We start from the raw sequence: 72,089 nt of genomic DNA, 5'->3' as shown, positions 1-72,089 counted from the left end.
GTAATCTAAGAGAAAAGGGGTGGGTAATTTCAGGAGCCCCTGACGGGGGTAGGCTTTGCTGTACCAGCACTTCTTTATAAAGAACTGATAGAAGAAAGGCAACTCTTTCGTCTCCATGTGGTTTTAAGACAATGAAAAATAGCCTCAGTGGGGGCTCCAAATTTGCAGATTTTTCGATAAATTTGCAAATTACGGAAAAAGGGGATGGTGTCTTCGGCAGCCCACTGACGGGGGTGGCTTCGATTTTCCAGCAATTCTTTATATGCAGCAGATAAAAGAATCTCTACTTTTTTGTCTCCAAGTTGTTTAAAACTATAAAAGTGGCTTCACGACATAGTATAATCACTTTTTTCATCAATGTGGCTCCAAAATGTCGAATTTTCCAAGAAATGGGCATAATACGAAAAGGGGCTGGGTGACCTGGGGCAGCCCCCTGAGAGGGTAGGCTTTGGTGTGCCCTCACTTATTTAAATGTAACTGATAGAGAAAGGCCTACTCTTCCGTCTCTAAGTAATTTCAAGAAAATAAATGTCGTTTTTTACCTATCCGAAGCATCATTTTGCCACATTGAGGGCTCCAAAAGGCAAGATATTTTAATAGTCAAGCTTCGGATAAGGGTGGGGTACCTTCGACAGGCTCTTGCGGGACTATGTTTTAAGGTGCCCGAATGTAATTGCTGGCGACATGCAGAACAATGCCTCCTCTAACTTTTCCAAGAGGTTTCATTAACATAAAAGTTGCTTTAATATGTAAAAAAACGCCTTTTGCCCTGATACCCATATATGTAATATACACTTTTCTAACACGACGCTAATTACATGAATTTATGCGTGCTAGTCACACCAACAAAGGCGAGGCAAGACCGATTGAGTCTATTGTACTCTTGAAAGGCAAGCCAGCGAGCGCATTGTAGTCGGTATCACTAGTTTGACTAGTGACGGAGGTTGCTTTTTTGGTGTCATTTTATCGCAATATCAGGGAATACATTTGGGAGTATTTTCCCTATATCTAAGCAAGTTAAGACATTAATACTGTCATGAAGCATATCAATGTTCTCGTTAACATATCCTCTTTCGTGTAGAATGCTGATATTTTGCATTAGTTGTTGACGTTAAGGACAAAACAGAAAGATATTAATGCACATGTAAATTTTTGCCTAAAAACATGGAAATTTGGGCATAAATTATTATATTTATCAAAAAATATTAACCGGACTGTCCAGAAAATGATTGCAGTCGATTTATACTATCTAAATCATTGTGAAATGCGTATTTATTTAATATTTTTCATTTGTTTGTGCGAAAATATGAAAATAATTGATTTTCATGAAAAATCAAAGATGGCCGACAAAAATGGGGTCCTGTGGGCCTTCCGTATAGGATACGACCCGGCAACAACATTTTTTCTTGACCAATGATATCATGCCAACATGTTGGGACCATCAAACCTTTCGTACCCGATCAGCTGAATAAACTCCCCAGCCCCCGGACTAATACGGGCAAGGTACACACATCGATCGCTTATCGCACATGGAGCGGAGAGCTAGAGCGACACAGAAGAAAAAACACAAACTTTGCCCACAAAATCTGTGCGAACGTACCAAAGGTGCCATGAGCCTAATTACATCAGGACGGCTAAAGATATTCGTTCGACCCAACCCATTCGAATTTTTTTTTAATTTGATATTGCTGATTGACAAAAGTGTATGAATATGATTCAAAATCTAACACTGATTCTAGAAATGGTAACTACTGAACTTCCTTTGCCCAAATTGGGAAGATATATCAATGATTTGGAACTATTTTTTGACTGGCGGAAGAGTTGGGGCTATTTAACTGTTTCAGTTGATGAATTTGATCCCATCATAGTTATCTTCATAAATGGCGATTTATTTTTAAAATGAGCTGGCTACGATACCCTTCTCTGGTCAGATATATATCCTATCCAAAGGTAGTAAACATTCGACCCTCTAATTTCACATTTATTTTTTATGAATTTTTCTTAAGTGCCATTTTAACACACAAGTCTATGGGGAATGTTTTACGCGCGTGAGACCCGAAGATCAAGAAGCGAACGTCCCGCCATTGTAAGCTCCGCCTTCTTTCTTGCATACATCACAAGATGGCGCTATATAATTTTGATTTAAAATGGAAACAGATCCATGAATCGACGTTCGATAAATGCAATTTTGTCTTCAAACATTGCCTTAGATTTTTTAGTCTTTAAAAGCACTTTCCGAATATTTTATGATCCCAAACTTCCACATGGGTATTTTTGAGCTGTTATTCAAATGTTCATACCATTTTCAAAGAGCAATATGATTTTTTTTTTATTGCTCACAAAGTGAAATTATCCCTTTAAATGATGAAAAACAATCCAAATAATATCTCATCAGTTCATAATAATCATTTCCTCGTAATTATGACTGTTATTAACCGGAAAGGCTTTATCTTTTCCTTGCCGATGTAGCATGTCACAACCTTTACCTCTGTTATTTTTGCCTCTGCCATTATTACCTCTGCCATTTTTACCTTTGCCATTATAACCTCTGCCATTTTTACCCGGCACCGTATACAATACTCTCTTTTTAGATACAACACTTCGTCAATAGGAATATCCTGGCAACAGATAAGACAATCTAAAATACATAAAGTTGTTAAAAAGAAAGTTTAACATAAGTAATCAAACTGTTTTATTGTCTATTTTATTGTCTACCACTCCGATTATTTACATTATACTTTTGGTTTATTTGAAATGAAAAAAGAAAAAAGGCAGTCAATCATTTTCATTATCAGGTTAGTGAGCCGAAAGGACTAATGTCATGGGACCGTCCAACAAAAGAAATATCTGATTCATCCCAGGTTTGTCTTAGTTAAATTAGTACAGGCCTATGATTACATAGACTAAAACGGGGTGGGGTTACAACTTGCACGTGGTTGGATCACCACCATCGTTCAATATAAACCTTGTTAATAACGATTTGAATTTCACTGAAGAAATATCTTAATTAACTATTTATTGCAGGGAACCCAGATTTGACAGCTTTGCTCCATGTTGGTTCCTTTCGTTTATTTCTGCGCATTACATTTTATTTCGCCAAACATTGTAAATTCTGGTTGAATTTTGAAATGAAAAAAAAAAGAATGTATGCAAGGCAGTCAATAAATCATTCAAGAGCTATACTCCTCGCTATACATGGTATTATCAATGGGGAGAATATATGACAAGATTTGATTAATATTGAAAGAATGAATGTAAATTAACCATACATGTTGTACCAAAAATAGAATGAAATCTCATCACGAAACAGTATACAATACTCCATTTCGGATATTATACACCGTCCATATAGAATCCTTTGGCAATATATAGCACACAGTAATAGTAAGTGCGTATCCATTTAAAAGAAAGTTTAACACATAATTATAATCAACAATACTTTCTGGTAAACTGTCTACGATTATAACATAATTATATTTTTCGGTATGTTTCATGCTACTATAGGTAAACATTATAGCTTATTGTCCAGTGTAATTTTGTATCGGCCTTTCTATAAGCCAGACAAATTAGCAATGCTTTCACACAGAAACCATTGTCTTTCAGTTTGGGCGTAGTTTCGTATTTTGAAATGTATTGATGTCATTATTGGACTGTGCGTTGTAATTTCATTAACGTATAATTGATATACAATAACACGAAGTTATGTAGTTGAATTGAATTGAATTAATATGAATGAATCAACGAAGTTTAACATCAGAACTTCGTCTTTTGTAGTTTATATATTCCATGGTTACATAATTTAGGCATAACTATCTTCTTTTCTGTATTCTAATATAGTTTAAAGTATATGTTAATCGCTTGTTTAGTACATTTTACGTAAATATATTTTGTTCCAAAACTTTACCCTATAGTGCATTCTTGATTAGAATAATTTTGTTCATATCAGGGATTGCCATCGTCTTTTTTCTTCTTCAAATAACACAGAATACAATTGAAATAGACTTGCAACAGATAATACAATATAAAAAGCATAATTTAAAAAAGGAAGACAATTTGACATGTAAAATCAACAACACATTGCAATTATTTGAATACCACTCCAAATATTTACATTCTTTATTTTTCGGTGAAAAGAAATAAAGGCAAACAATCGATTTTTTTTTCAGGCTAGAGAGACGGGAATACAATTTTCTTCGATGCATTTGGCAGGACTATTTCCTTCATTCCAGGGCTTTTCTGAGGTAATTTGTGATGTTATTTCAACCATACACTGTAGATACATTTATGTGTACTTTGAAATCAATACAAGCATATGGTTGGATCAGGGCCATGGGAACGATTTTTTTTTCAGTGGGGGTGCCGACATAAACAGGATAGGTATATATCTAAACAATTTATGCGAGCTGAAACAAAATTGAGAGTTCAGACCTAAAAACGGACACTCTATTTATGTGATGTAAATCAGGAAAAATATGGTCAATGGGGTATCTTCCTACATAAAAAAATGTGACTGCGAAGTGAGAGCAAAACATTGTTGATATCCTGATCTGAAACTTATAATATATATGCAGTGCGTCCCACAAAAAACGAAACCGAGATTTATCGATGATTTATCATAACTTAATCGCAAATACTATAGACAAATGACCTACCATTTTAAAGCTTAGAATCTCTTCTTTCATCTGAAATTACTTAGATTATTTCTCATTCACGCATGAGTGAGCAAAAACAATTTGAAAAGGGGATACCAAAAAGTCACTTGGCGGGCCGTATCTGGGTTTTAAAAAGAAAACCACATTTTTAAAAAGTTCAATATCTGCTCTTTAATTTGATACCTCAATTACAGAAAATGGTCAAGAAATAACAGAGTTCTGGTTATTTGAAATGAGGCTTGAATTTCAATAATTTCATAAAATGAAGAGGTTTTACAGGCTAGCGTTCAAACTCACTCGACACTCTGTTTTGTTGACGATCAGCCATGCATTAAGTCTTTTGTTACCGTGCGATAGCTTCAGTGGGAAACCGGTGAAAACACGTTTATTTAATGAAATTATGGAAATACAAGCATTGTTTCGAGGGATCATAACTTTTTTACTACTTGACCATTTTCTGTGATTTAGGTATCAAAGAAAAGGGAAGATATTGAACTTTTTAGTCATGTGATTTTCTTTTTGAAATTCAGATACCCCCCGCCAAATGAGTTTTTGGCATCCTTTCTTCAAATTGTTTTTGCTCAATCATGCGTGAATGAGGAATAATCTATTCTAAGCTTTACATTGGCAGGTCATTTGTCTATTTTATTTATGATTAAGTTATGATAAATCATCGCTAAATCTCGGTTTCGTTTTTTCTGGGACGCACTGTATAATATATATATATAATATATATAATATATGTCATATGCAGTCCATCCATCAAAGTAATATTTGGTTCATCCTAGGTTTGTGTTAAACTTGTGATCTTATAACCACATAAATATGCATGTATTCTCTGATATTATATCAATAAAAGTATATGATGACATACACTTAAACGAATCGGGTTGCAGCTTAAATGAGGTTAGATCACCAGCTGCATACACTAGCCTATGCCTTGTATCATTGAAAGGGAAATATATGGTCACAATGCAAGTGCAAGCTATGCAAGTACAAGATCTGATGAAAATTGAAAAAAAAAATGTAAAAAAAAATCATACATGTTTTACCAGAAATAGCATGAAATGTCATCACAAAGCAGTATACAGTACTCCCTTTGGATACAATACATCGTCAATATCGAATCATTTGGCAAAAGATAACGCATAATTAAAGTAAGTATAAATTCGTTTAAAAGAAAGTTTAGAGTAATTAATTATAAATACCTTCTAGTTTTTTTACTACGAGTATAAAATAATCACACTTTTATTGGTTTTATTTTGTGTTATATGTTATCATGGATGCTGACCAGACACAATAATTATCAATGCTTTCACACGGAAATGATTGCTATTATATTCTGGCGTACTTTTGTCGTTTGAACTTTATTATTGAAATATCGGTGTTGTATTCTCATTAACATATTTGAAATGCAATAACACGAAGTGAACTTGATTTAATTTGAATAACTGTGAATAAATTGACGAACAGCAGAGGCTTCGTGTATTGTAGTTGGTATATTCTTTGGCTACATAATATCGGCATAATTATCTTCTTTTCTTGTTGTTTCATATAGTTTTAGTTTAATTATGCTATTTTCTTGTTTAGTTAATTGTACTTAGCAATGGATCAAAATCTTTACCCCGGTGCAGGCTTGATTAGAATTATTTTGTTCATATCAGGAATATTTGTTTTTCAAATGACACAGTATACAATACTCTCTTTGAGATCCAATACTTCGTAAATTTGGAATATCCTGGCACCAGATAATCCAATATGAAAAGTATGAATTTATCTAGAAGGAATTTTATCTGTACACTGTTAAAAAAACCCAGATTTTACAGAAAAAATAAGATTTTGCAGAAGGCAATAACAGAATCATTCTGCAAATTCATAAAACAGGAAAATTTCTGCAACTTAAAGGTCAAGTCCTCCTCAGAAAAATGTTGATTTGAATCGATAGAGAAAAATTAGACAAGCACAATGCTGAAAATTTCATCAAAATCGGATGCAAAATAAGAAAGTTATGACATATCAAAGTTTCGCTTATTTTTAACAAAAAAATTATATGAACGAGCCAGTTACATCCAAATGAGAGAGTCGATGATGTCACTCACTCACTATTTATTTTGTTTTTTATTGTTTGAATTATACAATATTTAATTTTTTCGAATTTGACGATTAGGACCTCCTTGCCTGAAGCACAAAATGTTAAAATAATGGAATTCCACTTGTTCAGGGAGGAATGAAACTTCTTTCACATGACAATGATGAGAAAATAAAAATATTTCATATTTCATATAAGAAAATACAAAAGAAATAGTGAGTGAGTGATGTCATCAATTCCTCATTTGCATACCGACTGAGATGTGCATATAACTGTTTTGTGAAATGAAGCAAAACTTTAAAATGCCATAACTTTCTTATTTTACATCCGATTTTGATGAAATTTTCAGTGTTATGCTTGTTGATTTTTTTCTCTTTTTATTCAAATAATTTTTTTGTTGGGGTGGACTTGTCCTTTAACAGAACAGGATTGTTAAAACAGGGGAAAGGGTGTTTTATCTAAGGAAATCTGTAAGGTTCCATACATCAAATACCTATTTCGTGTAATTTTACATGATATAATGTAAGATTACGAAATCTGGTAAGATTACAGGGGAGCGTTTCATCAATATTTTCATCCGACAAGTTGTCAGATCTGAAATCTTTCCATGATTTTGATTGGCTGAAAGGCACTGTTCCTATGGTAACTGTCGGATAAAATGGGACTTGTCGGATAAAACGTCCGGCAAGTCCTTTCATGAAACGCCCCCAGGTGTTCTCGAGACTCTGCTGCAGGAACTTCTTTTATTTTAAGGATAAATTTTCTAACAGTGTATAATCAAGAATGTCCTTTGATTATTTCTACCACTCCAATTATTTATATTTTAAGTTTGGTTAAATTTGAAATGAAAAATAATAAAGGCAGTCAATCAATTTGATTTTCAGGTTATGGAGCGGAGACGACTAATGTCATGGTACCTTCCACCAAAAGAACTCTCTGGTTTATCCCAGGTTTGTCTTAGTTAAATTTGTAATTTAATTGCAACCATATAAAGATTTATATGATGTGTGAATTCTTTGAAGTCAATAAAGGCCTAAGATTACATAGACTTAAACGGGTTGGGTAACAACTTGCATGTGGTTGGATCACCAGAACCATTCAATATAAACCTTTTTAATGAAGCTTTGAATTTCATTGAAGAAATGTATATTTTAATCAACTATTTATTGCAGTGAACCTACATCATCAAATTTTGCTTTCCAGTTGGTTCCTTTTGTTTATTTCTGCGCATTTCATTATTTTGTTTTGCCTTACATTGTAAATTCAGTTGGTTGAATTGTGAAAAAAAAAATGTATGCAAGGCAGTCAATCAATCATTCAGGAGCTTTCAACAGGGAGAATATATGATTACAATATAAGAACAAGATTTGATTAATATTAGTAATATTAGAATAATAAATGTAAATTAACTATACATGTTGTACCAGAAATAGAATTAAATTCCATCACTAAACAGTATACAGTAATCCCTCTCGGATACACTACACCGTCCATATAGAATCCCCTGGCAATAGAAAACACATGGAAATAATAAGTAGGAATTCCTTTAAAAGAAAGATTGACACATGATTATAATCGACAGTACGTTCTGGTTAATTGTTTAGGATTATAACATAATCGTGTTTTTCGGATGATGCTATTTGAAATAAACAGGATACATCATTGTCCAGTGTCATTTTGGAACGACTTTTCTGTATGCAAACATGGATGCTGACCAGACAAATTATCAATTCTTTCACACAGAAACGATTGCCCTTCAATATTGGCGTACTTTTGTATTTTGAACTTCATTATTGGAATGAGCGTTGTATTTTCATTAACATATACTTGATATACAATAACGCGAAGTTAAGTTGAATTTAATTAAATAAATGAATGAATCGACGAACAGCAGAGACGTCATCTATTGTAGGTATATTCTATGGTTACACAATTTCAGCATAAACATCTTCTTTTCTTGTCTTTTCCTATATAGATTAAAGTATATGTTGCTCTCTTGTATAGATTATCTAATGTAAATTTTAATTGTTCCACAACTTTACCACTGTGCAGTCTTGACTAGAATGATTTTTTTCATATCAGGAATGACCAATACTTTTTTTTTCAAATAACACAGTTTACAATACTCTTTTTCAGATCCAATACTTCGCCAAATTGGAATATCCTGGCTCCAGATAGTCCAATATAAAAAGCATGTATTTATTTAGAGGACATTTTAGCTCTATTATCAACAATGTTTTATAATTTTTTCTACTACTCCAATTATTTACATTGTAATTTTGGTTGAATTTGAAATGAAAAATAATAAAGGCAGTCAATCAATTTCATTTTTAGGTTAGTGAGCCAACAGGACTAATGTCACGGGACTCTTCATCATCAGAAAAAGAACTATATGGTTCATCCAAGGTTTGTCTTAGTTACATTTGTGATTTAATTCCAATCATAGAAATGTGTGTATTATTCGAGTCAATAAAGGCCTATGATTACACACACTTAAACGGGTTGGGTTAGAACTGTGGTTGAATAACCAGCACCATTCAATATAAACCTTGTTAATGAAAATTTGAATTTTACTGAAGAAATATATATTTTGATTAACTATTTATTGCAGTGAACCTACATAATCAAATTTTGCTTTCCAGTTGGTTCCTTTTGTTTATTTCTGCGCATTGCATTATTTTGTTTTGCCTTATATTGTAATTTTTTTTAAATTTTGAAATGAAAAAGAATGTATGCAAGGCGGTCAATCAATTATTCTGGAGCTTTACTCCTGGCTATATATGGTATTATTAATAAGGAGAATATATATGATCACAATATAAGCACAAGATTTTATTAATATTAGAATAATAAATGTAAATTAACCATACAGTATACAGTGCGTCCCACAAAAAAAACGAAACCGAGATTTACCATAACTTAATCACAAATACAATAGACAAATGACCTACCATTGTAAAGCGTAGAATCTGCTCTTTCATCTGAAATTACTTAGATCATTTCTCATGAGTGATCAAAAACAATTTGAAGAGTGGATACCAAAAAGTCATTTGGCGGGCTGTATCTGGGTTTCAAAAAGAAAACCACCTTTTTAAAAAGTTAAATATCTGCTCTTTAATTTGATACCTCAATTACAGAAAATGGCTAAGAAATAACAAAGTTATGGTTATTTGAAATAAGGCTTGAATTTCCACAATTTCATGAAATTAAGAGGTTCTACAGGTTGGCGTTCAAACTCACTTGACACTCCGTTTTGTTGACGATCAGCTATGCACTTTAAGTCTTTTGTTATAGTCCAGGATAGAAGAGGCATAACCTTTTTTTTTATATATACAATATTTTTTGATGGTTTCTTGTCAATTCGAGGGTGCTGATTCCGAATCTGAATGATGCCACTCGTGTAACCTTGAGCATTTTCCGCAAATTGGCAAAATCCAATATGGCCGCCAAAATATGCAAATTACTCATGATAATCCTAAAATTGTCCACACATTGGCTATGAAATGCATGAAATCGTGTGGCAGGAGTGAAATACCCTCTGAAAAAATAACTTTTGACAAAATATTTATTTTCCTGATATTGAAAATGGCCGCCAAATGCCTTTGTATACTCTATTATGTACAATATGAATAGGGAAAACTAATTTTCACAAAAATTTGCTTTAAAGTGCAAAAAATCGCGATGTATAAACGAAGTAATATATGCAAATCATCATTACTAACGAGATATATCATTTATTATGTCATATATGGGAACATTTCTGTATTTTGATATCTAAAATAGCCGCCACTGGCCCAAACAGTATTGCGTACAATGGCAATGGGGGCCAAAAAATTCACAAGAGTGATCACTAAAATGCATATTATTCAGATTAAACGAGTGGAATACTGACTAAAACATAATTGTTAACGAAATATATTATCAATATGCCATGTATGTGATGAATGTTTTATTTTGATATTCAAAATGGCTGCCAAAGGCCCTAAAAAGTATTGCAGGAACTTCTTTTATTTTGAGGATAAATTTTCTAACAGTGTATAATCAAGAATGTCCTTTGATTATTTCTACCAATCCAATTATTTATATTTTAAGTTTGGTTAAATTTGAAATGAAAAAGAATAAAGGCATTCAATCAATTTGATTTTCAGGTTATGGAGCGGAGACGACTAATGTCATGGAACCTTCCACCAAAAGAACTCTCTTGTTTATCCAAGGTTTGTCTTAGTTAAATTTGTAATTTAATTGCAAACATATAAAGATTTATATGATGTGTGAATTATTTAAAGTCAATAGAGGCCTAAGATTACATAGACTTAAACGGGTTGGGTTACAACTTGCATGTGGTTGGATCACCAGAACCATTCAATATAAACCTTTTTAATGAAGCTTTGAATTTCATTGAAGAAATGTATATTTTAATCAACTATTTATTGCAGTGAACCTACATCATCAAATTTTGCTTTCCAGTTGGTTCCTTTTGTTTATTTCTGCGCATTTCATTATTTTGTTTTGCCTTACATTGTACATTCAGTTGGTTGAATTGTGAAAAAAAAAATTATGCAAGGCAGTCAATCAATCATTCAGGAGCTTTCAACAGGGAGAATATATGATTACAATATAAGCACAAGATTTGATTAATATTATAATAATAAATGTAAATTAACTATACATGTTGTACCAGAAATAAAATGAAATTCCATCACTAAACAGTATACAGTAATCCCTCTCGGATACACTACACCGTCCATATAGAATCCCCTGGCAATAGATAACACATGAAAATAATAAGTAGGAATTCATTTAAAAGAAAGATTGACACATAATTATAATCGACAGTACGTTCTGGTTAATTGTTTAGGATTATAACATAATCGTGTTTTTCGGATGATGCTATTTGAAATAAACAGGATACATCATTGTCCAGTGTCATTTTGTAATGACTTTTCTGTATGCAAACATGGATGCTGACCAGACAAATTATCAATTCTTTCACACAGAAACGATTGCCCTTCAATATTGGCGTACTTTTGTATTTTGAACTTCATTATTGGAATGAGCGTTGTATTTTCATTAACATATACTTGATATACAATAACGCGAAGTTAAGTTGAATTTAATTGAATAAATGAATGAATCGACGAACAGCAGAGACGTCGTCTATTGTAGGTATATTCTATGGTTACACAATTTCAGCATAAACATCTTCTTTTCTTGTCTTTTCCTATATAGATTAAAGTATATGTTGCTCTCTTGTATAGATTATCTAATGTAAATTTTAATTGTTCCACAAATTTACCACTGTGCAGTCTTGACTAGAATGATTTTTTTCATATCAGGAATGACCAATACTTTTTTTTTTCAAATAACACAGTTTACAATACTCTTTTTCAGATTCAATACTTCGCCAATTTGGAATATCCTGGCTCCAGATAGTCCAATATAAAAAGCATGTATTTATTTAGAGGACATTTTAGCTTTATTATCAACAATGTCTTATGATTTTTTTCTACTACTCCAATTATTTACATTGTAATTTTGGTTGAATTTGAAATGAAAAATAATAAAGGCAGTCAATCAATTTCATTTTTAGGTTAGTGAGCCAACAGGACTAATGTCATGGGAATCTTCATCATCAGTAGAAGAACTATATTGTTCATCCAAGGTTTGTCTTAGTTACATTTGTGATTTAATTCCAATCATAGAAATGTGTGTATTATTCGAGTCAATAAAGGCCTATGATTACACACACTTAAACGGGTTGGGTTAGAACTGTGGTTGAATAACCAGCACCATTCAATATAAACCTTGTTAATGAAAATTTGAATTTTACTGAAGAAATATATATTTTGATCAACTATTTATTGCAGTGAACCTACATAATCAAATTTTGCTTTCCAGTTGGTTCTTTTTGTTTATTTCTGCGCATTGCATTATTTTGTTTTGCCTTATATTGTAATTTTTTTTAAATTTTTAAATGAAAAAGAATGTATGCAAGGCAGTCAATCAATTATTCTGGAGCTTTACTCCTGGCTATATATGGTATTATTAATAAGGAGAATATATATGATCACAATATAAGCACAAGATTTTATTAATATTAGAATAATAAATGTAAATTAACCATACAGTATACAGTGCGTCCCACAAAAAAAACGAAACCGAGATTTACCATAACTTAATCACAAATACAATAGACAAATGACCTACCATTGTAAAGCGTAGAATCTGCTCTTTCATCTGAAATTACTTAGATCATTTATCATGAGTGATCAAAAACAATTTGAAGAGTGGATACCAAAAAGTCATTTGGCGGGCTGTATCTGGGTTTCAAAAAGAAAACCACCTTTTTAAAAAGTTAAATATCTGCTCTTTAATTTGATACCTCAATTACAGAAAATGGCTAAGAAATAACAAAGTTATGGTTATTTGAAATAAGGCTTGAATTTCCACAATTTCACAAAATTAAGAGGTTCTACAGGTTGGCGTTCAAACTCACTTGACACTCCGTTTTGTTGACGATCAGCTATGCATTTTAAGTCTTTTGTTATAGTCCAGGATAGAAGAGGCATAACCTTGTTTTTTATATATACAATATTTTTTGATGGTTTCTTGTCAATTTGAGGGTGCTGATTCCGAATCTGAATGATGCATTGAGCATTTTCCGCAAATTGGCAAAATCCAATATGGCCACCAAAATATGCAAATTACTCATGATAATCCTAAAATTGTCCACACATTGGCTATGAAATGCATGAAATTGTGTGGCAGGAGTGAAATACCCTCTGAAAAATAACTTTTGACAAAATATTTATTTTCCTGATATTGAAAATGGCCGCCAAATGCCCTTGTATACTTTATTATGTACAATATGAATAGGGAAAACTAATTTTCACAAAAATTTGCACTAAAGTGCAAAAAAATCGCGATGTATAAACGAAGTAATATATGCAAATCATCATTACTAACGAGATTTGCGGTTGCGGCTATTTTAGATATCAAAATACAGCAATATCCCCATATATGACATAATAAATGATATGTGATCGATCATACCGAAATGAGAGACAAGTCGCAAATCAAAATTCCTTGGAATTCGACACACAAATAAAAAAGTCAAAATTGTGAAGATTTTTTTTTTTTCATTTTCTGATTCTTCCATGTTTCATAATTACTCTGTGAAAAAGATGAGTGAAATTGATGACGGGAATATGATAAAAAAGCAGTTTTTCTGCGAGTGTTTTTTTCGGTCAATTCGAAAATTTCTGATACTTGGCACGTTCGACTTGATCGAATTTCGCTTCATACTAAGCTCCGCCCCTAGCAACGTATGCCATTGTTGATTTGCTATTCATTTAAACTCGTGTACAGCTGGTGGCGGCCGCTCGCTCGATCGATCGATCGGTTCAATGATTCAGCTTCAAAAGAAAGATCAAAAGCATCGATTTCAATACGTATTCTGAAATTCAAAAGGGGGGCTTCTTGACAATAGTTAACAAACGGGATACAACTTCTAAAGGGTTATTTTTTGGTGATAATAGTACCAGGCGGGGGTATTAGCGATAGCTTGATACCGGATTTAGAGTATTAGCCTGGCTATAATCGCGAAATAAAAGTCATGCAGAGACGCGAAGTATTCAGAACACGGTTTGTTTGCGAGGATTAATTTCATTAAACATAATATGGACATGTTGAAGATTCTCTCCATCATTTGCAAGTGATCGGGATGTTTTCAAGAGAGAACATTTTCAAAAGAAAGGGTTTACAATCCTTAAAAGTATTGTTTGTTTGTGAATGTGAGTTAATTGATCTGCAGTATCTTTAACAAAAGAAACAAAATTTATGTAGAAAGCTTGGTGGGCTTCATTATTTCCAATTATTTATAATCAAGACATTGTTGCCCTCAATTTTTATCATGTTTGAATGAACGATAGAGAAAGCGAAAGAAATAACTGTACAAACAGAAAGTCTGAGACAGCTAACGTCGACCAATGAAAAATGGCCGAAACGACCATGCAGAAGGTTTAGTGCATTTTTTTGGATAAAGACATTGATTGAAAATATCAGTCATTTAAAATACACATATTGAAATAAACATTTCATAAAAGTCATTGTCATGTTGTTCCATTCGACTGTGTCCAGATCTATTCTCTCTTTCCCTCTCTCTTATTCTCTTACCTACTTCTTTCGTCTTTCTTGTGTTTTTTATTTCTTCCTTTCTTCCTCTCTCCCCCTTTTCGTTCGCTCTTCTTATTCAGGTCATTCGGTCTCCTCTCTCTAACCCCCCTCCCCTATTCTATCTCATCCCCTTTCTCTTCTTTAATTCTTTCGTCCCTCTTAATCTGTTTTTCTTTCTTCCCTTTCGATCTTTTTTTTTTCTCTGCCGATTTTTTCCCCCTCCTTTTCTTCTTCTCTCTTGCCTTTTTTTCACCCTCCACTTTTTTTTTTAATTTTTCTTCTTTTCTTCTTGTTTTCGTTTTTTGCCGGTTTCCTGTCTTTTTTCCTTCTTTGTTTTCTCCTTCCCTCACCCACCGCCTTATTCCTCTTTTTTTCTTTCGTTCCTCTTTATATAATTATGTTTTCCTTCTTCCTCTCCCCTGCCCATTCCCACCATCTTATTCCTCTCCCCCCTCCATTTCTTTTTCTTCTCCCCCGTCGATCTGCTCTCAATATTTTTTAACCTCATTTCTTCCCCCTTTTTTCCTTCTCATTCCTCTCTCTTGCTCACCCCACCGTCTTATTCCTCATCCTTTTTCCTCTTATTTCTTTTGTTGTTCTGTATTATTCGTTCTTCTCCCCATTCGATCTTCTATTTTTTTTTCACAGCCGTTCTTCCTTCTTCCTCTTTCCTGCCCACGCCCACCGTATTTTTCCTCCATTCTTCGTCTTATTTTTTAAATCCTCTTTATATGTTTGAGAGTGAACACATGCGGAAAAATATCGAACAGCTTTTATTGTTCTTTCTTTAATCATTCAATCTTACAAAGACATAATTGTTGCACAAGGCATTTGCAACAATCTTCTGATTCTTTATCTGTACTACTGCGTTAGAATATATATATATTTTTTTTTAACAAGTGCACACCAAGCTACCAATAATGCCTATAGAATTTCCATTTATTTGAAAGCAGGATAAAATAGCATTGCACATTAAATGCCTTGCTCACAGGCATAGGTGCCGCGGCCGGGGATCGAACCCCGGACTTTTTATGTATAGCAAGGCACCTTAGACCACTCGGCCACGGCACAACCAAAATATTGTTTATGCTTGATATCGATCCGAAAATCAGCATTCGTGGAGGTGTCGTGGCCGAGTGGTCCAAGGTGCCTGACTATACATAGGAAGCCCGGGGTTTATCCTGCATTCAAATAAGTGGAATGTTGTATGCATTCTTGGTAACTAGGTGTGCACTTGTTAGTTTAAAAAAAATCTTAACTCCCCTAATCTATCCTTTGTTGGAAATAATTGTGGCGGGATTTTACTCAGGGTACCTCCTCGCTCTTTTTGTTGTAGAGTTAAGACGTTTATGCCAGGTTTTTTTTTCCGGAATCAGTTTTAAAATCACTATAACTTTTTTTTCATTAATATATCTTTGTTTTTTTTCATACTAATTTTAAATCATTCCAATGCTGTAAATAATTATACCCCCCCCAAAAAAAAAAAAAGATCGATAATAGACGATATTGAGCAAATTATTCACGTTGTTTGTTCTCACTGCCTCAATCTAACATAAGCATTCATAAAACATGATCACACAAGCCTTTCGTATAAAGATAAGGTTCAAATTGAAATATTTTGAAGGCTTATCTTACCATTTTACAACGGATAGTTCTTTTTATTAGAACATGCGGTTAAAGTTTAGGTCATAATGACTCGCTTGATAGATTACATGTGAGAGTAAACGCGATCGACATTCAAACAACCGCATAGAGGCAATTTGCAGTATATGAAATTGTTATTATTATTTAATAAACAAGACGATGATACAATGAAAATCATTGGTATACTCCCTCCTCACTGGTTTTAGGTCTGACCTTTTCTCCTGCCTTTTATTTCATTAAAAAGGGAGATCATGACAATTATTTCTTTCACGAATATAATTATAAAACCCCAGTATAACTATGGAGCTATTACACTGATCTGTATAGAAGATCAGTGGATTGACATATCGAACCAGGACATTAACTTTGTTTCGTCTTGCAGTCGCGCGTGACCTGCAAGTTCGCTATTGTTCCAAATGCAGCCTCCTCATTGGTCAATCGTTTCGCCTTCTTTGGCAAGCGGTTGCTAGGACATTTCGGTTAGCTCGGCGGTGGCAAAATAGATTTTTTCATGGAGCGGATTCAAAACGGAAGTCAAACTTCGAAGGCGTTTTTCTCTTGATTTTTATTTTCAAAAGCCCAATTCTTCTTGCATTCTAAGTCTAATATCTCCACTATTATTTACTCTTAAGGGTCGAGTGATATATCAAATTAAAGGTAAAGAAACGGAGAACAATAATCACTACAAAACTTGGATTTGAAAAATTCCGAGTTGTCTCTCATTTCGGTATGACGAGTCACATATATCTCGTTAGTAATGATGATTTGCATATATTACTTCGTTCATACATCGCGATTTTTAGCACTTTAGTGCTAATTTTTGTGAAAATTAGTTTTCCCTATTCATATTGTACATAATAGAACAGTACACAATGGCCTATGGCGGCCTTTTGAATATCAGGAAAATAAATATTTTGTCAAAAATTATTTTTTTCAGAGAGTATTTCACTCCTGCCACACGATTTCATGTATTTCATAGCCCATATGTGCGGACAATTTTATGATTTTCATGGGTAATTTGCATATTTTGGCGGCCATATTGGATTTATTCCAATTTGCGGAAAATGCTCAAGGTTACACGAGTGGCATCATCCAGATTCGTTATCAGCACCCTCGAATTGACAAGAAATCATCAAAAAATATTGTATATATAAAAAAACAAGGTTTGGTCAAGTTTCTATGGGGCCTATCCTGGACTATTAACCATGCGATAGCTTCTGTGGGAAACCGGTGAAAACACTTTTATTTAATAAAATTATGGAAATACAAGCATTGTTTCGAGGGAAGATAACGTTTTTACTTCTTGACGATTTTTTGTGATTAAGGTATCAAATAAAGAGCAGATATTGAACTTTTTAGGCATGTGATTTTCTTCTTGAAATTCACATACTCCCGCCAAATTAGTTTTTGATATCCTTTTTTTAAATTGTTTTTGCTCACTCATGCGTGGATGGGAAATGATCTTAGTAATATCAGAGGAAAGATGAGATTCTAAGCTTTACATTGGAAGGTCATTTGTCTATTGTATTTGTGATGAAGTTATGATAAATCATCGCTTAATCTCGGTTTCTTTTTTTCTAGGACGCACTGTACAGTACTCCATTACTGAAACAATACACTGTCCATGTAGAATCCCCTGGCAATAGATAACACATAGTAATACTAAGTAGGAATTCATTTAAAAGAAAGATTAATACATAATAATAATCGACAATACGTTCAGGTATTTTGTCTATGATTATGATATAATCGTGCTGTTCGGTCTTTTTATGATATAAATAAACAGGATACTTTATTGCCCAGTGTCATTTTGTAATGACTTTTCTATATGCAAACATGGGGCTGCTGTCCATATTTCCAAGTGATACAACGATTTATAAGATTGAAATAAGGGGTCTATCAATTAATAAATATATGAACAATTAAGATAATTGTTTAACCACTTTCTTCATAATCAATTTATTTGTTACAATATTTTTTTGTTTTTTACAACTCAAAATCAGTGGTTGAGGTAATAGTCTGATGGGGTTAATCTGAATCGTTGGGGGCCTTTCCTTTGATGACAGATCAGGCCAATAAGTTTAAATGAGGCATACAATTCTCATTGTATCAATTTTCCATCTCATGATGCAGTAGATATATGTATAAAGCCATATAACGCGTCAGGGCCAAGGTTTGTTCAGATCTTTGTAGATAAAAAAAGCTAGGGACCATAGCAACCATGAAAGGGCTTTTGCCATGAAGAGGTGCTTGATGATTTCACTCGCTAAAAAGTAAAAAATGATGCAGTAGATATATGTATAAAGCCATATAACGCGTCAGGGCCAAGGTTTGTTCAGATCTTTTTAGATAAAAAAAGCAAGGGACCATAGCGACCATGAAAGGGCTTTTGCCATGAAGAGGTGCTTGATGATTTCACTCGCTATAAAGTAAAAATACATTTCCATCCCCTCCTCCTGATTATGAATTCAATGCTGAGCCTGCTCCCCTGCATCCCGCCTGCCAAAGACACATACATTTCAAAGCAGGGGCGTAATGGGGGTTGATGGCCGGGGGTAGGGAAGAGGCAAAAATGTCCAGGTCACATTTACCGTGTTACACTCAACAAAAAAGCCGGTTCTGCATCGGCTTTTTGTTGCGTGTAAACGCGATTAACTTGCAATATACGTCATAATAAAGAAGACGTTGGATCCGTGCGCTAACAATTACGTCACAATGGTAAAGTAAATGAAATGCGCATCAATTGCTGATGCAGAATCGGCTTTCTGTTTACACGTAGTCAAAAACCGATTCTGCATCGGCTCGCGGTTCAGAACCTAATACTTCGGTGGCACACCAACGATATACGTCATAATAAAGACAACGCTGGATCAGTGCGCTTACAATTACGTCACAGTGGTAAAGTAAATGAAATGCGCACCAACTGCTGATGCAGAATCGGCTTTCTGTTTATACGTAGTAAAAAAGCCGATTCTGCATCGGCTCGCGGTTCAGAACCTACTACTTTGGTAGTGCAAATTGCTGGTTCTGAACCGGGAGCCGATGCAAGTTAATCGCGTTTACACACTATGAAAAAGCCGATGCAAAAGCCGATTCTTACCGTGTTCTTACTTGATCGGCTTTTGGTTCAGAAAAACCAAAAGCCAATGCAGAATCGGCTTTTGGTTTATCTCGCACTGCGTTTACACGCTGTTACAGCTCGCGGTTCAGAACCACGAGCCGATGCAAAAACCTGAAATGATACGCACACCAACGATATACGTCATAATAAAGACAACGCTGGATCAGTGCGCTTACAATCACGTCACAGTGGTAAAGTAAATGAAATGCGCACCAACTGCTGATGCAGAATCGGCTTTCTGTTTACACGTAGTCAAAAACCGATTCTGCATCGGCTCGCGGTTCAGAACCTAATACTTCGGTGGTGTAAATTTCCGGTTCTGAACCGCGAGCCGATGCAAGTTAATCGCGTTTACACGCTATGAAAAAGCCGATGCTGCATCGGCTAGCGGTTCAGAACCGCGAGCCGATTCAAAAGCCGATTAAGTATAAACACGGTATAAGTGTAAACACGGTATATGACGTACTTCAAATCGCACGGATCCAGCGTCGTCTTTATTTACCATGTTTACACTTAATCGGCTTTTGAATCGGCTCGCGGTTCTGAACCGACAATTTGCACCACCAAAGTAGTAGGTTCTGAACCGCGAGCCGATGCAGAATCGGCCTTTTTACTACGTGTAAACAGAAAGCCGATTCTGCATCGGCAAGTTGTGTGCATTTCATTTACTTTACCATTGTGACGTAATTGTAAGCGCACTGATCCAGCGTTGTCTTTATTATGACGTATATTGTTGGTGTGCGTATCATTTCTGGTTTTTGCATCGGCTCGCGGTTTTGAAGCGCGAGCTGTTACAACGTGTAAACGCAAACCAAAAGCCGATTCTGCATCGGCTTTTGGTTCTGAACCAAATGCCGATTAAGTTTAAACACGGTAATTATTACCGATTCTGCATCGGCTCGCGGTTCAGAACCTTCTACTTTGGTGGTGCAAATTGTCGGTTCTGAACCGCGAGCCGATTCAAATGCCGATTAAGTGTAAACACGGTATAAGACATGTATATTGTTGGTGCGCGTATCATTTCAGGTTTTTGCCACGCGAGCCAATTCTGCACCGCGAGCTGTAACAGCGTATAAACGCGGTGCAAGATAAACCAAAAGCCCGGGGGGCCACTTCCATTGACGAGTTGATACCATGCGCGACCATGGGGTCTCGAAAAGCACCCTAAACACGTATTTTCCATATTCTGAAAATGCACCCCTTAACAAGTATTGGAATGGGAAACCCTACCCTTAACAAGTATTGGAAACAATAGATACACTTGGCAAATATTCCCTGAAATGAACCTTTAAACACGAACAGGAATATTTCATTGTTATATCACGGGTCCTTCGGTCGTCGGTTTTACCTTTAAGGCTTTACTTTACACATCATTTGGTTTAGTACGACCCCACCTTCAACACCTCGCGCAAATCTGACTCTAAACACGTAGTTTTGGGGCAAAATGGAATTCTTTATAAAACATTTTACTTTTGTTTTATCATCCTCGCAAATTTGACCCTAAACACGAAACTTTCCTAGTGAAATATATAACTTTTTTCATTATTTTTGTGTTTTTTATACCCTTTTCACGTTACGTACGTAACGTGCCCTATCTTGAAAAAGACTTCCTTTTTACGTGTTTTTTTTTTGGTCGCGCATGGTATCCACTCGTCAATATTAGTGCCCCCCCCCCCCCCGGGACCAAAAGCCGATACTGCATCGGCTTTTGGTTCTGAACCAAAAGCCGATCACATGTAAACACGGTAATCATGATGTTTCATGATAATATGCACGCGAGCGTTGGTGCGAAGCTCTATGCGAGAGTAGTGCGATGAGTAAAAAAAAAGAATAAAGGGGGCACAGCATGGCGTATGTGGTAAAAGTATATAAGTAAAACTCCCGAGGGAGATTTTTTTTCTTCACCTTTTTATTACAGTCTACATAGTGATAGATTTTGATATGATATTCAGAAAAACAATCACATTTTACACTTTTCCGGTCCTTTTCTCTTTCTATCTTTTGTTTTTGGTTGTGGATCTTTTGGGGCCATGCATCCGAACCCTTCAATTGGTATGAAAGTGCCATGGTGATGGGGGTCCTGGGGCGGAGCCCCCGGAAGCTCTCGAGATTCAGCCATTTTTTTTTTGCTTAGAGTTCGTGAAGATGGCCTCCATTTTCATTGAAATTTCGGGTATTAAGTTTTACAAAACACAGTGACGCAAATAACCAGAGATTTTGGTTGGGGTGCAAAATGGGAAATTTGAAGAAAAAAAAAAAAAAGTCACGAGCAATTGAAGTGAGCGAGAAATTTTTTGACCTTGTGAAATTGAAGTCATAGTTAAGTAATTAAAAGGGCATTTCTAGCTATTAGATAGATTGAAAAAAAAAAATAGAAAGCAATAATAGATTTCATACACATATGCCCTCCCATTCTTTCTTCCAATTGCTTATTTTTCATTCTCAGCAAGCCGGTCTTGTTCTTATTGTTCTTCTTTTTTCTATTTTTTTTTCCAGATAAATTTCTCCGTAGCATTTTAGTTCATTCCACTCTACCTCATTTCCTTATTTTTACCCCTTTTCTGTCCCTTCCCCGCCATAAAGTCACGTTATATTTTTCCATCTCTTAATCTATATCGCTTTTCTCACTCATTTATTAGTATTTCGGGATGATTTATTCGTTCTTTATTTTATTTTATTTATTTATTTATTTCCGTTCAAACAAAAGATATAATCCAAGTACAGTGTAAACACATGTTCAAAATAATACATACTCAAAATAATACATACAGTTCTATAACATTTCATAACAAATATTGAAGATAAAATTATCTGAACTTGCCAAGAAAAGCAGAGCTTGTAAAAAATGGCAAGTCCCTAAACATAGTTTTAATACTAATTAACATAACCTATATACAAGAGACGGGTGGAAAACGAAATTAAAATACATAATCTACAAAATACCAAAATAGAGCGTATAAGCGACAACAAAAAGTGGAAAGTAATTTGAATAATTGGAATGATAACGATAATGATAAATTTAGAAATTATAAGAGTGGAAAAGGGAGGCAAAGGAAAGAGAGAGGAGAAAAGGGTGGTGCAAATAAAACTGAAAATAAAAAGAGGAACATGACAGGTGCACAGGTCATAGGACACTGTAGTGACATTATTTAGAATATATAATATTAGACAAATTGTTGATAATTAAATGCTAGTTGTAAATACGTTTAGTTACATTTATATATTAGCTTGACTTGTTGGTGTGGAGTATTGACAAATTAGCATCTTTTTCAGTTTGCGCTTGAAAAAAATAATGCTTGGTGATTCTTTAAAGTCATTGGGCAGTGAATTCCAATACACTGGTCCAAAAAAAGACAAAAGAGTTTTTTGCTAAAAGAGTACGGGTTGGGGGTAGATGATAACAATTACGTTGTCTCGTTGGGTAATCATGTATGGAGGAGTTTTTACAAAACATATTTGAAAAAAATTGTGGGGAGATCATTTTTATCTAGTTTATACATAAATTGGGCGAGTTGGAAAAGATATAAATCATTCACTTTAAGAATATTATTTTGGAAAAAAGGACATCTGTGTGTGATCTGAAATAAATTTGAAAACTTATTCTAAGGGCCTTCTTCTGCAACAACAGTATCCTTTGTAATTGTGTTTGGATTGCACAACCCCATGCCAAAATGCCATAATTAATGTATGGTAATATTAGTGTATGATATAATGTAAGTAAAGTGTGAGATGGAAGAAAATATTTGAGTTTGTTAATAATTCCGATGTTTCTTGAAATTGTTTTGCATATATTATCAATGTGTGGTTTCCATGATAGCTTATTGTCAATAGTAACACCCAAGAATCTGGTTTGTGATACATTTTCAAGAACGGTGTTATCAAAAATGAGATTGTCAGGTAATGTATGTGTTTTGTTACTAAAAAGCATATAATTCGTCTTTTGCAGGTTAAGTGATAGTTTATTTGCCTTAATCCAGTCAGTTACATGTATGAGTTCAGAGTTTGCAATTCTTACAAGTTGATTTGCGTTATCATGAGAAAAGAAAATATTCGAGTCGTCTGCAAACAGTATGAATGTTAGTAAATTTGAACTTTTTTAATGTCATTGATGTAAGTAATAAAAATAAACGGGCCAAGTAAGCTACCCTGAGGTACTCCGCATGTGATAGGAAGAGTAGAGGAAGTAGCTTTGTTAACTGATACGAATTGAGACATGTTAGGTACGAGCATTAAACTGTCTGTAATCTATACAAAGCCTTAACTAGCCATCTTTCTTTCGCACTGGAACTACCGGTGTTGCATACGGACTCCTGGAGCGCTGGATCATTCCTTTATCTAACATTTCTTGCAGTAACTTATTCATCTCCGCAGCCTGATTAGGAGGAACACGACGGTATGGAAACCGGATAGGTGGACCTTCTGAAGTCTGGATTTGATGCGGAATGACTGTACAGCAACCCAAATCCATCTCTGATTCAGAAAATGCAGCCGCATTCTTGACCAAAAGCGAAGCAATAACATCGGCTTTCTCGGCTTCCAGTCCATCTAAATTAACCCCCATAGGTAGTTTGAGATTGCGACCGTCCAGGCAAGTGTGGATTCCGCTATCGGTTTCTGGTCCGTCAATCGCATCACTCACTGGAGCCTCATTATTAACCGCGCCAGACTCAACTTCTATATCAGTGACCATGACTTCCACTGTATTGTTTTGTTTTTGTAGTACTATTTCACTCTTTCTTTCAATCCTTGTAGCAGATGCCAGTATTGTATTGGGCTCAATGACAAGTTGCTGCTCACTCTGGTTGGCTACTGTCACATGAAGTCTTTCTCCCTTCACCTGAGTGCAACCATCAAAAAGGTCAATCGAATTCAGTCTTGGTCTGTCTTCTGACTCATCGTGTACAACCTGGACAAGAACATCTCGACCATCCCACTGGGCTGCATTGTCCACGTGACACTCTAATCTCCTGACAGTGAGCGGTGGTATCACCTCATCGTTATATCCTGTCTTCAGCACAGTTGAAATCTCCGGGTTCAACACAGGCTTTAAAAAATGCCTTTAAGACCTCCGCAACCATCTGCCAGTCATTTTTTCCGCTTTGGGACTCATCATCTCCCACAAAGCTATAAAGAGCATTGGAGCCTAATAAAACTGGGTATTCCTTTCTCTTACTAGGGACTACATCCTTAATCACGAGAAATCCTACTTCGTCAGTCTTCCCATTGGCTGTAACTGGTGCCCTGAAGTAACCTACGATTGGGACGGCTCCTGAGATGCCACTCACTCTTAAACCGCTATCAGTACCTTCAAGATCCCCAGTGATCCCCTCTAAACACCTCTCGTAGTAACTCAGTGGAACCAGACTCGCTTCGGCACCTGTGTCTAGAATACATCCAGTCTCTACTCCAGTTTTTTTTACTATGGCTTTTGGGCTCTCTGATACTAGCGATGAAAGATAATTTGAGGAGTTGGATACTGTGAGGACTTCAGCGGATCCTTCACTCAGTTGATTTCCAGGATTACTCCTCACCGTTTCCATAACCTCTGGACAATCTTTCTTAAAGTGACCTGGCTTGTCACAGGCATAACATCTTGGTGGTTTAACACAATTTTTCTGTACATGGCCCTTCTGTTTGCAGTTAAAGCAATGTAACTCTCCTTTCTTCTTTGGCTTTTGTCGAAGATGAGGGGGGAGCTGTAGGGTCTGAATTTCCTTGACAACTTCACTAAGTCCTTCTTTGAGAAGAGATATTTCCTCCCTCATTGTTTTTTAGCTCAGCTGTCTCAGAAGATGCTTCGACCCTAGCAGTCTCTACTTCACATTCTCTCACCCTTGGTCTCGGGACCGTATCTGTGTCTTGAAATAAATTCAGGACTTCTTCTCTCATCGTCAGGAATGTCCCAGATCCGCTAGAAATTAGGATCCTCCTCAGCTTCCTCTGGATCTGTTTGTCCCGCACCCCTCTCACGAATTTTTCCTTGAGGGTCATGTCTCTCAATCTTTGCGGAGCCTCCTTTTCATGTATCGAAGCTGCTGCTTCCATTCTATCATGCAAACGGATAAGAACACTGCTGAAATCGGCAAGTGATTCTCCGTCAAGTTGGACACGACTGTGAAGTTCACTACTCAAGCTTTGGACGCTCTCTCTTGAGCCAAACCGAGTCATCAGAACCCTTCTCAGGCCGGTCGGATCTTCACGTAGACTTGCCTCCCTACACATGATCTCATCCTTGGCTGGACCACTTAGGTGAGTCACAAGAACTTGTGCCTTCTCTCTCTCCGATAACTGGTAATATTGGCAGTATTCATCGAATTCATCAAACCATTCACGTACAGTCAAATCACCAGGCTTTTGTGGAATACCCTTAAACTTGGGCAACTTCATCGAGGGCATTGACCTAGCCATGGACATACTTCAGAACGCACCAGTCATAGAAGCAATCATGTCTTCGAGGCTAGTGCTGGGAGTTGCACCAGCCCCAGTCCCAACATTATCTCCAGGCATCCTGCTGGTTTATTTGGGGAAAGAAATCTTTGACAATTCTGAAACAATACAACTTCTTACAAAATACAATTATAATTTCTTAACTTCTTTCAATTATTTTAACCAAATTACCTTCTAACCTTAAAATAACCTATATCTAATAGCGTCTTCTTATCCTCTTGACCTGCTGGCGTCCTCTGACGTAGTAGGGGGTTGCATCAATCTCAAACCGGTGATCCCACTTCTGACACCATTGTAGTAAACTGGGCTTGAGTGGTAGTATGGGTTGGGGTTCTTTTTTTGTTATGTTCATTTTCCTCTTTCCTTCTGCTTCCGTTTTGCCATTCTCCTCTTCATGTTCTTTCTTTCCCCCTCTTCTTTTTCCTCTTTCTCGTTATTTTTTCTCTCCCTATCTTTCTTTCTCCTTTCCCCCTTTTTCCCTTCAAAAACAAATTCCGGTGAGCTCCACCAGGTGGGGGAGGGGGGGGGGAGGCTGTCCCCCGTCTGTAACGCTACTGCTTTGAAAAATCAGATGAAAGAGCTTGAACAATATCGAGTCAAAACATATTTCATATCTTATCTGTAACTTGCGTCCTGAAGCAAATGCCGCTGTGACATTATGCGTAGCGACATACATGTGACGTTATGCGTTATAAATTTGCAGCGACATTATGCGTTGCTAGATGTGACGTTATGCGTTAGAAATTTGCTGAGACATTATGCGTTACGACATGTGACGTTATGCGTTAAAAAAGTTACGACATTATGCGTTGACTGCGACATTATGCGTTGACTGCGACATTATGCGTTGCACGCTCTTGGAATAATGTTGCAATCTGCAACATTATGCGTTGGTGTGACAATATGCGTTGCTGCGACTTTCCCGACCTTTCGTTGGAGAACGCGAACGCTTATTTGCGACGGTAGTTGATTTTGGAAGAGACTTTTGGGCCCGTCGTCATGGTCGTACAACTCTGTCCTGCAATGCAAATTGTGTGACATGAGATTTTTTTTCGTTTCGCATCTGGAACGGAAACATTTAATCTGCGTTTTGTGTGCAAAATTCTGGCTGCTACTATGGTAACAGCGATACATCCGATTTAGGACGACTTTCCAAAGCCACATTTGGTTCCTCTCAGAGCTCGAGAGGCCGCCCGGGGGGCCCACTTCCATTGAAGAGTGGATACCAGGCGCGACCACGCGTAAAAAAGGGAAAGAGTGGGCAAGTACGTTACGTATATGCCTATGTAACGTTATAAGGGTGTCAAAAACGATGTTTAAAATACTGAAAAAGGAGGATATGTTTTCAATACTTGTAGGGTGCCTGGTATTCACTCATCAATGGAAGTGGTTTGCCATTTATTTGAATGATTTTGACAGCTACATTGGTTCATGTTATAAAGGTCTGAAGCATCTGGCCAGCGAGATGCGCAGTAAGGGTTTGGATACTTTGAATACCTCGATATGTATTGTTTGTTGTATTCAGACGACACTAGTATTCTAGCTAGATTGGACCAGCTCCAATCTGCTTTGAATGCAGTTATTGCCAGAAGTGGCAAATAACCGTAAATACTAGCAAGACTAGAATCGTTATATTTTCTCGCGGGAAGGTGAGAAAAATTCAAATTTTCAACATGAGTGGTGAGGATCAGGATAATTTTATCTATTTGGAAGTTATATTAAAGTGAAATGGTACGTTCAAATTTACAGTAAAAAAAGAAGCTATCCCAGGCAAGGAAAACTTGGTACAGTTTATTAGCAGGAGCAAAAAGATAACAACTGTCCATTGATGCACAATGTGAATTATTTCATCAGATGATTTTACCAATACTGACATATGGGTGTGAAGTATGGGGGCTATGAAGATATTGCTGAAATTGAAATTTTCACAGAAATTTTTTGAGAACAAAGTTCACTCCAGATGCCATGGCATATGGAAACACTGGCCGCTCCACTTTATTAAATCATATCATTTGTAGAATGATTGGCTTTTGGCTCAGAATTGTGACAGGTGTGGTACTCTTTCTTGATTATAGCTTGCTTTTTAATGTGCACAAAGATCCAACTATGCAGTTCCCGTCAAAATGGATGAGTTGCATTGGAGATATACTACAGAAAGCAGGTTTTGGTAATATAAGGACAGGGAATTTGGACTGATTGGTTTCTAAGAGCCTTGACGTTGCGTTTGAAGGAAATGTCCGAACAAGATTGGCATGCAACAACATGGTCAAATCGTATTTGTTCAGATTATAAGATGATGAAAAGAGAATTGGGTTTTGAGACATATTTCCTAATTTTACGTGACACTGATGCAACTACATTGAATAAATTCAGATGCATGTTTCATACATGTAGGTTACCCGTCAATAACAATCGATTTCTCGAGAATCGGTGAATGATGATTATGTATATTATGCTCGCTGGAGGAAGTTGGAGACGAGTTTCATTATTTATTTGAGTGTTTTTTTCTTTAGTAAAGAAAGACAGATGTAATGTTAATACCCAAATAATATTTAGTAAGACCTTGTGCTTACCAAATGAGTAGATTGTTTAGTGTAAATAAAAGGTGTCATTTGAAAAAAAAAACATTGTAAAATTCATTAGAATGTTGTTGATGAATGGCTTTTTAAAAAATAATAATACAGTTACCACAGAGAATGTAACTACTACACTAGTAGTGGTAGGGTAGTGAAACAACTCGACGTAACCATCAAAATTACACTTAAATTTTGGGTGCAGTTGTAGTGATTGTTGTGTGATATTAGTGCAATGATACCGGATCTTCATCCATTGGACTTAGAAGCTGATTCCTGTTTGTCTGTTCTTTCGCTAAAATAATTGTGATCATGGTGGACCATTTTAGAATCATTCTGGTGTTATCGCTCATCGGATCGCTATCCTTCTTAAAAGCCGAGAGTAGCCCAGCACCCACCCCACCTGAGATCATAGATCTTTCACAACACAGTTCAAGTTCTCCTGACGTCATGGTAGATGAACACACTCCCCAGCATTTACGCTACACTCGGAATGAACTGATTTTGTTACGCCATTCACGTCTACCTGACAATGTATTCACAACAATAAATTAACTTGGTATCTATAGACGCCGTGGTTGCAGAGCCGGTTCCCACAAACGTAGATCGATTAGAGTCATTAGTGGAATAAGGCAAAGAATAAGAAAAAATGCTATTACAAGGACTTCGCACTTATTGAACATTGAAACTGTAAGTAATCACCATTCACAAGCATTAACGTTACCGTCGATTTTTATGTGCAATCCCCGTTCGTTGAACAATAAACTTGACGAATTTTCTATCATTGTCAACGAACTAAATTGTGACTTGTGTGCTGTCACCGAAACTTGGTTTCGTGCAAACCAACCTGAAAGTGACTTTGCAGTGAATGGATATGTGTCATTTGTGAAATCAAGAATCACTTGAAGGGGTGGCGGTGTTGCGATCTATGCTAGACCTGATACATCGCCCAGGACCGTTTAATTTTTACCCCCTCGTGGTGATCACGAAGTTCTTTGGGTTCAGCTACGACCCAAAAGATTACCTCGACTTATTTCGTGCATCTTTGTCGCCGTTGTTTATTCCCCTCCAGATAATGACCGTCAGAACGACTTGATCCAATACATTGTTGACTGTGTTGATGATATTAAAGTGAGGCATGCTAATGCAGGTATTGCTATACTTGGTGACTTTAATAGAGCTGATATCTCCGAACCTGCAATTTGAAACAAGTCGTGACTAGCGCTACGCGCGGTACTGCTATCCTAGATCTCATTTTGACTGATATTCATCGTTATTACTTGGAACCAGATATCTTGTCTCCTCTTGGTGTTGGGGGTGACCATATTGCATATTTTTGGAAACCGAATCTGACGAGATCATGTATCGGAAATCAAACTGTCGAGAAAGCAGTACGTCCAATGAAAGATTCTTTGATTCGCGAGTTTGGATATAAGATGTCCCATTACCCCTGGTAAGAGGTCTTGGCGAGGTCTACAACTGTCCAAGACAAGTGTGATGTACTCTACGACGTAGTACAGGGTGCCATGAATGAGTATTTCCCCATGAAGTCAATCAAGCTGCATCCTGAAGACAAACCATGGGTGACACCCAACTTGAAATCATTGATAAACAAGCGCCAGCAAGCTTTCAATGACGGTAACATCGTTGAATGGGAGCGTTTGCGCAACAAGGTTCAACGTGAAAATGCTAACCTCAAAGAAAACTTCTACAAGGACCGAGTTATGAAACTTAAACGTGAAAATCCGTCTTGTTGGTATAAGCACCTGAAAATCATTACTTCATGCAAAACATCAAGCACCATCTCAATTCCTGAATCACCAGATCTAGATGAGTTGGCCATTGCTGATGCAGTGAATTATCAGTTTGCAAAGGTCAGTCGTGACATTCCTGAATTAGATTCACAAAGTCTGCCCGCATTCCTTCCTGCTCAGAAGCCCTTGGTACAACCTTAGTACAACCTTATGAAGTCTACAAAGAACTGTACCGAATCAAACCAGGAAAGTCAAGTGACCCTGATGGTATTCCTACCCGCATCTTAAAGGAGTATTCTGGTGAATTAGCAACCCCGCTGAGTAAAGTTATCAATTCGTTATACCAGTCCGGATTTGTACCTTCTCAGTGGAAAAGAGCAATCGTCGTCCCCATCCCAAAGGAAAGATCAGCTACCTCAATAAGCAAAGGCCTATCTCATTTATATACCGCCAACTGTTATCTGACATTGAAAGCAAATTAGACCCCAAGCAGTTCGGCGCAAGAGCAATTCGCTCTACTACGCAATGTCTGGTTGATGTCTACAACTGTCTCTGTGCAAGTGCTGAAATATCCCCGTTGTATTACATCAATTGTGTCAACAGACTTCAGTCGTGCTTTTGACCGTGTTGATCACACTGTTCTCATCAACAAGCTGATCTCCCTGGAAGTCCGACCGTGGTTAGTTGAATGGGTATGTAACTTCCTTGTAGCTCGAGAGAGTGTAGGGTGCGCTATCACGGAATTATTTCATCTTCAAGGACATTGACCGCGGGGGTCCCTCAGGGCACGCGATTGGGTCCCCTTCTTTTTCTCGTTCTTATCAACGATGCCATGCGTGGTTCCTCAGTAAGGCATGGGAAATACGTGGATGATATGTCAATTGCGACTGTGGATACTTGTAATTTGAATCATGGTGATTCAATGAAAATTGTTCTAACTAGTCTTGAAGGTTGGTGTAAGTGTAACAATGTTCGTCTGAATCCGCAAAAATGCAACATCATGAGAGTGAACTTCAGCAAAATCCCTCTACCTATATTGGATTTTACATTGTGTAATGAAATCCTCAAGGAAGTGATGGAAATTAAGCTACTCGGAGTTACCATCCAGAGTGACCTAAAGAGGGGAATCCATGTTCGTATGATGATTTCAAGAGCATCTTCTCGCCTTTACATGTTGCGGAGACTGAAGGAGTCTAGATTGCCCCCTGCCGATCTCGTGACCGTGTACATTGGATTTGCCCGACCCATTTTTGAATATGTGTGTCCAGTTTGGCATTCTGGTTTGACAGTGATCCAATCTGAGTCAATCGAAAGAATTCAGAAGCGTGCCCTTCGGCTGATATTTCCAGGATCGTCCTAAAACACTGGGTATCTCTGGTCTGCAGTCAGTCAGGGAGGCAGTCTCTCTGTCTCTCTTTTGCCAAGCCTGCAATCAAATTGAACGTCTGCGATGATTGGTTTGTGAGAAACAATCCGACAAGAACCCTTAGACAATCGAAACGCTTCAAAGAACCTAGGTGTCGCACTGACCGATTCAAAAATAGCCCAGTGCCATTCATGACAAAACTGTTGAACTCGGAATAAATATGTACAGGATGATAGGGCCCATATATGTATTTTAATATGTGGTGTTTATTTTAGATATGTATTCCGGTATAATGTATTTAGATATAACATGTACTTGATTTATCTTTTTGTTTTTGTTTCAACTGTTTATATTATTTCTATAATATCGGTATAATTATTTAAAGACACACACATACACTTGGAAATCTGGAGACCTTATTATGTCTCCATACCCTTCCTTCATAAATTTGTTAAACATACTTCTGTTTTTCATCATACGCTTTATATTTAATATTCTGACACCTATTCCTTTGAATCTTATTCTAGCAATGCCGTGCCCCCCCCCCCCATCTATTTAAAATCCGTACTAAAGATTTGGGTTTATCCACCCTATGTAAATTTGAGTATGCACTTGTGTTTGTATAGTGTGTGTGTATGTGTCTGGATGCGGGGTGAGTGTGAGGGTGCGTGCGTGCTTGGGTATATGATTGTTTAATGAGTGTGTCCTTGTGAATAATTTTGTATTTTGTTTTGAATTATTTTTTGTGAAAATTAATGTTCCTTCAAATAATATACAATGTACACTTTTATTGTAAATTCATGGCGCAATTTAGTTTTTTAAACTACCATGCCTGTATGTATTTTTATATGTGATTTTGTATTAATAAAACCATCTATCTATCTATCTATCTATCTATCTATCTGTCTATCTATCTATATATATATCTATCTATCAATCTATCTAACCAGCCATGCATCGGTAAATACTTATGCAATGTATAAAAAAAATGTTCCAGTCTCACCTTGAACGATTTTCCAAAAGTCCAAGATTTTTAGCCTGATTTGCAGCCACTAAAGCCGAGTTGGCCCTTATTGTAGATGGGAGGAAAAACATTGCCCGATATCTTCATGATTAAGACTGATACGAAAACTATGTTGTCAAGATTTTTCTAATAGCACGTATTTATAATTTAATTTTCAGGTCAAAGAGCTGACAAAAGTGAAGCTGCAAGGCGAGTCACCGAAAAAAGAAATCAAGTTTGTACGTTTGGTATTAGGGATACTTAATTAAATTAATTTTTATTCAAACCATGAAAACGCATGTATTACTTTGTTGTACAAACTATATGCTTTCCTGAAATAAAATCTTAATTAATTTTTTTCAAATAACCTAAAGAAGTACCTAAAGAAATTATATATGTTGTTTCATTCACACGCACCATGATTACAATATGGATGTTTCCGCTAGCTAGACATGTACCAAAGTTGTCGTAATGGTTAGAAAAATACTCTTATTAAATCAACGATGCATATTATCTGAACATTTTTTTTTATATGTGCATATTAAATATCACTACTAGATAAGTTAGGTCCCACAGAGACCATTAATTTGTCCCTGCTGGATTTTATGCGCATTTATTTGTAGCCCAAGAAACCCAAATGAACACTGCAACGAAGTTTGTATGTAGTCTGGGTTTCAGCCCGTGAAGCGCGAAAATATGCAGAAACACACCCTGTCATATTTCTAGCATTGAAACAATATTAGGTGAGCTGTAAAATGATAAATGTTTTGATGGTGTCATTATTAACAGTTATATTTGGTGATTTTTTTTCACCATGGGCATGAGGGACAATGCAAGAGCGCCTACTTCATCGACGACGCAAGAACACGAGGCAGTGGGTGTAATCTTTAACTGAATGATGCCTAAAACTATACCTTGACCTTTTAAAGCTTGGCTCTCAGAATTTAAAGTGCAGCAGGATGATCATAACAATATCATGAATATGTCAGGCAAAGTTTGATAGTAGAACAGTTTTGTCAATTAGGTGGCTACCAATGTAAAATCTAATGTCCTTATTAGGTTGAAATTAATTATGAAGTCAAATAACTTGGTGGATGGGTTGCGCGTCTGTGAGCTCTGCCTATGAAGGCCGCTCTGTATTGCCTTTCTGTTTTAGATAAGAACATGAAGGGATGATGCTATTCCTTGCTTAGGAATCCTTTAGGGCCTGTATTTCATAAAGTTTGGGTAGGATATTATTTAAAGAGTAAGATTCTTTTCTGATTTAAACCTTATAATATCAATTTCTACAGCCAAACAAGTTGAATGATGCCCTTTCCGAAACACGGAGACTACATGTTTTTGATGAGCATTCTTTTAAACATGAAAACGCCGATCGCTTCCTAAAGTTTAAAGGTAAATGCAAGTTTTGGTAACGATATCAAAATGAGTTCGTACATAATCCAATGAAATGACCACCAAAGTGTCTGTTTGTATAAATAAAACGTATGTGCCAAACGATTCTTGAAGAAATTGTGTAATTGCTGAGAAATCAGCAAATAAGCACAGGGTTCGGGTATAGCGTCGGGCACAACATTCAAAGAAATAATTATACACTGTCCCACGTGCGCTTATCTGTGTAGGGGATCTTCAGTCTGAACATTTTTCAACGTAGATTTCAAGATTTCACGAAGTTCAGTTTATGTAACTGTACCAGATCTAGATCCTCGATGATATACTGACAATTAAGCCTTGTTTTACAGACTTTCTCATGAAATCAGTGTTTACTGCAACTACTGGAATTTCTCTTTAAACGTTATACGAGTAAGTGGATTAATATCGGACTGGATTCAGAATATTGAAAAAAAGAAGAAATTGATATAAAATAACATAATTATACAGCCCAACCATGTATGTTTTTTTAATGAAAGTACTTCATTGTGCAAATAAATTATTCTATACGAAAACAAAATTGTGGATTTAGGATTGGTTCAATCTCTTATGGCATCTATTATCTTGTACGTACGTATGATCAGCAAAGAAGGTCATATGGTTACACATATACATAAGCTTCACTATGAAAATCCTCCCATGGATTGTGATTTTAGTCATGCCCTTCAACTTGAATCCTGTGGTAAATGCAATGAAATATACATGTACCTTTCCCCTGTTTAGTGGAACATTTGAGTGTGACTGTGCATTTTGATCGTGCGTATCTAAACTATCGAGCAAAAGATAGGCTAAGAGACACTTTCAAGATAAATGAGACTGGGGTTGTTTGATGAATGATGTAACCATTTGTAGCTGTCGTGCGTAAAGATTTACATAACTTACAATCACATAAAGGAAACCAAAAGAAAATCCATGTTATCAGAAAGAATAAATTGAGACGAGCAATCTAAAACTTGTTTTTATCAAATTCGGTTATAGAGTAAGCGAGTTATGGAAGTTTGAAAACTGTTGTTGTATTTTCTATGGGAATCCTCAAATTGGCAAACGTGCTTCAAAATCGCTGATTTTGTGGACAATTCTCTATTTGTTTTGTACACAATTTATCAGATTTCCTCATTATCTTTCAAGCATCTTGCCTCCTTCGGAGCACATATGTAAAGGGAAAATGTAATTCATACCACATATGCCAAGGTCAGGAGGAGATAATATGAAATATGTAAAATAAAAGCGAAAACCTAACATGCATATTTCATAACCGATTTTCATGCAACGTATTTCAAGTTGTTCCTCTCATTTTAATCTTTCCAATAAGATTGCTTCTCTTTTGGGGTTGGGGTTTCCTATAATTATTAATGAAACCTAGTTGTTGAGCCATGCTGTTATGATTCATTGGAACATGTTTCAGTCAACTACCTTGTTTACCCATCTAGGATGATATCATTGCCAGGAAGTAACAAATACGTGGAATTATTAGATGATCACTTAATTCATTTAGGCCTAGCTCAAATATGATATTCCTGATAAATAATATTTCATGAATTTCTTTTCAGACGAGATCTATGTTATTGAACATGGAAACGAATACTGTAGGCCTATAACATGGACTATCGATGACGATGAAGCTTACATAGTATTTGAATACGGATTTCCACTAAAACTCCTAGAAATGACCTCTGCACTGGCTCCATTGTGTGAAAAAGTGGAACATATTACCATTGACTTTGACCACGATCTGGATATTCAAAGGCATGGATCAAAACCTTTCATTCCTATGAGATCTGTCCTCACCGTTTGCCTTCGCTCAATTTTTGCACAACTCCGTGACTCATTATGGACCGTCAGCAAGTGTTTTCCAAATGCAAAGAGTCTTGTGCTGGATTGCGAATTAGCATTATTTGAATCCACTTCCAGACACCACTCTGGCATCCCGCTGTCTTCACTGAGAAGATTGGAATTACATGTACCTAACAAACGTGACCCCGATACTCTTGACAACCTTTTTGTTTTGCTTTGTTCTTCCTGTCAAAACATTGAATTCCTCACCGTCACAAGCTATAGAACTCTCAAATGGAAGAAGTCAAGTACAGCCATTACAGAATGTAAATTGAATTATCTGACTGATATCCATCTTCAATCTCATCGGTCTGGAGAGCACTATACATTTCAACTGTTAGCAGACTTACTACATGTAGGACCTAGTTTGAAATTTGTCAAATTAGAAAGTGTACAGCTAGGAGATGTAGTATTGGAGAGTGTTGAATGGTCCAGAACATCTTCAGATTGTGGGATGCAAATTAAAGGTGCCACAGCGGCTGTACCCATAACTGACATAATTGGTCTTACAACTAGTGACCTTAAAGCGGTAACCGTCTTTACATTAGTCAGTTGCGAGATTGATTTTGGTCAGTCTGGACGTAAGTCTCCGCAAAGTCCGAAGGAACTTGGTACACTTCGGGAAATCAGGTTCGTTGGTTCAGAAAACCCACTTTCTGAATCTGATAGGAACAAGCTTTCGAAGTTGTATCCTAATGTCACAGTGACTACGACAGTAATTCAGGAGAGTCAGGAATCATATGAAGAATCTCATGAGGGTGCAGGGATACCTTCCAAGTTGGATAAGGCCTCCTTTGAATCACTCAAAACCTCTGCCATAGGTAGGTTGATATTGATTATTCTTCATCATGTGAATTTAATACCGTTATGGACATCATTAATATTTGCAAGGCTTTATATTATCTATAGAAAAACTCACATCTTACAATGGGCATAGTGGGATAATTCGGAATTTACTTCTGGAGACATGATAATTTTTGGAAAAATTTCCTCACGCAAATTATGCATATTTAATGAGATTGGCTGAACTATCCTCCATGCACTTTCTGATATTTCCTGATAATTTATGATATTTCCTCATTAGTTATATGATTCCAATGTTTCGTTAATATCATCTCTTGTGTGAAGAGATGATTCACTGTTGAAAGACATGTATATATAATGATTTATAATATATCACGTGTACTTAACGAATATCGGAAATAATGACATTCATAATCAATATTATCAACCAATATATTATATATATATATATATATATATATATATATATATATATATATATATACAGTGCGTCCCAAAAAAAACTATACACTTTTGAAATGGCTGCCAAATAAAAAATGGAGCACTTTGCTGAAAAATACTTACATATATGGAAAGCCAATAAAGTCAACTTTCAAATGACACCAAAAAGTTGGAAAACTATTCATGCTTGAGCGAGCACTGCCCACTGAAACAAAGGGTATGAAAATTAGGGTGGGCTGGAATTAGCCTTCCAATTTGTGTCAGTTTTTAAGAGGCAAATCCTTTTAAACTTGCAAAGTTAAGGGCGTTGTGATAAATTAATGATCAACCATGACCAGTTTTGGTTGCATAAGCAAATTTCATAAATTATTAAATTGAACTTTAATGCATTAATGAGCATAAATTATACTTTTGGGGCAGCATTTCAACTTTATCATTTGGATCTCTTTTTTGGGCAGCATTTCAACTTTATCATGTGGATCTCAGCAATGTGTTCATGGGAGTCTGGAGGATAGGGGGTGAGATAGGATTTAAGTGGGAGAAGCAGGTTGATGGAATAAGGGTCAACAGAACATTGAGTTCCCGCCCCCTCCCTCTTTCCCACCCTCCCCCTCCCTCTTTCCCATCTTCCCCTCCTGTTGTGAGACTGATGGCTATTGTCATGTATGCGTGAAGTCCAGAGCAGAATGTCGATTTAATGATAAATTCTGAATTGGGGCATCAACTTTTTCCTATCAATCATTGAATCAACAATTTATTAGTAAATCAACTCATTCAATGTGCAATGTGATCAATCAAACATTCATTTTTTTTTCCAATAAATTATTTCATTAATCATCATAATCATTAAATTTCTTGGTAATGATTCAAAAAAAAAATTGACCATCAGCCACCGGTCACTTGGCAGTTAAGTTTTGAATAGGCTACAATCCAGGAAAAGAGACAGAGAGAGAGAGAGAGGGGGGGGGGGGGCTGGGAAATGGAGGTGGAGAAGGGATGGTACATATGACTATTAATATGTAAAAAGGACAAAAAGAAGAGGAATGCCCTTTTAACCAAGTCTTAACATATCTCGCCCTCTTGCTTGTAACAGGTACCATCATATTACTCTGCCTCTCACGAACACACTTCTGAGGTCCAAAAGATGAATATGCTACACTAAAATTACAACTCCGGCTCACTCATGCATTAAATTTCAATTTAGTAACTCGTGAAATTTGCCCAAGAAACCAAAACTTATCTTACTCATCAATTTAGCTTAACACCCTTAGCTTAGCAAGTTCCAAAGGACTAACCACTCCAAAAAACTGTAAGGCTAATTCCTGCCCAGTCTAGCCGAGCTTAATCTCTCAGGAGAGAAGTGGAGGGGGGCTGGGGGTTGAGATGGAGAGAGGGGTTGCTTAAATGTTCTGTTGACCTTTATCCCATCAACGTACTTCACCTACCTAAGTCATATTACCCCCTCTTCTCCTGACTCTCATGAACACATTGTTGAGATCCACATGATAAAGACAAAATGCTGCACTAAAAATTGCAATTCATGATCACTCATGCATTAAATTTCAATTTAATAACGCATTAAATTTTCACAAACAACAAACTGATCACAAATGATCTTTAATTCACCAAATAACCCTCAACTTTTAAGTACCAAACAAAAAAACCTGAAAGAAATTGGAAGGCTAATTCCGGCCCACCCTAATTTTCATACCCTTTGTTTCAGTGGGCAGTGCTCGCTCAAGCATGAATATTTTTCCAACTTTTTGGTGTCATTTGAAAGTTGACTTTATTGGCTTTCCATATCTATAAGTCTTTTCCCCAAAGTGCTACATTTTTTATTTGGCAGCCATTTCAAAAGTGTATAGTTTTTTTTGGGACGCACTGTATATATATATATATATATATATATATATATATATTGTCAACCAAGGAAGCCTGCCCCATGAAACAGGTTCTGTAGGAGTAGTGTAATCAGGAAATAATTTTCATGTTGTACACAAGAAGGTTTTGTTTGGTATTCAAACATGTTACTTCACTAGAGCGTTTTTTTTTCTATAATTTGATTTGAAATAATACATTACACCAATTGGGAAATAAATGTTTATAAATTTGGAAAAGATGGAAAATTATATTCAAATACTATATTCCTCTTATCATTTACATTGGATATTTCATAATGACCCCAATTTCTGAGCGACAATGATTTATTAGAATTTTGAAGTAACAGGTTTGCAATAAGAAGTGCAATAGAAATATCTTTAATAATTTTTAGTACCTGATGACGGAGATGTCGAAACAACCAACAAGGAGTGCTGCAAGAGAGTTGGAGCCGATGGTGGTAGACTGCGGCTAGAGTCCTTTGGGATTGAACTTGAGATACCTCCTGGTGCAATCGACAGCAACGAGCCACATGAAATTTCTCTACGTGCCCTGATTCATACTCCTAATCTTGGTGACACCAAAGAAGAGATGTCAGTCTGCTTTGGTGTACAGTGCTTAGCTCCTGATGACTTACTCCTAAGGTCACCGGTGACTTACACAATACCTCATTGCGCTGTTGCATCACGGTACTCCGGTTTAGAGGCAGTCTTGTATACAGGAGAGGGGAAATACTCATCGCGTAAGAACTTATTGTTTCATATGTGTATTATGGAGGATAAAAAGTGTCACCTAGATGTTCAGATAATTACCTACATCCTTCGGAACAAAATGTCGTCTGATCTGCATCCTGTAAAAGGCCCGGGGAGCAGTCAAATATATTGCTGTACACACGCGTGACCAAAAAAAAAACGCGTTTAAATTGATATTTATTCAATTTTGGACGCGGGCAGCGCGTGCACTCGTTAAGGATATCAAAAACACCTAATAAAAAAAAAAGCTTTTCCCCCAAGCTTTTTCCCTTGGGTCATATTCTGGCGACAACTTTGCAACAACTAGGGGCCAAAATGTGTAAATAAAGCCCGCGAAAAACTTGTTTAGGGGGTTGTGGGTTATTTTGCACACAGAGAGAAACTCGTAAAGGTGGTGTTTGGAAATAATTTGGCCACGCGATACAATAAAATTTTGTGATATATTTTGACAAAATATTCAGAAAATAATATCATATTTCACCATTCTCTTGTTCCTTTTTTTTTTGGGGGGGGGGTGGGACTGTACGCAACTGTGAACAGGATTGTGCGCGAAAAAGAGGGGCACAGTATATCCCATGTGCCAAAAAGCTGCTTAACATATAAATTATGTCCCGAGCGAACGAAGCGAGCGAGAAAAAATAAATTTTTCATATCTTACACTTTTTCTTTTTTGTTCTAGGTTGAAGAGCTTTTGGGGGCCATGGCCCAATCATTCCATCTATACGCCATTGCTATGCAGGATGGGTCCGGGGCGGAGGCCTCTTGATATTAAAGCCATTTTAAAGGGGGGGGGGGGTGAACTGTGTGGTCTCTCATTGACTTTGTCTTATAAATACATAGTCTTAAAATTTACTTTTTCAGATATCTACTAATACTACAAAGAATCGATTGACCTAAAATTGTACTTGTAACGAGAACTGAAATGTTTTGAGAGGAAAAGTAACTGTGTTGCTGCTTGGTAACATAATTATTATAAATGTATTGAGTAGTTAATTAACATGATATTATTCAAACGGGTCTATTTTACTAGACTACACTAGCATTATGGTATAGTAGTTGAGAACTCGAGTTGAAGCTATTGTTTCGTATCTGCGTTAATACCATGGTCACATTTGTTCTACGGCGGCCGTACGGCGAGTCGAATACAGCCGTTTTATTAATTTTGATTCAAACCACCTATATGTAGTTTGACAAAAAAAGTTAAAACGGCTGTTTTCGACTCGCCGTACGGCCGCCGTAGAACAAATGTGACCATGGTATTAACCTTACAGATTGCCGCTATTTTAATCAAATCGCGGGTACATACAGTATATAGCTTTTACACAACACATTAATTCAACGCAGTTGCGTAATGAACCAAACATTTCGAGGAGACACAACATAGGATTGTGGGAAAATTTGTAAAAAGTCGCCAGCGAGCGAAGCGAGCCGGAAAAAACTGACCATTTGAAATGAAATTCAAATTATGTAACATATTTTTTCCATTATATGTGACTCGTCACACCGAAATGATAAACAAGTCGCAAATCAAAAATCGTCGGAATTCGACAAATTAATATAAAGTCAAAATTTTGAAGATTCTTCTTTTTGTTCTGATTCTTCCATGTTTCATAATTACCCTGTGAAAAAAAATGAGTGAAATTGATGACGGGAATGTGATAAAAAAACAGTTTTTCTGCGAGTGTTTTTTTTTCGGTCAGTTCGAAAATTTCTGATACTAGGCACGCAGCACGCTCGACTTGATCGAATTTCGCTCCATACGAAGCTCTGCCCCTAGCAACGTACGCCATTGTTGATTTGCTATTCATTTAAACTCGTGTACAGCTGGCGGCGGCCGACCGGCTGCTCGCTCGATCGATCGGTTCAATGAGCTTCAAAAGAAAAATAAAAAACATCGCTTTCAATACGTATTCTGAAATTGAAAAAAAAAGGGGGGGGGGCTTCTTGACAAAAGTTAACAAACTGGATTCAACTTCTAAAGGTTTATTTTTTGTGATAATGGTACCAGGCGGGCCGTAAGCGATAGACTGATACCTGATTTAGGTTATTAAGCCTGGCTATACTCGCGAAATAATAGTCCTGCGTAAAGGCAAAGTATTCAAAACACGGTTTGTTTGCGAGGATTAGTTTAATTAAAGGGATAATTTCACTTTGTGAGCAATTAAAAAAATTATCATATTGCCTTTTGAAAATGGTATGAACATTTGACTAACAGCTCAAAAATACCCATGTGAAAGTTTGGGATCATAAAATGTTCGGGAAGTGTTTTTAAAAACTGAAAATCTGAGGCAATGTTTGAAGAGAAAAATGCACTTCTCGACGGTTGATTCATGATTCTGTTTCCAATTTAAATCGATATTATATAGCGCCACCTTGTTATGTATGCAAGAAAGTAGGCGGAGCTTACCACGGGGAATTTCGCTTCTTGGGTGATCTGTGGGCGAAGTTTGTTTTGGGTTTTTTTCTGTGTCTCCGGTCGATGTGTGCGATAAGCGATCGATGCATGTGCGTTGCCAATTGCCTGTGTGAAAGTGTGTGTATCGCTTGTGCATAACATTGGGGAATATCATACTGTCGAACAGTGTCGAACTCGTGAATGTCCATTCCGTCTTTGGTCTGTACATTTGTATATGTTAGCCACATGTATGCCTCCTAATGAACTTCGTAGACTTATAGACCATGGGATTTTGATGAATTTATATGTTGGCGACATAAATTAGTAGCAAATAAAACGACAACAGAAAAGAACGCGACAAACCGGGGCTACAAATACAATCTCAGAGCAACCTACAGTGTAGAGTAGTAGGTTTTTTTTTTGGATCATGGGGGGTGGAGCGTGATTTTCCAGAAGCTATATTGTGCCCCCCCCCCTAAAAAAAAAATATTACCCTTCTGTCCTTTTCTTTACCTTTGCATCACTACAAGACGTCATTGTGGTTGTTGATAATTCTCTTTTACCTGGTCACGATATAGCAAACGTCCGTCGACTGGTTCGAGAAGAGAATGCAAAATAGCTCCATGTAATGTAATATCATGGATCTGTATTCCGAACTCCACTCTGGTCATGATACGTCCACGTGGTGGTGAAAGCCTTCTTGTGTCATATGCATGTTTATGCACGGGACCCCGGACGGGACCGCACGGGACATAGCTGGGAAGGAACTCGGAATAAAGGCAGTACCTCTCCTCCCCCCCCCCCCCCCCTGGCATGGAAACTTCACCATCCACCATCGTACGTGGTTTTTCTGTGTGTGTGTTACGTTCTCCACGAGCTCCCCCAACAAAGATATTCCCATCCCATCAAAATCTTCGGTAGGCCTATCTTCACGTAATATGCTTATGAGAGACTCCCGGGGAGATGATCAACATGATCAACGTATTGCCCCCCCCCCCCCTCCGATCGATCGGGGCCTATCCGTTTTGGACTTTATTTTGGAACGTGGTAGATAGGGTAGTTGCAAACCCAAAACATCTCAACTCCTAGACCCCGGACTATCATGACTATATTAGACCTACAAATTATTATCCATAAACTTTGTTGGTTTTGTGTATTTGATTTGCAGGGTTCTTTTGTAAGGGGTAGGAATCGTATTTAATTTTATCCATGATTGGGGTCAATAATTCTTTCCGTTTCTCCGCCATATAATCCGCTCATGGCATCTTTCAAATCATATCACTTTTCTTTTTCAATTTCCATTTCTTTCCCGCTCTTTTCTTCTGTTCTTCTGCTTCCCCTCGCTCGGCGATCTTCCTTTCGTAAATTCTTTACAGTAAAAACGCAGTCTGATTTTTTTACACAACCCTGATATATGAACCTTACGTGAAAATAGTGTTTTGTGTTCTTTTCTGGCTCGTTTACCTGAAAACCTGTATATTGGTTATTGATTTTCTTCATACAATTTATATAAACCCCTCATTAATTCAGCGTATATGAAGCATCCTTTACCTTCGATCTGGTATTGTTTATATCCTCATGATATCATGTTCATTTGGGGAACATAATGAAAAATGAAATGGTGTAATTAGTCACACGTTATCAATCACGAAAGTTCCCTTTTCTGCTTGATCCAATCGCTAAAACATTCAAATTCCACGGAATAATTACCGGTAGTCATACATCATCGCCACAACCATCACATAACAATACACTTAAATTTGTGTATTTTAAAACAAATACTTGTGAATGAGCATAATTGTATTTCCGTCGATATTGAAAGACCGTCTCTAACCCGGTATGACCCCCCCCCCTTCCCATCACTCTGGATATTTTATCGGTGACCCGACAATTGCTCCGCCGACATCTGCTCCGCCGACAATTGCTACGCAAAATACGACAACTGCTCCGCCGACAATTGCTCCGGACAGTTGCTCCGCCGACAGTTGCTCCGTCGACACTTGCTCCGCCGATATTTGCTCCGTCGACACTTGCTCCGCCGATATTTGCTCCGCCGACATCTGCTCCGCCGATATTTGCTCCGCCGATAATTGCTCCGCCGACATCTGCTCCGATTATACGACAATTGCTCCGCCGATATTTGCTCCGCCAAAATCTGCTCCGTCAATATTTGCTCCGCCGGCTTCTGCTCTGCCGTAAATTGCTACGATAATGCGACATTTATTTATTCATCTATTCGTACTTTCATGCGCGTAACAATTGTAGCACAGGATGAAGACGTCAATGCAAAGTAAACTTAAACTATGCTTGCATGATATATTACATGACATACACAGGGGGCGCGGAACGGTTTTCAAAGTGGGGGCTGACCATGCTAAAAATCACAATCATATGGTAATTTTTACGTTTTTGTACACGGTTTTGGAAAAAAAATTGGGGCTGAAGCCCCCCAGCTCCCGGCCCCTGATACATAACATAGAAAGAAGTAGAAAAAATGGATAAGCACAAAGGACGGATAGATATTCTTCATTTCTTATTCCTTGGGGGCATTTGTTTAAGTTTTATTACGTGCCTGGTGATTAAAATGAAAAAAATTACGCGTGTTCATGTAACTATTATGACAGTACAAAGAAAAATTCTTAGCGTCAAAATCGCTCTGGCGAAATATGCTCCGAAGTGGAGATATTTGCTCCAGCTGAAATTCAATAGGTATGCTTCATGTTTACAGTAAAAAAAAAAATGCGTATAAATGTCTCATTTCCAGGTTGATAACAGCTCGCGCTTCGTGCTCGCATTATAAATTCAGTGCGATGCGTTATTGGGTTTCATGAATATGTTACTATATTATTACTGGTATGTATATATATTATTTCTTTTAAAAACAACATTATTTGTTTATACGTTATGAGAGATATACATACATATATTCATTTATTGAAATATATTTATATTGTTGCTATTGCACAGAATAGAATAAAATACAACCGAAGTCTCGTCTTATAGTAACTCACCAGTAGCGTAATGAGCCAAAAAAAAATGGAGGGGGCCAGACAAGGATGACATTTAGTTTCCTTTCCTTTATTCCTTTTTTTATTGGTAGGGAGAATGGGGGGGGGGGGATCCGTGACCCCTAGCACGCCCCTCCCCTATCTGTACGCCAGTGATGATCATGCTTTCGTTTGAATAAAAAAAGGTGCAAGGGTAGATAAAGCCCAAGACGTATTAAAAAATATTGAAAAAAATATTAATAATTATAATGCTGATAAATGTGAAATAAATCAAGCGGTAACCAATGAAAATAAATAGTGTGAAAGAACAAAACGAGAAAGAGGGAGAGAGAGAGAGGGGCGCGCGCGAATGTATGGTGTATAAGTTGCTGGAAAGCAGAAGAGCAGGGGCGGATCCAGCCTTCGCCAATAGGGGGGGCGGGGTTTTTTAAACCATATTTTCCCCGATCGGCCGCTCGATAATGATTTTGGTCTCTTTGAAGGGGTAGTCCTAATAATCACTTCTTAGCTTTATTATAAATCAACATAAATATATAATATCATAATCCTTATTCATATAATGCGAGCGCAAAGCGCGAGCTACATTTTTTAGGAAATTTTATGTATTTTTCCTAAAATGTGAACATTCTGGTCAATGTTTGTTATCCTGAAAAAGATGTGTATGCAACTAAATAATTACTACGAACGCGAAGCGCGAGCAGAAATGAACTGATGGAAAAGGTACCTGTTAAATATTGCTTGCAGTTAGCCATGAAGACGTTAAATACTTTAAAAATCAAATAATGCGAGCGCGAGATTTAGACCTACTGAACGAGACACTCTATGTTTTGTAAATCATGAAAAGGATGAGTAATTGGGGATCTTCCTTACATTAATAATGCGAGTCCAAAGCGCAAGCAGAAAATTTTTATATGTATACATTTAATGTGATCGAAAAGGTACCTGTTAAGGACTGCTTGCACTTAGCCATGAAAACGCTACATATTTCAACAATCAAATAATGCGAGCGCGAAGCGCGAGCTGAATCATTTTGAAATTTCTACATAAAGAATGGAAAATTTCAATCAATTTTTTTAATCGTGAACAGGATGGCTATATAACTAACCAATTTATACGAGCGCGAAGCGCGAGCGGAAAAATCGAGATTTAGACCTAAAACGGGACACTCTATTCACGTTTTGTAAATCATGAAAAGAATGAGTAATATGGGATCTTCCTAACTTGCTAATGCGAGCACAAAGCGCGAGCAGAAAATTTATGATATTGTGATCTGAAACTGGATAATGATTTTAAAAGATTAAACTTTTTTGATATTCCGACTAAAAAACAGAGTCAATTTCAAGCACTTTGTAGGGAAATTGTGAGGTGGATATGGATTGCATTTAATAAAGAGCTGATATGTTCTATTATTACTTTGAGTTTCGACATATAGGACCGGGACATCCTTAGGACATGCCATCATATGAAAATGATGACTATTTTCCTATTTCTCTTGCTAAGCGCGAGACAAAACAAAAGGGACAATTTAATTTCTAAATTAATATCTTACTCATTAATGCCTAATGACGGCACGAAATCTGATGATATTATGGTCTGAAAACTTGACATTTCAAGCACTTTTGTAGTCATGAAGAGGATGCATCAGTTAATATATTTTTAACCATTAATGCAAGCGCAAATCGCGAGCCAAATTTTTTGATAAACTGTCATTAAATGGGGATTTTAAGTAGTTTATTTGTATATTCAATATTGAGACATACAATAACTCTCCATTCAAATGCGAGTGCAGCGCTAGCTAATACGTTTTGACAATCAGACCTGAAAAAGGATATTTTGAAAACTTTACGGAATACACGAAAATAATAGGTACCTGATAAATCAAAATTTGCGAGTGCGCAGCGCGAGCAGAAAATATTAAAAATCAGACCATAAAACTGACATTTTCACAGAGCGCTTTTTAAAAATCAATTTGTAAATCACACAAAATAATGAAAGTTCGATTCCCGAGGTGAAATATGTTTTGTATATTGACTTCCAAACTTGATATTTGAACTCCAAATTCCATAATTATTGAACAAGATATGAAAATCCCCTAACAGGCAATTTTATACAGTGACATGAAAGATTCTTTTTATTTTTCAAGTCTTTCCCTCATCTTATTTTATTTACTCGTCTTCCTCCTCTTCTTTTTACTCTTCTCTTTTCCATCATTTTTTTTTGCTCCGCCAATAGTTTGGGGGGGGGCGGGCCCCTCGGCCCCTCCCCTGGATCCGCCTATGGAAGAGATATTGTGTCCAGCACCCCCCCCCCCCCATTCTCTCCCCGCTCAAGTCCGGATTGAAACCAATGATAATAATATATGAACAAAAATCCAGATTAACAATTTCAATGGGGAGGGTGTCATTCCCCTTCTGCGTTACAATTTGTCAAGTGGCGGCGGCAGGGAGAACATTTTTTTTAAGCAAAAAGCTGTGATGATAGGGGAGAAAGAAATAAATAAATAAAACATTAACGAATAATAAGAAAAAAAAAACAACAAAACAATTTGCATAAGATGTTCATGCAATTGTATTATCGGAGCACATGACGGCGGAGCAATTATCGGCGGAGCAGATTTTGGCGGAGCAAATATCGGCGTAGCAATTGTCGTATAATCGGAGCAGATGTCGGCGGAGCAATTATCGGCAGAGCAATTGTCGGCGGAGCAAATATCGGCGGAGCAGATGTCGACGGAGCAAATATCGGCGGAGCAAGTGTCGACGGAGCAAATATCGGCGGAGCAAGTGTCGACGGAGCAACTGTCGGCGGAGCAACTGTCCGGAGCAACTGTCGGCGGAGCAGTTGTCGTATTTTGCGTAGCAATTGTCGGCGGAGCAGATGTCGGCGGAGCAATTGTCATGGAACCATTTTATCGTCGAATAATATGCGCGACTGTCGGGGTAAGGGGAGAGGGGGAAAATAGAACTGAAAAGGATGGGGAAGAAGAGAAAGAAGAAAAGTGGAAGAAGGAAAGAAAAAAAATGAAAAGAAAAGAGGCTGTCGGACTGACGCCTACCGGAAAAATGAAAAAAAAAAACTGTTGGGTCACGAAGGAATGTTCCATTACTCCGTGTATATAGGCTATACCGACAGTGATTAGAATATACTGTCACACGGGGCGGTTCGAGGTAACTGCTTTATGTTCCGAGAGAGATTTGAATGTATAGGTTTTAGGTCTAAATCGCCTTACAATCAAGCCCATTCTTTTTTACGTACAGTGATTAAAATTGCCCGGCAGTAGGTCCCAGTCGCCAAAATTGTTAGCTCGCGCTTCGCGCTCGCATCATTCAGAATGTTCCATTATCATCTTCACAAGTTTATTACGTGTTGGGCAGCGCTTTTAAAATATACACTTTCAGGTCAGTAAATTTAGTTCGCGCTACAAACAGCTTGTTCTTTATTGTTTTACAACGGCAGTCATGATCAAGTATATATCACAAAATATATTGTTGAGCATGATATACCCTTCGTATTCATTATTACAAGTAGTGCAAAAGGAATGTCCAGTTTTTATGTCTACATGTAAAAAAAAGCTTATGTGTTTCGCGCTTGCAATGATTGTTTATTGAGGTACATATAATTTGATATTTACATTGAAAAAAAAAACCTGCTTAGAATGTCTAGTTGTCGGGCCATAATATGGAAAACTTCAGCTCGCGCATTCGCTCGCATTGTTTCATCGAATGTCCACCATGTCCACAGTGGCGTATCATGAAAATGATGCGTATCTAGCGAAAACAATGTATGCGAGCACTAAGCACGTGCCTATTATTTTCAGTATTAAGATCTTAAAAAGGAATATTCCAAGCACTTTTTTTAATAATTAACATGATGCATATCCAGACAATGAACGCAAGCGCGAAGCGCGAGCCGAAAATTATTGATATTGAGACCTACAATCGGGACATATCGATGCTTATCTAAGTAAGCGATTCATGCAAGCACGAGGGGCGAGCTGAAAAAAAAATCAATATTGAGGGGAAATCCTTAATAATAATGATGATAATAATTATAATAATAATAATAATAATAATAATAATAATAATAATAATAATAATAATAATAATAATAATAATGATAATAATAATGGTGCATGGCTACTTATATAGCGCACAAGTACACCTTTTGGTGCTCATGGTGCTTTTAGAAAAATAAACACAACACCCAACAGCAATAGAAAACGAAAAAGAATAGAATTTGAATTCTCCTGAATGTTAATGGGAGATCAAAATTTAGTTTTCAACTGGGACTTGAATGTTCCTGTTGATGAAAATTTGGCGTAATTGGATAGGCAATTGATTCCATAGCTTTGGTCCTATAACAGATAATGCATCCCCCCCCCCCCCATTTGTGTTTTGTTCTGGGTGTCTGGAGCAATAAAGTATCAGAATGATGAGCGGAGACTGCGTGAAGGCTGATATTTTGAGATAGAGCTGCGGAGATATGTGGGGGAAGAGGGAATAAATTGAATATAATAGTAAAATAATTTTGAAGGTGATTCTTTTATCAACTGGCAGCCAAGGTAAGGACTGGAGAATTGGCGAGATGGAGTCTTACTTTTTAGTGTATGTTAGGAGACGGGCAGCAGAGTTTTGAAGACGTTGAAATTTTGTCAAATCTTTTTGTGGGAGGTTACAGAACAATGAGTTTGAAAAAATCTAAACGGGAGGAATTCAAAGCATGGATAATTTTAGGGACTTTTTGTAGGTATTCATGAAAAGGATACGTATCTCATCGGGGTAGGCCCTAATGTGAGCGCGAAGCGCGAGATGATTTGTTTTGTATATCCTCACCTAAAAAATGTCTAATGGAGAGTTTTTATCTCCCTCATCAAAATCAGAGCGTGGTGAGAATATTTGACAAACCAGAAAATTATATTTCCGAACTGTTTGCAAGAATGAAAAGAAAGGTATAAAAATAATGCAAACTCGTAGCTATAGATGAAAAGTTATGACATTTGAGTTTGAAAAAGGTTTTTTTTTATAAGGAGTGTTTGTTGGAATTCATGGAGAGAATATAAGTATATCACTAATTTGCACGAATATTCATCCCTGGGTAAAGACAGGCATGCAAGATTATTTTTTATATTGAAAAGTGCATTAAAGGTACAGAGAACGGGGGTATTACCGTCAGCGGTATTCCTTTTTTCAGCGTCTTACTTCCTTTGCTTTTTCTATTAATTGTCCCCCTTCCTTTCTTTGCATCCCTCTTCCGTTTTTGCACCACTGAAAGTGGCACCCGGGGCACGTGCCTCCCTTGCCGCCCCGGCTTGATACGCCATGTAAGAAAGTCCACTTTTCATGTCGGAAAAAATATCAGCTTGCGCTCCGCGCTCTAATCGATTGTTGAGTTATATATATATAGCCATTCTGTTCATGGTTCCATTGCTTTTTATGTCTTGTTTTAGGTCTAAATCTAGGGGAAAAAAATCACCTCGCGTCTAATTCTCTAATACCACGTTTCTTCTTTAAATAAAAAACGGACTTGAACTGTCCAGTTTTTGGATCTTAATTTTTAAAAGATATCAGCTCGCGCTTCGCGCTCACATTAATTGTTTGATTACATACTCATCCTATTTATGATTTCAAAACGTGGTTAACATGTTCAGTTTTCAATAATACTCATATTGTACATGACAGAAAAAGTGCTTAGAATGTCCGAGTTTGGGTGGAAAATTAAAATTTCAGTTCGCGCCTCATGCACGCTCGCATCATAAAGTTATGCTTATATATCCATCCAATTTATGGTTGAAAAATGTGATTCGAATATACATTTTCAGTCCCAGATATTGAAAATGTACAACTCGCTCTCGCATTTGATTGATTGGTGAGATTTGTATTACATATACATTCATGAGTCACTGCAAAATGAATACTTTTGTAGGTGAGTATATTAAAAATTACTTCTGTGTTTCGCGCTCGCACGAATCATTTTGTTATATAGATACGCATCTTCTTCATGATTACAATAAATGCCCAGAAAATTCAATTCTCAGTTCTAAATAAAAATATACAATAAATTTAGCTCGCATTTGATATATTTAGACCTCATGAGATAAGGTTAAGATAAGACTGTATTAGAACTTCGATCTTTAGTTAGGTCAAGCCCTCCAATATATAAATGATGAATGAATAATTAATAACGTGAATAATGCCCCCCCCCCCCCAAAAAAAAAAAAAAAAAAAAAATTTGGCGGCCTATCGGGGAAAGTGTGAATGATAATAATTCCCACCCCTACCCTTAACTGATGAAAGCCTGTACTGCCCTGGGTATGGCGGAATAAAATGTGACTGAGGAGAGTGTTGAACACTTCCAAGACTCATGGTCGTAGCTGACGTCGGTACACGTTACCGATATACTTTTGTAGAATCAAGGGCTATACCGACAAACATTTTGAACATTTACGATGGAGTGAAGCTCGTGAGCAAAAAATAAAATAATATAATCACTTTTGAAAATGAACACCACTTCTCACCCCCCCCCCTTGCATGGTTGTGGAAGTTCGTAGTGTTTTTCGTTTGCGCGGGGAGGGGCTCAAAATAATAAAGGATTATAGGTATGTTCGTTTTGATCACACGAATCAAGCAGTAATAATAATACATGGGCACCTTGAGCACCTAACAAGATGGACACGTGTGCTATATAAATCTTATATTATTTTATTACTATTATTATAATTACTTAGAACTAATACGCTACTCGTCCCTTCCACTTCCCTCGTCTCCATTTTTTTTTTGAGGGGGCCGCGGGTAGGCATAATCTGTAGCGTTCCTGTTCCCCCTTTCAATAATTTTAACTTTTTTCATCGTCCATTCTGGAGATATATGATTTCATCTCTCCGATCCTCCTCGTCAGTGTGTAAATGCGCTAGCGTGAAGAGAGGGGTCGCTAGCAATCAACCTCCAACCTCGGACAAGACAAGAAATGGAAGGAGAAAAAAAACAAAGGACATTTTAATATTAGAAACGAAAATGTCTGCTATGTTCTTGTTTGTCTTTTTTCTCTGTTTATATTTCAAATTATGTAATGATGTTCATTTCAAGATTTCAAAAATCACGACATGTTCAGACAACCCCCCCCCCCCCCCATGTCCAGGGTTTCACTTTGTGAATAAGAGAATTCAACCTTGTCACACGTCGTTTTATTATCGTTTTCAGATCCTTTCATTTTACTTCTCTCCCCCAATCTTCTTTCTTTCGTCATGTTTGTTGTGTTGTAGAACAATAGAGTGGACTCTTTGACGTCGAAATAAGGTTTGCAGACTAACGAAGGAAATGGGAAAGGTAGCGATAACTGAAAGCGAGGGGAGGGGGCACGCCCTCCTAAATTTTCGATGAGTCGGGCAGTTACCCCCTTAAAAAGGAAGAGGGAAAGAAAGAAAAGAAAAGAAAAGAAAGGAAAATGTGGAACTATATTAAATAAGAAAAAGATTAATATCACATGTTTACTAAAACTAATAATACCAAAATAGCAGTTTTGACAAAGGAAAATACTCAAAATTTAAAACAAAATAATCACACAATCAAAAAAAAAAATTTCCGCACCAAAATGAAGGTGTTTGGATCAAACTTGTACATTACCCCCATATAAATCTTTGAGGTGATTTAGCACCCCCGCTTACAAGGGCCATGTGCATCGGTGTTTCCACAGATCCAAAACAAACTTCTCGAATTTATAGACATTTCCTAGAATTTTTAGTTTGATTTTAACAAAAATCGTACAAAAATGTAGCCAGCCGAAACTTGGTCAAAGTGACCAAAATTTAGGAATTAAAACCCTTTTATTCACGCCCTATTTAAAAGATTAACAAAATTACGAAATGCGAGCGCAGAGCGCGAGCAGAAAATTTTCGGCAAACAATTTAAAAAATATAACATGAATGTTGATAGTTGCTATGTTTAATTATTGTTTACTTGTAATCTTCGGATTTCCCGAAATTTCCTGCATGGATTTGTTTTCGGAACCTTTCCTGGAAAAGGTCAAATTTCCCGAAATTTTCGGAATTTCGGGAGGAATGGAAACACCGATGTGCATCACGAGAATATCTATATATAACCCTTCATAATGCAATGCTATAAGGGGTTATAAGGAATATCAAGAACATGCTATTGAAATGAAAATGTAGGATTTTAATATAAAATCGAGAAACCTTTCAAACTCAACTCTTTGCGTTTACTCGCATTTCTTTATTTTATTCCTAAACTTTATATGCCCTGTCGCCGAACCCTGCATGTATCTATCCACATTTTTTTAAAATCGGATTAAAGTGACATTTTTAGGTGGCGACTTCATATTTTTTGACAAAATACCATCTGGACGTCTCAGGATTTTGGAGTTTATTGGGGCTTTGCTATCTATGCCTAGAGAAAGGGGAAATAGAGAGGAACAATAAGAAAGGATATAAGAAGAAGAAAAGTGAATGAAAAAAGGAAAGAGGAACGAGATCAGCTTGCGTTTTACACTTATCAGTATTTAGGAAAATATGTAGCAATGTTCCAGAACAGTTTATACAATGTTTCGTATTAAGATCTTAATTTCAACAAATATCAGCTCGCTTGGCGTATAAACTTTATACTTACCATAAGACCGTATTTGATTAGAATGACCCGATTTGAACAGCTCTTCATGTCAAAATTTTAACAATTTTCAACTCGTGCTTCGTGCTCCGCGCTCGCACCATTCTGTTGTATAATCAATGCAATTTAATAAGTTTGAATCTCGAGTTTTCAGTCATTTTTTTCCAAGCAATATGCTTATAATGACAATCATCGATCCTAATTGTTAATATCATAATAAGTTGGGTGTGGATCATTTGCTGTGTGTGGGTTGAATCATGTTTTTAATAAGTACAGTCTATGATTCATGCCAAAATTTTAAACGATATTATGTTTCTTTTGTTATGAAAATGCTAATACGCATTTACGAGAACAATAAATCAAATCAAATTGTTTAAGATGAACATACCCTGCGTGATTACCAAAAGTGAGTAGAATGACCCTTTTAAGATGTTCATGTTCATAAAAAAGTGCGCGTTTCTATATTTCTTTTCAAGGCGGAATATAAAAAAAAAAATTACCTTGCGCTTCGCGCTCGCATCATTAATTTAGGCCATAGTAGGTCCATGATTGTAATAATAAAGCTACGATGTACTTACAAATTCAGACTTTAGTTGCATGGGACATCTCCCCCCCCCCAAATGATAATAAGCATTTATTAGCCAATGTGGAAAAAATGTGGATGGAAATATTTCTTACCCCCCCCCCCCCCCCCGCCGAAGGACGTAAAAAATATACATTCTGGCACTGGCGGCGGAAGATCATGCTTCAACACCGCAAATCCAGAATCTAATATTTTTATGCTTTCGCCGCCGGCCACAGACTGCAATTATTATTTATGTCCTTATCCTCAGCATATACCTTTATATTTTATATATTTTATGTTGCACCAACTCTTTTTATTATAGAAATGTTCGTTACATTGGTTGTTGGGCTGTGCCGTTATGTGTTGGAGGGGGGGGGGGGAGAAACCAAACAGTTTACGTTGTGCGGGGGTGCATCCAGGTTTTTCTAAAGGGAGGGCCGGGGCACAATTCATGAGAAAATTTTGACAAGCAAAAAGAAAAAAAGAAAAAAAAAAGGTTTTCATCTAAAAATTGAAGGTATTTCGCCAAAAATTTGTCAAGCAAAAAAAAAAGAAGAAAGGACCTCGCGTTCAAAGGAAGGGAGTACACGTGGACAAAAATATGGCATATTTACTATACAAATTTTGATTACTGCTCTCAAAAAGGTGCTCGGCCCATCAGAGAAACAGTCTTAAATAAATGAAATGCTATAATCATGTGACTGCAAAATAAACAAGTGGAATGCCTCTGGCCGTCTCACCTGCATCACGCGATTCAATATATCAGCAGTGCTGATTTTGAAAACTACTATAACTCGCACAAGATGTTCAGTGATACTTGGTTACTCTTATTTCCACGTTTTATGAACTAGACCAATACACTTATAGAGATATGATGGCAATTCAACAAATACCCCCAACGTGGCCAAAGTTCTTTGACCTTACATGACCTTTGACCTTGATCATGTGACCTGAAACTCGCACAGGATGTTCAGTGATACTTGATTACTATTATGTCCAAGTTTTATGAACTAGACCAACACACTTTCAAATTTATGGCTGTAATTCAACAAATACCCCAATTTGGCCAAAGTTCGTTGACCCTAAATGACCTTTGACCTTGATCATGTGACCTGAAACTTGCACAGGATGTTCAGTAATACTTGATTACTATTATGTCCAAGTTTCATGAATCAGATCCATAAACTTTCAAAGTTATGATGGTAATTCAACAGATACCCCCAATTCGGCCAAAGTTCATTGACCCTAAATGACCTTTGACCTTGGTCATGTGATGTGAAACTCATGCAGGATGTTCAGTGATACTTGATTAACCTTATGTATAAGTTTCATGAACTAGGTCCATATATTTTCTAAGTTATGATGACATTTCAAAAACTTAACCTTAGGTTAAGATTTTGATGTTGATTCCCCCAACATGGTCTAAGTTCATTGACCCTAAATGACCTTTGACCTTGGTCATGTGACATGAAACTCAGGCAGGATGTTCAGTAATACTTGATTAACCTTATGGCCAAGTTTCATGAACTAGGTCCATATACTTTCTAAGTTATGCTGTCATTTCAAAAACTAAACCTCAGGTTAAGATTTGGTGTTGACGCCGCCGCCGCCGCCGCCGTCGCCGTCGCCGTCGCCGCCGCCGTCGCCGTCGGAAAAGCGGCGCCTATAGTCTCACTCTGCTATGCAGGTGAGACAAAAATGAATGTCCTCCACTATGTTAATTTTTCGAGCGATATGGGAAGTCTTACGTAATACCAAGTAATTTGCATACCCACATAAACTATGAAACGTTCATGCATGGGATGAAGCCATCCTTCCCTCAGCTGGCCATAGTCCATGCCTCAGCTCACGACACACGCAGAGCTCGAGAGACCACATGTCCTTATTCTATTCTCATTACATGTATGATATGTTCTGGGTCGCACATATTTTTTTCTAGTGCTATACTTTCGATTTATCTTCATTTAATACATCGACCCAAATTTGCATCATTACTACCATACCGGCGAGGAGTCAGTAAGTCTGCATTTTTCTTATCTTAGATGGTCTGTACGTATATTTTGTTGCGCTATCAGAATCTGCTTTTTATCTTTCATACTACTTTCTCTGCTTCGACGAGAACCGGCAAGGCACTAAAGAAGCGAGCCAGCAGAGAACATGCGCTGCATGTAATGTTTACAATTCTCAGTGCATGCCGGCCGGAGCGGCCTTGCCCCCAATTCACTGTTGGTTGATTGACAGTTCTGGCTTGCGTGCCCGTTACGATCTCAACGCAGAGGGAGGCATACCATTTTAATTTCAAATCGGGAAGTCACAGTAATTTGGGAAATCGTCTGGTAGACGGGTTCCAATATAATCACATTTTCCCACCTACTAACAGCTTTTCATCCAAAATAAAGATGATTTCCAGGGTTTCTTAGAACAAATACATAAACTCATAAACATAATTCATCTTAATTTGAGAATTTTTTTAATCAGCTTCTCACAATGTTAAACGATCCCTTTAAACATAACATGGACATGTTGAAGATTATATTCAAGACTTTGCAAGTGATCAGGATGTTTTCAGCAAAAACCATACTTATTTGTGTTTCATGTGGTCCACTCTTCAAACAGTGGACTTATGAATAAAAAGCGTATCTAACCATGGTAACAAGCGTCAATTTGGCGCACTGTGAAAAATGTGCGCATCAGCATTGGAAATGTTGTATACACGCGCCCGATAGGCGCTAAATTAAGTGTAATTTATACAGGAAATCTGCTTAAACCATGGACTCAACCGTGGGTTTTCAAAACCACCTTTGCGAATTCGGGCCATTGTGTGACGCGTAAATTAAATTTCTTAACTTTAAACCCTAAAAGTTCACCCTGATATCATGTAATATAAATCCAATAGCTCATGAATTCAATGGGAATGATAGGCCTACACATATTTTAAGTAAAATATGATAAATGAATATATATATATATATATATATATATATATATATATTTATAGATAAGGGGGTATGAAATGATGTTTCTGATGAAAAAAACACCTCAAAAAAATATATGTAAATAAAAAATTTCTGAGAAAAGAGAGCTTTGGGAATTCATATCACACGACGTAAATGGGGGAGCTTTTCGTCTGTGACGTCACAAAAAAGAAAGGTTTAATGTTATTCTTTGATGGATTTTCATCAAACCCACACTAACTTTCAATCAACATTTTCTTTATTTGTTCTGCTTTTATCAAAACCAATCAGGATGAACTTACCCCTTTAGCGATTTCTTGTCCTTAATTCGCGTTCGCAAATATTATTTCCTTTCATCATATATTCCTTAACCATTTCATTCTTTTCCAATGCAGATGCGGTTGTTAAAGAACGGAAAGTACTGTCAAGGTCTGGAATACCCAGCTGTAAGATCATGAAGGACGTACTCGAACTCAAGATGGATCATTTTTCGTGGGCAAAGATTAAGATCAGGATCACGAACTTCTTCTTCCGCGGAAAGAGGATGTGCTTTTGGCCGTTTAAACAGATGAACCTGCCCCTAGCTAAGACACCCGTTATATTACATGCACATCTATTGGACGATGTGAAGGGGAACAAGGTTCATTCTATTCACCTTCTTCTTAAATGCCAAGTCAACCCCCCAAAAAAATGATTTTAACAAAATAAATAAAAAGAACAAAAGAAGCATAACACTGAAAACTTTTATAAAAATCGGATAGGAAATATTAAAGGAAGTTATGACATTTTAAAGTTTTGCTTATTTTTGACAAAAACAGATAAATGCGCAACTCAGTGATATGCAAGTGAGAGAGTTGATGATGTCCCTCACCGACTATTTTATTTTTGTGTTGTTTGAATTGTATATTATTTCAAATTTTACAGGTTCTACAAGGACCATCCTGTTAAACCATTAAATTTGGAAACAATACATATGTTCAGGGAGGACTAAATCTTTGTTTCACATGACAATGGGAAGACAATTAAAATATTTTCTTGAAATTGAATACAAAAAAAATAGTGAGTGGATGGTGTCATTAAGCTCCCCATTTGCATACATACCAGGACGTTAATGTAAATTTACTGCGATTTTTTTTCCAAAACCTGAATATGTCCTAACTTTTTTTAATTCAACATCCGATTTTATGAAATTTTCAATTGTATGATTTTTTTTTTTACAAAATGGGGTTGACCTGTCCTTTAACAGAAATTCAAAACCCTTTCGCTGATCAAGGCTTATGTTAATCAGTCGGGTCGCGTGCGCGTGCAAAATAACTAGGGTTTTCGACTTTTGGCGATTTTTTGGATTTCAATGCGATTTTTTTTTCTAACGGTGTCTTCAATGGGACTAAAACGCTGGGAAAATAAAATTGAAATTCGGTTGTCGTTTTAAGCCGGCAAGTGCCTTAAATAAAATGTACTGGACTACTATAACAAGCGAATCTTGACTACTGTTTCAACATAATCACATTCCACATATTTGATCTGATTTCTGTTGAATTTTGTGTACACTCCATATCGTTATCTCCCATTTACCCCCAACATGTACTTCTCTCTCCGCACACTCGATTTTGATCGTGAGGTATTGAACTGAAGTTATTGGTCACAAGCACACGAACTTCTAAGGTCTACGGTATTCTCTTCTTCTAGAGGAATAAAACAATCGTTCGGGTATGATTCTCGCACGCCGAAATTGCAAATCAGAGAGAATTATCAGACCAATATTCCAGTATATCATAATTCGTATACTTCGTTTCCAGTCTTAATACAGGTCTTATAATAGTCCTCACTCTTCCTCCAGAGAAATAAAAATCGCTGGCACGGTAAAAATTCGCATGACGAAAATGCAAATTATCATACCGTACTGAAAACTAGCCTAGATTAAACTCGGATTGGAAACATAAAGCAAACAGAAGACGCGACTTCAGAGAGTGACGGGTAATACAAAAATCCTCAATATTATTTGTTATTCATGTTTTACATTGCATTGTCTATGCTCTCGCTCTCGAATTGATTCATGGGTGGAGCAGCCAGCACTGTAACGTTGGATCTACCTCGGCTCGACTAAATTTAGCTTGCTCCATGCTATCGATGCACTTCGTGTCCAACCGCGGCCGGGTCCCGCCATGGGGCCAGGCATGTCTGCATATGGGAATTTCAATTTCATTTTATTTTCCCAGCGTTTTTCCCATTGAGGACGCCGTTAGAAAAATAAAATCGTATCGAAATCCAAAACAATCGACAAAAATCCAAAACCCGAGTGATTTCGCAACGCACGCGGCCCGACTAATTAGCAAAAGCCCTGATCAATGTCTTCAATTCGCTGTAACGAACCAGTTTAATATTAGGACTTATGTGTACTTCGACAACGACTTTTAAATTAAAGCTCGCTTTAAAATGTGTTGTCGGCCCAAGGGATAGGTATGTCCCCGTACCTTCTAACTGCTAGTTTTAGACATTACATTTTAATTCATACCACATGCTGTTGATTTATTTGAATATTCAGTTTTATCCTAGTCCGTTAATTGAGGGTGATAAATTCCTCTAATGCCCACAACCTATTGATTACATTTAGTGTAATGACGTTAACACATTTGGGATAGGGGAACAAGCATTCGGTCGCATTCCAAAAGTTTGGTATGCAAAAAGAGTGGCGGATGTACAATTTTCCACACGGTGCCATGCATTTTTCCAAGCATATAAACGGTGACATGCATTATTGGGGCAGAAATTTGAAATGAAATATTAATTAATTAGTGTAATCAATATGCATACAATAACATATAATTATTCGGTTTTTGTTACAGATCTAATTATTGGTGTTACAAGATTAAAACTGCAAAATACTAGGGTGATCTAATATTGCATTAAATTTTGAAACCACTTTATGTGCAGCAGGTCCAATTTGAGAAAAACACATTTCAAAATATATATTTACATTGAAGTCTGTGTAATAATTAGCTGTCAATTATTCATTTTCAGGAAAAATAAAGGTAATTGAGACTTCATTTTTTTTCATTATTTACAGAATGGTAATACCTATAACATATAAAAAACTATATTTGGGATCAGTTTTACACTGTTCGGCAAATTGAACCACCTTATAACATGCGACCATTCAAAATTTCTAATGGTACTTCGTAACTGCAAAATATATATATTTTCATCAATTCATATTTTTTTTGTCGCTTATCACTTTAGCATATTTTGAAAATGCTTATTAACCAAGAGCATTAGACCAAAATAGGCTTTAGAAATGAAATTTCAGGTGAGATGATTTTTTTTTCAGGATAGGTCCGGGAATATGTCTAAAATAACATACTAAAAGTGCTCATGTATCCTCATTGGGGGTTTTCCGTATTCCAAGATGGCTTCCAAAATGGCCGCCATTCATGAAAATTGGTAAGTAAAAAAAAATGGTTTCCAAAAAATAATAAATGGCTGCTGATACGTAAAACCCCCCTAAAACTTTGTATAATATAAACCTAGAAAATACGACTTTGGTATCTAAAAATGGTTTAAAGGGTCAAATAATTCTTAAGGACAAGTTAAAGGACAGTCAGTGGTCCAGTAGGTCAAAAAAATCAACATGGATTCACACAGTGACTCTTGTTATTCATCGTGCTTCAACATCAATTTCATCATCGCTATCATTGTGAACTTTAATTTAACCCTTTGCGTGCGACCAACGTGGATTTTATCTGGATTCAATACAGGACTATCATAGCTTTGGATTATAATCAGAACTGACATTCAAGAGATGTAAGATTATCATTTTTTTTGTATTTTTTAGTGTATTCATAATTTTTTTCCTGTATTAAAAGAAAAGGAAATCAAATTTAAAACTAAATTTTCATTGTTATTTGTTGCAGTATCGTAACAGCCTCTAGTCTACTTCAGTTCCGAAAACTGTTCCTGCTATTATTAATACCCGGCTAAGCTAGGCTACCTATTCGGTGGACAGAGCTTTTTGAGGAATTACTTCCTGCTGGTACCCATTTACCTCACCTGGGTCGAGTGCAGCACACTGTGGATGAATTCCTTGCAGAAGGAAATTACGCCATGGCTGGGATTTGAACCCACGACCCTCTGTTACAAAGTCCGGAGACTAATCCACTGGGCCACGACGCTTCTCGTCCCTTGAAGATGACTTGGCGCTGATCAATTATAACAGATTCCAATAATGAAGAAAACTCGGTCACAAAGATGTCATATGAATGTCTGTTTCTTGACAATAAGTGGGTCTATATATGGCCAACGTCCTAAACGCAACCGAAGATGAGATGCGAACATAAATGTCCATAATAATGCTTAAAAGACGTCAATTTCTCTGAGGTGACTTCAGTGATTCCCAAAGATTAACGATAGACTATACATATCCCACCTCTACGATAATACGACATTTAAGTCTGGGAGAGTAGTTGTGATATCACTGTTATCATGTGCGTCGCCTCTTAACTAAGACTCTGTTACATTAAGGAGGACTGACTGTTTTTTTTTTTACTGATTGAATTATCAAATCACAGATCATCGTTGTCTTATTGTTCATGGATCGGGCATTCAAGCGTGACTATTGTTTATTTATTATTTTTTCTTTATCAATTCTTTTAAAATAGTTATTAAAAAAACCCTAACTATTAAGATTAATTTGAAAGTGGAATTAAAAACTGATAGAATGCCATGACACCAGGACGGGGGGGGGGGGGGGGCAGGGGCCTTTTTTTTTTTGGGGGGGGGGGTTATTTAATGCACATGGTTTCCTATAAAATCTTATTTTTCTATTCTGGCTTGGAAGATTCGTTTTTGTACACCATTTCACACCGAGAGGTCAAAGCAGTATCTGCCTATTTTAAAACCTGCCAAGCCCATCTGCTAATCACGATAATTGGAATATTCATAGCATTTATTTTATGACAAATAGTAGGATGAATGATCTACTAAACGCGTGTGACATGTGTATATCACCTTATTAAAAAAAGATTTTTCTTTTCAATGCCCTACCACTTTTCAAGTAGTAGGTCCATGGTCCAACGGATAATCCAAGCGTAAATCTTTGTATTTGACATCCTTACCAAATTCTTAATTGTTTCTTTTTAGATACTGGACAGTATAAAACTACACTTTTTAATTCTTTATTTGAAACTTACTATGAATATATTTTTGATGGTGGTATTAATTGTCAATAACAGATGTAAGTAGATCTTGAATCTACTTATGATCATGATGTTGTATAAATATACCCGATATCGTCTTTCATGTCATGTTAGTGATATATTCACCATATGTATATTCTGTTTCTGCATCGGGTATAATACTGGATGGTTTTCTTTGGTAACAGGAGGTGGAAGAGAAGGAAAAGAAACTAGGATTCATTCCTGCTCATATCGACGTACTTGTCCTCGTACAGGAGGCAGAAGTTGATCTTGAAATGGGATGTTATGTCAAGAACGAGCAAATTGGAGACACTGCTGTAAGTTTAGTAATGAGATGAAATGTTTTGATTACTAATTGAACACAATGTGTTTATGAGGTGAGGGTTAGAACATTTGTTGTAATGCGTGGTTATGTCTTATTCTGTATAATTTTTAGAAATAAAAATTCAAACTTAAAATATATCAAAAGTTAGCTTTCGATTTCTGCCCAACTGAAGCTTCAATTTAGAAAATTAAGATACCGTCATTTCATGTTTATCAGTTATAAGGATATTGTTATATAAAATTATAAGATATCACCGTTTTACTGTATTTTTTAAAATAAAAAGCCCATTTAAAAATAGGAGTCCCTCTTTTTTTGACTGCTGAACATCTGCATTATCTAGGGCCAGTACAATATCAAAAATGTTTATCGTCTGTAAGTTTTGCCCGGTAATTAAAATTTTGAGTGTATGAGACTGCACACACACGTTCCCACTTTGGACCCATATGATAAATGACTGTGTGAGTGTTATTCTGCGAAATTACATTTAAAAAATGACCACGATATCAGGGGGGCTGATACAACGCACTCCCTACCAAACTTAACAGCGGGGGTTGCATCCCTCATGCTCCTGCCGAAAAAAAAACATTGTTTGGATGGCATTAAAAAAAATCCTTACATGAGGTGTGCGCGTATATGTGTGATGGGCATGGAATAAATCTCAATAAGCGTTATAACGCTTCTTCCGCGAAAAAGGTTGATTATATTTCATTGCTCGCTAAACTCTCTTGCAACACCTAACACATGGATCTTTAGCAAGAGAACAATAAAAACACTGGTGTAAGAATACGGTTACAGGACAGGGTAGTCACCCCCACTCATTTCTCTCTCTTTTCTTTTAGCGCACCTGGAGGTGATCTTGATGATCACTAAACTCGTTAAAATGTAGCAAACCAGATTTTTATTTGGAATGCTCCTTGCTAATATTCTTTAAAGGACAAGTCTACCCAAACAAAAGTCAATTTGAATAAAAAGAGAAAAAACCGACAAGCATAACACTGAAAATTTCATCAAAAAAGAAAACAAAATGATTCAGTAAAGTTTGTCCTCTATGTCAAATCAGTAAAAGTTTGTGTAAGTCAAATAATAAAAGAGATAATAAATAGAAAATGATGGACATCGTCGAAACTCTTATTTGCATGTCACTAAGTTGTGCATGTATATATATTTTTTTACCCATAAGCAAAATTTTAGAATGTCGTAACTTTCTTATTTTACATCTGATTTTAAAGAAGTTGCTTGTTTGATTTTTCTTTGATTCAAAACATTTTATTTCCTTGGGTGGACTTGACCTTTACAAAGACTACACGCTAAACACAAAAACAAAAATCGTAATGATATTAGAAATGACAATACTTTACTCTACAGGTCGTAGCATTCTGCAAACTTAAGAGTTTGACCAGGATTTGTGAGGACTTTGAACTGGATCTTGGTAATCATCCTGATATCGTTGCCGTATCAATTAAAGCAGGACAAACCAAGAAACTCGAGGTCAAATGTTTATTTGAGTTAGACTTTCACATTCCTCAGAAATTAGAAAAGGTTTCGCCACTAGATTCAGGTAACAGCTACAAATATGAGCGAACATTATTAATTTTCAAGCACATCCTTTTCCCCAAGACAATCACTGACTATGATGCAGCCATAACAATAATGAAAAATTATTATACAAATGAGAATGTTAAAAAAATGGAAAGCATGTTTAAGTTAACGATATCATGTTTTGTGTAATCTTGGATGTAGGTGAATTAGTAAGTTGATTTCATCCGGAATGTAATGTGAAGTTTCAAATAGATTTATTTCAATTTCAACTTCAAGATCATGAGCAAGATTGAACATAAATTATATATAATCGTCATGTATACTAAATTTTCACTTACAAACCATTGCTTTTAGCCCTATTTAAATGTGATAAAGTAAATAATAGCTTTAAATAGCCACTTTTGAATTCATGGTTTGCAAGGAAAACGTTATCATAATGAGTAAAAAATGGATATTCAAGGAGCTATCACTTGTCACCTTCGTTATATTCTAACTTATATAAATGTATTTTAATGAATAATTAACCTTTGGAAATAAAATGTTGTTGGATTTAATTGAACTATGTGTACAGTATAATGAAATAAAGGATGCCATACATCTAATTACTTTTGCCGTGTTTTTTGTAGCAATAGAGCACAGTGCATCAAGTTCACAGACGCAGCAGACATCAATTCAAATACGAGAGGGGACCATAGAGTAAGTTACGATCATTTAATATACTTATAATAGTTTAATCATTGCTGATTTTGATTGCACAGCATGTTGAGATATCCACAGTGTACCACCAGTATTACTAAGATGTGGGATGTTATGCTCTTTGTGTTGTTGTAAATGAAAATAAAAAGGGAAGCAATCAAAGTAATTCATAGCTTACGGAAGAGCCTTAATTTCATGTATTACTTTCCAGATTAGATGGCAACAATAAAAACACCAGCAAGACCCGTTAAAACATTTTCGGAGTTGAAAACTTGAAGATTGCATGACGCAATTGAAGAAAAAGTTCGCTCAGACAAGAAAGATGATTTTAAATAAGAAGAGACAATCTCACAAGCATAATGCAGAAAATTTCATTAAAAAGTGTAAAATAAGAAAGTTATGACAATTCATACTATCGCATATTTTACAAAATAGTTGTATGCTCACACTGGTCGGTATGCAAATTAGGAAACTGAATGACATCACCTAATCACTATTTCTCTTGTATTTCATTATAGCAAAAATATTTTTTCATCCTCCCCCACCCCGTTCTCACGTGAAACAGTTTTTTGTCCTCCCTGAGCATATGGTATACCATTGTTTTAACATTTTATGGTTCAGTCAACTTGGTTCTTATTGTGAAAACCTTTGAAATTGAAATATTATACAATTCACATAATACAAAAAGCAAAAAAAAAATTGTGAATGAGGGATATCATCATCTCTCATTTGCATGTCACTGAGTTGTGCATATTACTATTTTGTGAAAAATAAGCGAAACTTAAAAAATTACATAACTTTCTCATTTTACAGGTGATTTTGGTTAGATTTTCAGCGTTATGCTTGTTTTTATTTTTCTCTAAATGCCCTAACAACGAACAAACTGAAGTTTTTCGACATGATCTCATAGGAGTGAAATCGCATGAATGATTGAAATGCTAGAGCAAAAAAATAGAACAGAAAGAGAAAAAAGACGCTAAGCGGCGAGCTGTGATTGGCTGTCAAGGTAAACACTTAGGCTTAGTACCAGCCATGAATTGAAGTGGGGGAACATAATCGGTTCTGTTAGTTGAATATACGCTGCCTTGAGCATTTGCAAGTGAATGAAACTTCTTGCTCTATTGTTCTTCTCTACTGACTCAAATCAACATTTTTTTCGGATTGACTTGACTTTTAAGAAGTGAAATGGAGCATACATGTAATGATATGACTAGAAATAATTTAAGAGTTGAAAGGCAGTAATTGAAGAAATTAGCAGTTTTTTAAGAATTTATACCCTGTAATCATTATCAAATAAATAATCTAGGATCAATCCAGCTCGAGAGAAGGACTTTGATGACATTCTAGAAACCGTTGCAGAAAAGTTTGCCTCGCGTCAAGAGATACATAATTTGGGAAAGTCTCTTGGCTTTGGACCAGAGGATATCGACCGTTTCGTTGAGGAGAACATGAAAGAGACAGGAGTGTCCTACATGGGAACTCTTTCAATGCTCCGTAAGTGGAGAAAGAAGCAAACAAAGAATACAGAGCTGAAAGCCTTGCAGACTGCTCTAGAAAAGGCTGGTGAAATCCATCTCGCTGATGTACTATTTGGTGAATGATTGAATGGACCTCATGATTTTTGTGAACTTTGAACTATGTTGTTCAATGGAGGATTAGATAGAGGCAGTCAGTTGGCAGGTCCTCAAAAAGTAGCTTCTTTTATCCTAGTGATATTCATGATTAGAGGGTGTTTGCATTATTTTCATGCATTATTTTACTTATTTCAAGTTGTTGTTTTACACTTAATTTGTGTTTGAGGCAGAATGATCTTTAGATTATGATAAAGCTGAAGATCTTAGCTTTAATATGATATTAAATATTAGTTTTATAAGAAGAAGTATTTTAGATGGGTCACCAGCCAGCTTTTCATAGGCCAAGTACATTTACCAGCTTATAAAACAAGAATACTTCACTCCGATTGGTGAAAGAGACCACACACCCACGCAAATTCCAACGTTTCCACACTGGTCATCTGCAAGGTCACACGCACAATGTGGTAACCTCTTCGAATTACCCGCGCCTGTTGTTTTAAAAACATTATTCACCCAATCAGAACTCTGGATTTTATGCTACTCAGAAATTCCAGAAATTTCCTCTCGTATCTTGATGGAAAAGGTTGGTGCTGACCCATCTAAAAGGTGCCACATATACAGAGGAAGAAAATTCCGTTTGAGGCGTATATTCAGGCCTGAAATTCACTTATCAAATTATTTTATTCAAAAGAAACAACCAATGTAAAAGAGTAACAAGAACGCTTTCCTATGGTACAATTTTATTTGAGTAGAAAGTGGTTAAACTCTTTCAGATTTGAAGTCTCACAATTCACGAGATTGTGCAGGAATACCTTGCTCATTTGCTTACTATCATAGGGAAAGAAACAGATAGAATGAGAGAAAGATAAACAAGATGAGTTTAATATGACGTTTGTAGCTGAGAAGGGGTGTGCGAACATGCACGGATGAGGATGTGTCTGTGTGTGTAAGATCAAATGTTATTGATTCGTTGTGTTTATGCGAGTATGTGAGGGTGGGTGTGTGCGTGTGTGTGTAAAGGCGTGCATATTTTAATTCACGCAGCTGATTGCAAGGTTTTTATTTGCATTTTATGTATTGTATTATAGGGTCAATGCAGTTCATTGAAATAATCTGATCTGAAGTTTATTAATATGTATTTGATTGTGTTAACGAAATTCCTGGAAACTCATTAATTTATGATTTATGTGCTGTATTTGAATAATGAAATATAATAAATTTCTAATTATTATCTGATTTGGATATGTACTAAATTTTGATGAAAGTAATAATATTGCGTTTTGTTTAATATAAACGAGGTGTTATCAAAAGTACTATGCAGAGAGGCATTGAAAGTTGTCATAATAAATATTTTGTACTGTATTAATTGATTTTTCTGTACATAGTGAAATATATCACAAAGCATGTCAATCATGAAAATTGATTACAAAATAGGAAACAGAACAAATTTGAACTTTGCTCAATAGATCGAACTGCCTTTGTCCAAAAAGTACCGAAAACACAGAAATCCAAGAAAAGCTATATGCTTGTATGAGAGGCAAGCCCTGAAACTTAGTTTTAGTGTTAAAATACATAGTAAAACATAAAAGGTATGTAAGCTGATGGAGATGACCGAAGACAATCTTAAAACCAATGCCACATAAAATATCACAAAGTATGAGAGACCAAAATAAAACAAATCGTTATAAAACTACAATAAAGTGGCAAAGAAAGAATAGAGGGAGAGAGAGAGAGAAGGCGAGGTGGTGCAGGTAAAAGTGAAAGTAAAGAGAGGGACAAGACAGGGTAGGCCTTTAACAAGTCATTAGGCATGTCAAATAATTAGAATTAAATTACACACAAATTAAACAAATATACACAATACACATGTTTTATTTTAAAGTAAGAAAGTGAAAGCCTATTATTATTTTATTTCATTCCAGTGGTGATTTTTTGGGGATTACATTATTACATCCAAATGTTGTGCATTAATTGAAAGCAAATATCGTACATTTCCTATTCAGGACATAAAATTTCATTTTTTCATTTCATTTGTTTCATTTTTAAGAAAATATAAATCAAATAAATACAATCATAACAAGTCAACATCATACAAAATATACCAATGTCATTAAATCAACTTGAAAAAACATATTATAAGGAAGTTTACATAAAAACTAATCATGTGTAAAAGATTTGTGATTTATGATATGTGACTCGTCATACCGAAATGAGAGACAACTCGGAATTTTTCAAATCCAAGTTTTGTAGTGATTATTGTTCTCCGTTTCTTTACCTTTAATTTGATATATCACTCGACCCTTAAGAGTAAATAATAGTGGAGATATTAGCCTTAGAATGCAAGAAGAATTGGGCTTTTGAAAATAAAAATCAAGAGAAAAACGCCTTCGAAGTTTGACTTCCGTTTTGAATCCGCTCCATGAAAAAATCTATTTTGCCACCGCCGAGCTAACAGAAATGTCCTAGCAACCGCTTGCCAAAGAAGGCGAAACGATTGACCAATGAGGAGGCTGCATTTGGAACAATAGTGAACTTGCAGGTCACGCGCGACTGCAAGATGAAACAAAGTTAATGTTCTGGTTCGATATGTCAATCCACTGATCTTCTATACAGATCAGTGTAATAGCTCCATAGTTATACTGGGGTTTTATAATTATATTCGTGAAAGAAATAATTGTCATGATCTCCCTTTTTAATGAAATAAAAGGCAGGGAGAAAAGGTCGGACCTAAAACCAGTGAGGAGGGAGTATACCAATGATTTTCATTGTATCATCGTCTTGTTTATTAAATAATAATAACAATTTCATATACCGCAAATTGCCTCTATGCGGTTGTTTGAATGTCGATCGCGTTTACTCTCACATGTAATCTATCAAGCGAGTCATTATGACCTAAACTTTAACCGCATGTTCTAATAAAAAGAACTATCCGTTGTAAAATGGTAAGATAAGCCTTCAAAATATTTCAATTTGAACCTTATCTTTATACGAAAGGCTTGTGTGATCATGTTTTATGAATGCTTATGTTAGATTGAGGCAGTGAGAACAAAAAACTTGAATAATTTGCTCAATATCGTCTATTATCAATCTTTTTTTTTTTTTGGGGGGGGTATAATTATTTACAGCATTGGAATGATTCAAAATTAGTATGAAAAAAAACCCAAGATATATTAATGAAAAAAAGTTATAGTGATTCTAAAACTGATTCCGGAAAAAAAAACCCTGGCATAAACGTCTTAACTCTACAACAAAAAGAGCGAGGAGGTACCCTGAGTAAAATCCCGCCACAATTATTTCCAACAAAGGATAGATTAGGGGAGTTAAGATTTTTTGTAAACTAACAAGTGCACACCTAGTTACCAATAATGCATACAACATTCCACTTATTTGAATGCAGGATAAACCCCGGGCTTCCTATGTATAGTCAGGCACCTTGGACCACTCGGCCACGACACCTCCACGAATGCTGATTTTCGGATCGATATCAAGCACAAACAATATTTTGGTTGTGCCGTGGCCGAGTGGTCTAAGGCGCCTGGCTATACATAAAAAGTCCGGGGTTCGATCCCCGGCCGCGGCACCTATGCCTGTGAGCAAGGCATTTAATGTGCAATGCTATTTTATCCTGCTTTCAAATAAATTGAAATTCTATAGGCATTATTGGTAGCTTGGTGTGCACTTGTTTAAAAAAAATATATATATTCTAACGCAGTAATACAGATAAAGAATCAGAAGATTGTTGCAAATGCCTTGTGCAACAATGATGTCTTTGTAAGATTGAATGATTAAAGAAAGAACAATACAAGCTGTTCGATATTTTTTCGCATGTGTTCACTCTCAAACATATAAAGAGGATTTAAAAAAAATAAGACGAATAATGGAGGAAAAATACGGTGCATGGGCGTGGGCAGGAAAGAGGAAGAAGAAAGAACGGCTGTGAAAAAAAAAATAGAAGATTGAATGGGGAGAAGAACGAATAATACAGAACAACAAAAGAAATAAGAGGGAAAAGGATGAGGAATAAGACGGTGGGGTGATCGTTCATTCAAACCATGGGCGGAAATCCCAGGGGGGACAGGGGGGACGTGTCCCCCCTACTCAAAATAGTAGGGGGGACACAATATCAAATGTCCCCCCTACTATTTTTGGTCTTTTATGATGGTAAGAAATACACCATTCTAAATCGAAATAAAACATGTATTTTGGGACGAGTTGGGACGAGATGACCGTACTTTTGGGATGATAACCTTTTTTTATGCTTGTCAAATTTTCCCGCCCCTTGTCCCCATAGGCGAATCCAGGGGGGCCGAGGCCCCCCCCCCCCTATTGGCGGAGCAAAAAAAAGAAAAAAAGGGAAGAAGGGAAGAAGGAAAAAGGAAAAAAGGAGGGAAAGAGAGGAAAAAAAAGAGAAGGACGACCAGTGCATAAAATAAGATGAGGGGAAGACTTGGAAAATAAAAATAATCTTTCGTGCCACTATATACAATTTTCGCTCGCGCTTCGCGCTCGCATTGCCTGTTAGGTGATTTACATATCTTGTTCAATATGGAGCTCAAATATCAAGTTTGGAAGTCAATATACAAAACATATTTCATCTCGGAAATCGAACTTTTATTATTTTGTGTGATTTACACATTGGTTTTTCAAAAGTGCTCTGTAAAAATGTCAGTTTTATGGTCTTAATAATTTTATCAACATTTGCTGCTTGCGCTGCGTGCTCGCAAATTTTGATTTATCAGGTACTTATTATTTTCGTGTATTCCATAAAGTTTTCAAAATATCCCTTTTCAGGTCTGATTGTCAAGACGTATCAGCTAGCGCTGCACGCTGGCATTTTGATTGGCGAGTTATGTATATGTTTCAATATTGATTATACAACAAACTACTTAAAATCCCCTTTTCATGACAGTTTATCAAAAATTTTAGCTCGCGATTTGCGCTCGCATTAATGGTTAAAAATATATTAACTGATGCATCCTATTCATAATTACAAAAGTGAAATTTCCAGTTTTTATGCCATAATGTCATCAGATTTCGCGCCCTCATTAGGCATTAATGAATATGATATTAATTTGATAATTAAATTGTCCCTTTTGTTTCATCTCGCGCTTAGCAAGAGGAATAGGAAGAAAGGTCATCATTTTCATGACATGTCGTAAGGATGTCCCGGTCCTATGTCAAAACTCAAAGTAATAATAATGAAAATTTTATTGTAATATCCATCTAACAATTTTCCTACAAAGTGCTTGAAATATAAAGCTGT

At 36.4% G+C, this 72,089-nt stretch overlaps 1 protein-coding gene and 1 long non-coding RNA gene across 2 annotated transcripts; both read left to right on the top strand.

Moving 5' to 3' along the window:
* Window positions 1-7,618: 7,618 nt before the first annotated feature.
* Window positions 7,619-12,405, top strand: LOC135158569 (uncharacterized). Its single transcript, XR_010297336.1, has 4 exons — window positions 7,619-7,691; window positions 9,076-9,147; window positions 10,890-10,955; window positions 12,332-12,405. It is a non-coding gene; the product is annotated as an uncharacterized LOC135158569 (long non-coding RNA).
* Window positions 12,406-28,234: 15,829 nt separating this feature from the next.
* Window positions 28,235-67,983, top strand: LOC129266960 (uncharacterized). Its single transcript, XM_064115461.1, has 13 exons — window positions 28,235-28,295; window positions 29,774-29,851; window positions 30,636-30,776; window positions 31,059-31,147; window positions 33,004-33,063; window positions 34,117-34,219; window positions 35,806-36,909; window positions 39,606-39,953; window positions 57,896-58,140; window positions 62,878-63,009; window positions 64,383-64,575; window positions 65,183-65,252; window positions 66,559-67,983. Exons 1-13 carry the CDS (start codon window positions 28,235-28,237, stop codon window positions 66,851-66,853), a joined length of 2,919 nt encoding a protein of 972 aa, XP_063971531.1. The 3' UTR covers window positions 66,854-67,983.
* The last annotated feature ends 4,106 nt before the right edge of the window (window positions 67,984-72,089 follow it).

This window comes from Lytechinus pictus, unplaced genomic scaffold, assembly GCF_037042905.1.
Source record: "Lytechinus pictus isolate F3 Inbred unplaced genomic scaffold, Lp3.0 scaffold_62, whole genome shotgun sequence".
NCBI lineage: Eukaryota > Metazoa > Echinodermata > Echinoidea > Temnopleuroida > Toxopneustidae > Lytechinus > Lytechinus pictus.
The sequence above is the reverse complement of the archived record's forward strand: the minus strand, read 5'-3'. Positions and strand labels throughout refer to the sequence as shown.

Excerpts from the sequence above, each read along its gene's own strand:
- LOC129266960 (XM_064115461.1), top strand. The coding sequence starts at position 28,235 with ATGCAGTTCCCGTCAAAATGGATGAGTTGCATTGGAGATATACTACAG. Across the intron at positions 30,777-31,058 it reads TGAATTAGCAACCCCGCTGA|ACTTCAGTCGTGCTTTTGAC; the intron begins GTAAAGTTATCA and ends TTGTGTCAACAG. Across the intron at positions 36,910-39,605 it reads ACTCAAAACCTCTGCCATAG|TACCTGATGACGGAGATGTC; the intron begins GTAGGTTGATAT and ends AATAATTTTTAG.